The sequence below is a fragment of the Coffea arabica genome, chromosome 3e (assembly GCF_036785885.1).
Source record: "Coffea arabica cultivar ET-39 chromosome 3e, Coffea Arabica ET-39 HiFi, whole genome shotgun sequence".
NCBI classification, from domain to species: Eukaryota; Viridiplantae; Streptophyta; class Magnoliopsida; order Gentianales; family Rubiaceae; genus Coffea; species Coffea arabica.
In genome coordinates this window covers 37,373,199-37,445,287 of record NC_092315.1, presented here as the reverse complement: position 1 = coordinate 37,445,287, position 72,089 = coordinate 37,373,199, and the positions used below count along the sequence as shown (strand labels likewise).

The following is a 72,089-nucleotide window of genomic DNA, read 5'->3' as shown; positions in this document are numbered from 1 at the left end:
CAATCCCCTATCGGGTCCGAACTCCAAAATAAATAATGGTGGTAATATTCAAGTATATCGAATCCAATGGATCATATCCAAAGGATTACACAATAAACAATAAACGATAATCAGAAAATAGTACCTATGGTTCGCCAGTCTGCTCGACCAATCCTTACTGGCTTGATTCGACTGACTAACCAATAGGGTTAGGATCCCTGGCAGTATTCAAGTCATGCACATGTATATATATCAAACCATTTGTAACTAATACACAGTAATAAGTCACATTAGGGTAAGTGCGATAAAGTACACCATTGCCCTATCAAACAAAGTGATCATTACAACAAAAATGGCTTTTCCTGACATGCCTATAAGGACACTTGCTGGTTTGTATCATTATAGTACTTCTATTATGACACTTATTATCAACTCAATAATATATACTTTAATTTTTTTTATTTTATCTGATATAAGAATAATAATGTGCCTTTAGACTACCTATTATGACACTTGAGAAAATGTGAGATATACCAAAAAAAGAAGGAAAGGCACAAAACGATAGCGCAGTGAATTGGTGAAAGATTCATTTGCTCAAAACTTTCATTTTGCCGGCCAAAACACTTAGTCAAATTTTGCTTCTTCTTATCTCTCTCACAAGAAACACTAGCAGAGAAAGAAGCCAAATAGCAGGAGGATTCCACCCATAACCTCCCCCATCCTAATACATTTTCGACCCCATGTCATTTTTCCTCTGTTATGCCAAAGGCTTGAACCGCTACTAAAAAGTATTGCATCAAGTACAGTTCATCTGTTGCTCGACAAGTTTCTGCTTTCTCTGAGTTTCCAAGTGTAAAGAGAGGTTAGTGCACTTCATTCTGGTCTCTGCCAATTCCTTCTCTAGTTCCTCAATTGTTGCAGAGATAGCGAGCAATGGTGAACACTGAAACACATCATGAAAAATCCAAATAGAAAGAGCACCATAAACATTTTTATGTTACTTACTGTACGTTTTAACTCATTTTCCTTTTAACTCATTCTTCAAGTTGTTCCCTTCTTTTCCTGAGATTTTATTGGACATTATTACTTATTCTTGAAGCTATGTACTGTATTGTGTTGAATTGGGAGGGTTAAGTTTTAAAGTTTGCCCTAAATTGATTACATTTGAGATTAGTACCATCTATTTGAGATTGAAATGGATGTAGTAATAGTTTATGATTTGAGTGCACTTGTTATTCAGTTTTATTCCTCTCGGTTGTCTACTTGATTTGTGTGACTATTTTGTTATGGATTTGTTGCACATAACCTATTCGATAAAATGTCAAGTAGACAACCGAGAAACTAGTGGCCACAAACTGAGCGAGCGATCTTTCTAGGACACGACTTGTTATTTATTCCAATATGATATGATTCCGGAAAGAAGAAAAAAAATATACTCCTTAAATGGGAAATAGTCATTACTCATTAGTCCCAAAACACGGCCACCACCCCTGGACCAATTTGGCCCCCAATCTAATTACTCTAGACGGTTATCAGATCAATTGGTTGACCATTCAAAATTAAAATGGTAGTACTTCACCTTGCAATGTGGTGGGCACACGGCTGTGTTTAAAGATTGTAATAGTTGGATGAAAATGAACTATCATATAGTTCAAGAAAAATAAGTAGTTTAAAACTGTATTAGGTCACTTGCTGTAGCACCTGTGGTTATTATTGCATATTCTCATACGCATGCATCAGCCCTTGTTGCTGATTTTCCTCAAACTCTTTTTGGTCATATAAATTAAGGAAATGAATGATGGTTAACTCCCTGCTTCTTCTGACATTTCAACAAAATTTATGTGGTATATCCTGTGGTGGTATGTATACTGTGGTGAAAAGCCTAGGGAACTGTTCTGTTGCATCATATGATTCATTGATTACAATTTCCTTCTTATCCTGAATTATTGAATTATAATTGTGAGTTAAAAGACCAATAATGTCCCTTGAGATTCATATTGCATATTGCCATCCATTCTATAACTGTCGGAGTTACAATTGCAGGCAGGAGTTTATGAAGGTGCTGCTGTGCATTTGGAGGAGCTAAACATTCTATTAAGCAAAAGGTGTGGTCTTAAACTTGTGCACTTGGTAGATTTCATGATGATGGCCGTGAGTTGGCATTTATTCATTACTTTAGTTCTTCCTAAAAAAAACAAATGCTTCCTTGAACAGTTGTCCGGACTACTGGGCAGCGCGACTACGGTCTGGACGAGCTGAAAGAATTAGACAGGCCAAGGAGTACTGGGAATCAGAGTGTCAAGCATTCATGGGTATATAACAAGAATCGCAGCTTTAATTGTCCTTGAATTGCTATGCATGTATAAGGGAATCTATGAGTAATGATCAATACCTTGTAGTTTAATCTTTCAGTGCCTACTCCTTATGTCTTCATGAGACACTTTCTTAAAGCTTCTCAATCTAATAAAAAGGTATTGTTTCGTATTTAGTGTATGTAAATGTTTTGCACTATCTTGATCTGCCTAAGGCAATAATCTTCTGGTGACTAGTTGGACCTTCTGTCCTTCTTTTGTTGAGCTGTGCCTTGTCGAGTATGAAATGCTTAGGTTCCCCCCATCTCTCTTAGCAGTAGTAGCAATCTTTATTGCACAATGCTCTGTCAATGGGTTCAATAAGTGGACTAAGACATGCAAGAGGCACACAAACTACACTGAAGATTAGCTTTTGTAAGTGGTTCCTTATGCTTTTCACACATTAATGAATTTTTTCATAAAAAATAATGGTAATGGTAGCTTTTGTATAATGTATACTTTATTAAAAATTTATTGTGAAGTTATGTTCATTTTCTTGTTCCTAACTATGTTTCAGGAAAGGTTCGTTTTGCCTATGGACTGAAAGCTCGAAAAGTTTGGAAGCTACTGCAAGTTCTTTCTACTTTTTAGGGAAGAGAATCTTTTAGTTTGCGTACAAGAGAATCTTTCAAATTTGTACTTGTTACGGATTTGCAATGTTAGTACTTGTTACTGACTTTTAGTTCAACAAATTATATTTGAGTATTGACTTTTGCTTTTAGATTACTATATGCATTCTGTTCTTTGAGATAATTTTACAAGTCCTTTGGGTTTCTGATTGACGGAATATATAGCAGGGAGCACTACCTGCAGGTTGCTTCTATATCAAAAAGAAAAAAAAAAAACTCCTGGCAATTAAGAGTGTCAGCATAGAATTCGATATCCTAAGTTGTCCTATAGCTATCCTGACACTTTTGATTATCAAGAAAAGGGAGTTTTGTTGGCAGATGGGATGCTATAACAGCATAGTTTTCCTGACACATTTGAATGCTACGAGCCTATCCCCACATTGGAAGGGACAACACTCATCCGAGGTATGAGAAAAGGTAAAGTGTCAAGTTAGATTATTTATACTGACACCTTTAAATGCTGTTAAAGGTCATTTTTGTTGTAGTAGATTCATTCAAGTAATAAGTTCAAACATGCATTTGGAAACACTCACCAATGAGTTATTGCTTTCCAAAACCAAGCTTAGGTTCAACTCCCTGGTTGGAGTCCAAATCTGCGATAACATACCGTTTACCAATTTGCACTTAAATAGGGTTTCAAAATATGGGAGTTTCGCTTAAAGAAAATCAAGTAAATAGAACTCATTTAAGTAGTACTCATTTTACTTAATAAACCCTAGAAAATTCATACTCGCTCTTTTGGTTTCGATAAAGAAGCGTTTAAACATTTAAAGTCGCAATTTGGCGGAAGAAACTAGAAAATCGTGTTTAAAGTGGTCGCTACTTTGTCTTTGAAAACTATACATGTTTGAACCAAATTTTCGCTTATAAGTCACCCACAAGGTCAAATTAAGCATTCCTACATAACTAAGTCCCAAATCAAACCCAAGTCACATCCCTATTTCCGTTTCACTCACTTATCACACGAAAGAAAATTTGAGCAGCGTTTTCCTTGTGTTTACAAATTTTTTCAGCCATTCAAGGCTTCATTTTCTTTCCAAATCAGGCCCAACCCAACACTACAAGTAAGAATATAAAGATAGTTCTTAATCTAGGCCAAAAACCATCCAATTGTAACTCATTTCTAGTAAATAATCATCCAATACCAAAGCTGGAATTTCCTCTTTTAAAGCTAAAAAGTCACAATCATGCTACTAATCACCTCACAATTCCATATCCAAGCTCCATACCAACATACTATAGCTGAACAACATAAATCAAGGCTAAAAATGGCAAAACCCTAGCTAAAATCCACTAATCTACACCAAAACTAGAATATCATCCATAATATTCCAAGATTTAAGGCATCTATACCATATTTGGGAAGAATAAGGAAGAGAAAGGAAGTTGATGAACTTAAACCTTCCAAATTTCTTGAGAAGTGAAGAACCAAACTATTTCTTCCAAGAAACTCTCCACTCCAAGCTTCTTAACTCCCTTGGTGCAAGTTTAATCGGTTTAGATTTTGTGATCTCAATTCAAACAAGGCAAAATCAAGATTGAAATGAAAGTTTTCTTCTCTCTTTTTTTTTCTCTCCTTGCTCTCGGCCAACATAAAGAAATAATGGGAGAAATTTAGCCAAAATGAAAGATAAGAAGGAAAGAATTGTTTTAGTCAAACACCTCTTTGATTGCCAACACTTGGCAATCAAGATTCTTTTTTTTTTCTTCTCTCACCTTTTCTTTGGTCAAAGATTTCGGCTGGATTAGGGGTTAATTTAGGGCTGATTAGATGAAATAAAAATAAGAAGATTAGGGTAAGAAAGTAGTGGTCAAGTGGTGTACTCAGTCGGTAACAAACGGTGCACGTCGGTTCAAGCCTATTTTCCTTAACTCTCTCGTACTTGTGTTTTAACTTGTGATTCACTAACTTATTATTAGCACTTCTAATCACACACATGGAGATGTAATATCAGGGACTTGGATGGCCTGAGTTCTTGTCCCTATTATTAGGTTTATTTTAGTAAAACTACCGGTCACTCGGGAGCTTGCAATCAATAGTGATCAGAAAGACAAACTTTAATTCTATTTGGTAAGCTGAATCTTTCCTTCATGTTGAGTTTATGTGTCTACTGATCAAATTTGATATTAAGAATGGTTTCACTGTAGGTGAATTTAGTTGTGAGGTCAAACATGATGGAAACATTCATGTGCAAGAGGTGACAACAACTAGTGCAAGAACTATTTCGAGGTATTCTCGAATTTATGGAATGAAGTTTCAATGACAATGCGCCCCTAGACCCTTCAGTCTTTCCTTCAATCTTTTAGGACTAGTTGATCCATGACTATTTTCACCCAACTTCAAATCTGACAGTAGTTTTGAAGGTGTCATAGTTAAAAGTAAAAGAGACTTTATTAGGTAGAAAAACAATCTTGTCCACCAAGAGAAGTAGAGCAATGACTTTTTCACTTTCTTATTTTATTTTGCTTTGTGTGCCCAAGCACATTTCGAAGTGCGAGGGAAAGTAAGACATGATGGAAATAACTTTTAAGTTGTCAGGTTGATTATTTTCTTTGGAATATGATGCAGCTGATTAAGTTTGTACTGCCTAATGCACTACTTCTACTATGGCGGGCATATGGATGATTTATACTTATCCCTAGAAAATGAATATGAAACTATGAGTACCCAAAAGATAATATTGAGGAAGGATATTGGTTCAACTGTTTCGAATTAAGATGGATGACAATCTTCAAATATGCATTTAAGTTAAATCTAAAATACACCTGTTTTGCTGCAAGTATCCAAGTAGATATTATAGCTTAGGATGTATAAGGGTCGATCTCACAAGGAGCATATATCAAGTACTAGATCCTTAAATTACTCTATTATTTAGATAAATTTCAATTAAAGCGATAAAAAATAATTAATTCAAGTAATATCTAAACTAAGTAACTTATAAAGAAACAAATGGAGAAAAAAATATCAAGTACTAAAGTTCTAGGATGTAGACTCCACCACTGGGCAAAACTTAAGTCAATGGATTCAACTCTTATTATTACTGTTATTTAACTAGGGATTTATTTCAAAATCTAACCAACTCACTCTCATGATGAATTGGTTATTACTAGCATTTGACTCCCCTACACTTGTGGTGAAGACCAAAAACTAGTTCATTTACTACATGAAATGCTCAAGAAAATCCACTTAACCTCTACTCTTGTGCACGTACTCCTTAAGTTCTATTCGTTCTCTTTCCATCATTGTTACCAATTTTCATTACTTAACAATAATAAATGATTTGCAATTGCTGATCAATCAATCACAAATGTTAAAACATGAATAAATTGACAAGACGAACAAGATGTAATAAGAATAAAAAACGTTCAACTCTTGGTCAAGAAACCATTAGATTCTTCTACCCCCCAGATAAAGTACTTAGTTCAACATAACAAATAAAGTGAAGAAACATAAAGATTCATCATTGCAATAGTTCATGCTTAGGCTAAATTAAAGTAAGAGTTAGGAAAAGTTTAGTCAAGAACGAACAAAACTCCAAAAGATCTTCAATTTATTCTCCAAAATGAGCTTGTACAATTAAGAGTTTCTCTAAGTCATCCCACAAGTTCTTCTTTCTAAGGAGAGAAAAAAATATCGGTTACTAATACTACTACAAGAACTAAAACTAGTTATCTCCATATCTAAGCTAATTGCTATTCTTTTAATCCCATTGCTCTTTTTGTTTCTTTCACCTTGTTCCTAGAAAAAGTACTCCTTGGAATCCTCAAAGTTGCTTCTTCAAGTATCCATAATGCCTAGTGCAGCTTCCAGGCAAAATTTCGTCTATACCAAGATTCAAAAAATGAGTATGGAATGTTCGCAAGTTGCTCTATAAGTGAGCCGAAATGAGGATCCACGGGTCGGATTCAAGGATGGATCATTTGAGGTAGCCGATGGATCTAGTTTACTCCCGTCCTTTTTTTTTCCTTTTTCCAACAGGATCCATGACCCAAATTAGTATGATCTGAGGATGGATCCCAGCCATGGATAGTTTGCTCTAATTTCAAAAGTTTAACTAGAATTGGATTTGTGGCACTCCATACGGATCCGAGGTCAAATTCTTTACCCCTCTGCTTCGAACACTAACTCCATTTTCTCACGTGCAACTTTGACATTCCACTTCATTTCAAATCATCTTTACATCAAATTTAAATAAGTCAATTGTATCTCACTTAATCCAATTTGATATTTAATGAGTCAAAACCAACAAAAACACATGGAATTAATTATGCATTAAACTATTCAATTACATGTTAGGAGTGATTGGCATTTATTTTATCTATTTTAATTAGGTTTTAGGTTAAGTTTTTGGTGTATTTTAAGATAGAATGGAAGAATTGAGTTCCTTTATAGGTTACATTTCATAAAAATAGTGTTACTTAACCAAAACATGCACAAGTATGGGTTAATATGCAAATTTGTGTTGTTTTTATAGGTTTTGGTTGCTTATGAATTGATTCAAGTCAAGGAATGTTTGACACCTTTGACATATCTTGGTATTTTGAAGCTATTTTGAGGTGATTCTTGAGTCATTTTGAAGTAATTCTTGATCCATTTTGAAACTAATACATAGATCTAAAATTCATAGAAAGACATTGAAATCCAGTTCGTTGTGTTGTTAGACAAATTTTCTATCGAAAGCTGAAACAGGACATCAACTAGTTAGGGTTATTTTGGTCATTTCCTAGTCTACAAAGATCCAAATAAGATGATTTTTATTGTATTAGAAAGCTAACTCAGAGACCAACAACCTTCATGTTTTGTTTAAGAATTGATTTAGCTTCAATCACCAAGGAAATTTTAGTTGAATTTGGTCTAAAAACAGAGCAATATTGAAGATGGAGCAAAACAGTTAAACCTGCTGCGACTTGCAAGAGCAAGTTGTACACATTTCACACAACCTTTTTGACCAATTTTTTTGCAAGAAAAATAGCTGGATCTAGTTAAATTTGTTTTGAAAAGTGAAGAACAACTTTTTAACCGTTAGATAAACACATTTTCTTGTCCAAAAACATCTATAAATATCCCTTGTATCTCATTCATTTGTAGAATCATAGAGCTTAATATAGCATCTTGTAGTAAGAATTAGAGTAGAGTAAAAGTAGAGATAGGAGTAGTTATACCTCTAATTTCATAGTGTAAGTTTCAAAGTTAGTTTAAGAACTTTGAGAGAGAGGTAAAAACACTCTTCTATCAACTTATTTGAGAGATCAACTTGTCAAAGAATTCAAGTTTCAAGATATTGAATAAGAATTCTTCTTCCTAAACTTTGTTTCTTGTTTTTATTTGCTATGCTTTGTTACAAGTTTGTTTCATACTTAGATGTTCTAAATATGAGGTCTAGTTAAGCTGTTTTATATCCTAGGGTGAATATGAACTTATTATAGTTTTGATTTGAAGTAGTTAGAGGATGATTGTGCTTTTTCATGCTTTGTTAGTTTGAGAACTTGTGCTTATGCTTTATAGTTGTTTGGCAATCAACTATGAATGATTTGATAATTATTGAGCAATGCAAGTTGCTTTCAAATAGATCTAAATTCTTAAACATTAGCTTTATTATCATGAAAGTAGGTGATAATGGTTGGTTGGATTCATTCAATAACTCATTGAACTTATTTAATTGGTTTCTTACCTTCTCTCTATGAAAATAGGTAGAGAATGATTCAAGGAATTAAAGGAATTGGCAAAAGCAATTTCTAGAGCCAAGGTGGTTTCTCTTAATTGTCCATAGGTAAAAGTAAGGATATACATTTGGAAGTTATTCCTTAACAATTTATGGAAGTATAAGCATAATCATCTTAACTAACTTCTAATCTTAACATAACAAGGGATTCTAATCCCTAGGATCCTCTCCTTCATCTTTATGCAATTGTAATCTAACTTGTCTTTACTTTTATTCATTTTCTTGCAACATACCGCCTAGATGGTTGGTTTTACCATCCAATGGCCAGTTTTACCTTTATTGATTATATCCTATGGTCGATTGTACCGCCTAACTAATTTCTAACTTTAATGACTGGTTGTATCGCTTAAGCTAACTTTATGGCTGGTTTTACCACCTAGTTAACATTCCTTGATTTGACTTCCTTAACTTTGATTGTTTCGATAATAAAACAACTGATTAAACTCAAGTAATTGCTAAATTCTAAGTCCCTATGGGATCGATACCCATTATTCCTATACTCAATAAACAAACTGTGTTCTTGCGGAAATAGGGTAATAAGGTTTTAAAATTTGTATATAGTAAAATACCGTATCAAGGAGCTAAAAATCCACTTCAATGCCCAAAAACTAAATAATTAAACATACCAAGAGTGTTCAAAATAAACATTTATCAATAGACACTAAAGATTGTTGCAGCATGTAACACATCATCAAAAAGATGATGTCAAATGAAGTAGCATGCACCATATAGAAGCTGATATTCAAAATCAGTTTAGTGTGGGAGCATCCTTTACCCATATCAAGAGATTGGTTACATAATGTCCACAAAATTTTGAAGACGGAATCCTTAAAAATCAAGTTTGGATTAGACATAATTTTCACTAGAAAAATTGAATCTATTCATACACTAACATGTTGTTGTGGATGGAAGGAATTGTTAAAAATAAAATTTGGATTAGAAACAATTTTAGCAAGAGAAAGCAAAATCTACTCATACATTGATATATTGTTGTGGATTATCTATCCAAAAAATTTTATTCATGGACATAAATCTCAGAGAAATAATCATGCAGTGAATGTCAAAATTGGAAATTCTACATAATTCACTTATATAGTGATCTTTCAAAGAACTAGGAGGCAAAAACTACATGTTGCATGATAAAAAAAAAGTAATTTAAGAATTGTCCATCACACAATAAAATAGTTTAAAATTGCCCATTGAATATAATTTTCTTTTCGAAAATCTCAAAAAATACTTTAAACTATCAATGATCTACCACTTGTCTAGCTTATTGATTTTGTGATCAGAATTCGAAATAAACTAAAAAAAAAGGTGGTCAAAAAGCAAAATAGCAAAAAAATTTGATACTAATTGCAATTTTACTTCTTCTTGAATTGCAAGGGATGACATAAGTTTGAAATCAAGAATTTTTCTTAATTCTAGAAAACACATTTACAACAATGATTAAGAATTTTTCTTAGTTCCAAAAAATACATTTACAACAACACCAACAACTATGTATGATATGCTCTGCAGTTGTTCCTTTAAGTATACACTCAAACATGTCATTTCTTTATTACGCTTCCATGAAAGTCATGTAAGCATCAAGCAAGCAACTTTCAAAGCGTTGCTGCAGTGAAGCAATCCTAAACCAAACTTGTGCAATCAACTACGAAGGAATGGATGTACTTCCGCTATTGCAGGCAAGGTTCTTGATCAACAAAAGTTCATGACAGTGATGCATAAAAAATGCTTTGCCAACAACCAAACATCTGAAAAAAAAGGCATCACAATTATGTTTCCAAATCTCACAAGCACTAACAAAGTCTAGAATATATATGATGAATAACAACAGAGTTTTAGATCTGCTCAAAACTTTTAGGAAAATCCAAGTTATTATATCACCAGCAGGTAAAACCTAAATAATGAATGAAAAATTCAAACAATAATATCAATATATTAAAAGACACACAGAGGAAAGGAAAGATAGCCAGTACCTAGTTACCTACTGCATTTCAGAAGCAAGCATTTGGAAGCTAATAAAGTTCCAATAGCCAAAAGCTAAAGTTCATCTCTCCAACTTTTTGCCTTTTCCTGATTGACTAGATTTAGAAGCATGTCCTTGTTCATAAATGAAAGCCTTTGCTTTACAATATGCTCAAATCCTTTATCAAGTTTCCTTTTTTTCTGCCTAGCCTAATCACTAACCAAAATTCAACTATATAGAACCCAAAAAATATTTCTGATGAAAATATATTATGAACCAAAGGTTGCACATTATCATTATTTTCTCATCCACCTCTGAGTAACATAATCTTTTTTCCCATTTCATCCACTTATATCCATTAAATAACTCATTAACCACTTTCTCTTTGAGTAAATCATAACAACTCATTAATTAAAGCAATCTCATGTAAGCAACAAATCTTTTGCAACTATTGTAATCATATTAACACATACACGAACATTAATGTACATGGCCAAGAAATATAATACTCATTTATTATGAATTTTTCATCTACAAAGTATATTTAGTTAAGGGTCTCAAAAGATTAGTTAAAGAACAATAAAACAAATAAAGAGCACAAGTGTATCAACATGAGAAAAGGTCCCCCAACTTCCAGCATTTCAAACAAATGTGACATAAAATATTTTCCAAATACTTGTATTTACAAAATCATTTTTGCTGGTTTTAAGCAACATAAAATTGCTTTGTTCATTATAGTTGAACTTGAGTTTGTATATATGGATTTAAAAAACTTAAAGGCTGATATTTGTTATCCAAATTGAACACGTATCAATCTATTAGTTTTATTTGAAAATGGATAGGAAAAACCTGCAAAGATATGCATAATTGTACCTTTGCCTTATATTTTTGACATCCAAGGGTTACTCAAACTATTTTCATTCGTAAAAATTACATCAAAGCACCAGCCTGTACCGCCTACAAGAGCACAATCATACATTGTTTGGTCAATCACCATATGCCATCTTAATTTAACATTTACAAAATATAGTACATTTTTTAAATTATTTTGTTGATTTTCATAGTTTCTACCAACCAAATAATGACAAAAGAAATAAGCACAGCAAATTATATCAGCAAAACCTACAAGCAAAAGCACAAAATCCAAACTAAAGAAGAAAGTCTTAAAAAGCCAAAAATATTAAAACAATGGAGAAAAGAAAATGGGTTTTGACAAAAAAAAAGTAATAGCATTCTTTGAACCAAAACAAGAGCTGGTGCATTATACTTCTCAATTTTATAATGCTACGAGTTGGTGAGAAATAATTCAAAGAATAAGAAGGAAAACCAAATCATTTTTTTTACCGACAAAAGTAGAAAAGTCCATTTTTAAAAAAATGGGATTTGCTGCCATGCATACATATTCTTGACATTCTCAAGAACCCTATATTTAAAGTATATATCTTCAACAACACAATAGATTGTTCTTTCTATTTGGAGGTCCATTGTATCTCTATAAATTCTTATCACTAAGCATAATGTTTAAAGTATATACATCTACAAGGGCACCAGATTTGTCTCATGACCTCATATATCCCTAAAATTCTTCGAATAATTTACAAAATTCTAATTTTACAATTCCACCAACCACAACACTCCAAGACATTGAATTTTTTCCCCTACATCCACAAAAAAAGCCTAAGGTTCAATTACAGTCATATATGTTCGGTAAAAATGAAGAAGTTTATTTACCAACAATAAGGTTGAGATTTAGCACCTAATACCATTCTTTAACCCTAAAAGGTAAGCACATAATACTTTTTATTTCTAAAAAACTACCATTAGACATAATATGAGAAGGCAAATACATCATTTTTTGCGTGTAAGCAATGAAAAAAATAATAAAAACTACCCACATAAATAAGCATCAATTCAAAGGAAGAATGTTAAAAATGCTTAAAATAAGTTAATGACAGCAATATTTGTGACGCCCTCACTTCTCTAAAGGGCGAACCCAAGGGTATCCGCGGAACGCCTGTCCAACTCTCGCCGGAACTCACTACAATCTATAATTCAAGAGTTAGAAATATTTCAATTATTTTCAATATATAATTAAAGTACTCCAAAACATTTCATACTTAAAATTAGTTAACCTTCAAGTTTAAATACAACCCAAAAGAATATAGACTACAGTCATATGCTACAATACAACTTAAAGTTTTCAAAAGAAACAACCTAATACTATTCACGAGCACTCTCGGTCTTGAACCCTGTTAAGGAAAACAAAAGCGTGGAATGAACTAAACAACCCGGTGAGCTTCCAAAACACTTAAACAGTTCTAATAAATGAAGTAAATTAAGCAAAACACACATATGGTTCAAGGTTTCACATTGGCATATTAAAATGAGACATTTATCATTGTATAGAAATAAACACACATTAAAAGGATACGGTGTTTCAGTGAAACTTTTTCGGTTAGTTTCATCTTATAACTCCAGTAATTTCCCCGGATGTCTGGCCATCACCTTATCCCTCCAGTGGTAATATTCGAGTATATCGAAGTGGTGGCCCAGGGTTCCAACCCGCCCGACTGAGCACAGTCCTGACTCGAGCAGGTTAGTAACCAAGGGCAATGCCCAATTCAACTAAGAGCTTACAACATGCGCAAGTAATCAAACAAACCGGCAAACGGTAAAATTCACGGTTAAACGGTTGAAATTTGTTATTTTAGTAGGTCGAGTGGGATAAAATACATACTCGCCTTAAAACGGTGAACAATTTTATAGTAGCAATTATAAGTAGCACTTAACAATTGAACACATAAGAAACACTCACCAAATTAAAAGTGTAAAGTAAGAGCGAGACAAGATCAAACGAGTTTCTCGGGATCCTCTTGATCACCTGAGACATGTACAATTACAAATCACCTAGGCAATCAACCAAGGTCTAGTAGTATTCTGGTCATTTCAGTCTGTATCTTTTGATGATGACAAAAACAAATGGATGACACTAACATTCCCCAAAATACATATTTTCAAATTTGGAGCAAAACTGGCTAACAAATGTTGAAGCGTGTGTCGGACGCACAAAAAGTCTGCATCGGCCGTCCGACAACTTTCGAGCAACTTCGGACGCATAAGAAACTCACTCTCAGACGTCCGAAGCAAATGAACCTAGCTCTCCAAACTCACTGACCTTGTTCGAACGAACAATACCTGAGTACCGGACGTCCGACAAACGGTGTGACACTTCGGACGCAAAGTATTGAAGCACCGGACGTCCTAAACATTTCAAGAAAAACTTCTTGAACTCACTACCTGCGATCGGACGCGGAAAACCTACCTACCGGACGTCCGATACCTCCAACGGCTAGTTGACTCTTCAGCTACTTTCTATCCGTTGACAGCATTTATTGGAGTATTTTTTGGTCTCTTATAAATAGAAAAAGTCAATCACTTCAGAATCACTTTTACACATTGAGACTACATCAGATCTTGAGTGATTCTAGTGTGAGAATACTCTAAAAAGAATATTTGTACTCTTAGTTGTGTAATTTTCAATAAACTTTTCAAGTGTGTTTCAATTTTTTCAATAGTGTAGCTTTGTGAGGGTTATCCGAATGATTGTAAAACTTTCTTACTTGATCAAGTGAGACTTGAGATAAGGAGGAGTGATCCTTCCTTTGTACACAAGAGATTGGTTGTAAGTTGATCAATTTGAAGAAGTTTGCTATATAAAGTGATATTCAAACTTAAGTCGAGTTTGAAACTTAGTTTGCTATTCCATCTCTTTACTTATTGTCTTGCAATATAAACTGCTTATTTCTTCTACTCACAGTCATTTCTGGTTATTCATTAATTATTCCTTTGTGAGGTCCTTTAGAAAAAGAGGGCAAGTTCGAGAAAAAGTGACTCACATCTTGACTAGTTTTTAAACCACCCTAATTCACCCCCCTCTTAAGTTATTTTCGATCCTTACAATTGGTATCAGAACTTGGTCTCCTAGAGATTAAGCTTAATTGATTTTTGAGTAAAAATGATAACCAACAATGCCATGTTCTTTGAGGGACAATCGGTCACTAGACTTCCAATGTTCAATGGATCAAATTATGTGAGTTGGAAGGAAAGGATGATTATTTTCTTACAATCCATTGATATTGAGCTGTGGTTTATTGTCAATGAAGGTCCATATGATGCTTCTATTACTGATGAAGATACAAACAAGTCGAGACCAAAAACAAGAAGTGAGCTGACAGCTGAAAATAGAACTCATCTCACTCTAAATACCAAGGCGATAAATGTACTATATAGTGCCTTACATTCAAATGAATCTATTAGAGTCAAGGGATGCAAAATCTGTAAAAGAGATTTGGGATAAACTTAGAGAAATTCATGAAGAAAGTGAGAAAGTGAGAGAACAGAAGACGTCCATTTTGGTCACTAAGTATGAATCTTTTAAGATGGAACCTCATGAAAATATTGACAAGATGTATTACAGATTTAATGATCTTATTAAGAATTTAGAAGTGCTTGAGAAAGATTACTTTCTAGGTGAGAAAAATAGAAAAATTCTGAATGCCTTATCGAAAGATTAGGAGAGTAAAGTGACTGCCATTGAGGAAGCCAAAGATCTAAATACATTATCTATTGAATCTCTTATTAATTCTCTGACTTCTTATGAGCTAAAACTCAAGTCCAAGGTACAGGAAGAAGAAGACACAAAGATGAGAAAGAGTGTTGCTCTGAAGGCCTCACAAGATGAAGATGATACAGCCTCCCTGGATGGAGATGACATGAAAGGTGATGACAGTGATATTGTACTCATCACACGAGACTTCAAAAGAATATTCAACAAGAGAAGATTCAGAAAAGATGGACCTAACAATTCCTTTCCAAATCAATTCAACAATTTAAGAAACAAAGGAAAGTCAGAGTTCAACAAAAAGTAAACTGATAAGTGGTTTGAATGCGGCCAACCTGGATACTATGCAAATGAGTGTCCAATGAAGAAAAAAAAAAGGAGAGCAAGATTGAACGAAAATCAAAATTCAATAATTTTCAGATCACCTAGAATGACTGCAATTCAGAAGGTGAAGTCGAAAAATAAGAGGAATCTGTTCAAATATCTTTTATGGCCATTAGTGATAAAGAGGTAAACACATGTAACTCTCAAACTGATAGTGATAGTGAATCCAATGATGATGTTAATTCGTTTTGAAAAATATGCACAATAGTTTAAAAGAGTCCTAGGTTAGGAACAAGGAACTAAAACAAAAAATTAACTTTCTGAAACAAGACAATGCAAATCTTTTTTGACAAAATAAATATCTGAGAAATGAAAATGGAAGCCTGAAAAGGATTAAAAATGATTTGCATGCTAAACTTGATAGAAAAACAAACCTCTGGGACATGCTAAAAAATGAACAAAGCAACTTGAAAAGAAGAATGGATAGTAATATGCTTCAACATAAGAAACAGAACTGGTTTCAAAGGAATGACGCAAAACCTCATTTTGGCACTCATCAGATAAAACTGAGTCAAAATGCAAATGAGTTTGCCATCCATAGGAAAAGGCAAGTCAGATTTATTAAACCCGTTCATGTGAATAACTCTTTAACTGAATGTAGCTTCTGTTATCAATTTGGCCACATAAAAAGTAATTGCTATGTAAGAAAAAATATGAGAAATAACATGAGATGCATGTGGATGGTCAGACATAATGCTAACTCTCAAGAACCCAAAAAATAAAGGGTACCAAAAATTATCTTGTGGATCTTTGCGTAGGTAAATCTGGTAAGCATTGTTAAGGAATCAAAGTGATTCATAGATAGTGGATGCTCAAGACATATGACTGGTGATACATCATAGTTCATCAAGCTCAAGCCAAAAGCAAGCGAAAAAGTGACTTTTGGAGATGACAACAAAGCCAAAATTGTTGGTATTGGTGATGTGGGTAAGAATAATCAAACCTTTATTCACAATGTTCTTTTAGTTAAAAATTTGAGTTACAACTTGCTAAATGTTAGTCAATTGTGTGATAGGAATCTATTTGTATTATTTAAAAAGTATGAATGCATTATTCTTGACTCAAAGTTCAACACTGTTTTCAAAGAAAAAAAGAGTAAATGACATCTATGTAGTTATCATTGAAAAAGTTGATACCTCCAACCTTAGTTGTCTCAAAGCAGCAAATGAGGACCCCTGACTGTGGCATAGAAGTCTCTGTCATTTCAATATGGATTTGCTAAAAGAAATTTTCAAAAAAGAACTTGTTAGAGGGTTTCCAAAAATCAAATTTGAAAAGGACGAACCTGTGATGCTTGCCAATTTGAAAAACAAATCAAGATATCTTTTAAACCCAAGAAATATGTTTCATCTTCAAAGCTACTAGAACTTTTACATCTTGATCTATTTGGTCCTACTCCAACCACAAGCCTTGGTGGTAAAAGATTTTGTCTTGTTGTTGTTGATGATTATTCTAGATATACTTGGGTGATGTTCCTTGCACACAAAGATGATACTTTCAAAAACTTTATTTCACTATTTGCAAAAGTTCTGAATTTGATTGGTTTGAAAATCATCAAAATAAGGAGTGACAATGGCTCAGAATTTCGTTTCTGTGGTTTTTCAAAATTTTGTAATAACAATGGTATTACACATGAATTTTCTATTGCAAAAGTTTCCTAACAAAATTGGGTTGTTGAAAGAAAAAATAGAACTCTCCAAGAGGCTACAAGAACCATGCTTAGTGAATGTAATTTACCAAAGTATTTTTGGGTTGAATCTGTAAACATACCTTGTTATACCATGAACAGAGTTCTTTTAAGACCAATTTGAACAAAACTACTTATGAGCTGATGTTTGATAAAAAACCTGTTGTTGGATATTTTAAAGTTTTTGGTTGTAGATGCTTCATTCTAAATATCAAAGAACATCTTGGGAAGTTTGATAAAAAATCTGATGAGAGATCTTCTTGGGATATTGCGAGAATAAGAAAGGTTTTAGAGTCTATAATCGTAGGACTCTGATTATAGAGGAAGCTATACACATTACTTTTGATGAATCTAATAGTGATATTTCCATGAGATGTGGTGAAGATAATGATGCAGGTGTTCAAGAAGAACTAAAGAAGCTAACAATCAGTGACCAAGGCACTGCTTCACCAGAAAATGATTCAAAGGAAGATGAAACTCAAGACAGTCCAACTAGAGAAAATAACGACAGAGACTCTACCACTCCTGATGATCTTCCAAGAGCCTGGAAATTTGTCCAAAACCATCCTAAGGAACTCATCATTGGTGATCCATCCGAAAAGGTCAGAACACGTTCCTCCTCCAGACAACTAATAGATAATTTTGCATTAGTCTCACATTTTGAGTCCAAAAATGTTGTTGATGCATTGAAAGATGAGAACTGGATTTTAACTATGGAAGAAGAGTTAAATCAATTTGAAAGAAACAAGGTTTGGACATTAGTTGTTAGACCACAAGATCATCCCATCTTTAGCACCGAGTGGATTTTTAGAAACAAAATGAATGACAAAGGTGAGGTAGTAAGAAATAAGGCCAGACTCGTAGTTAAGGGATACACTCAAGAAGAAGGAATAGATTTTGATGAATCATTTGCTCCCGTAACTAGGCTAGAATCAATTAGAATGTTTTTGACTTTCGCATGCTTCAAGAACTTTAAATTATTTCAAATGGATGTTAAAAGTGCCTTCTTAAATGGATTTATTGATCAAGAAATTTATGTTGATCAACCTCCTGATTTTAAAAATGAATTTTATCCAAATCATGTTTTTAAACTTTCAAAAGCCTTGTATGAATTGAAACAAGCTCCAAAAGCATGGTATGAACGTTTGAGTGGCTTATTAATTGAAAATAGCTTTAAAAGAGGCATTGTGGATACTACCTTTTTCACTAAATAAAATTCAACTGATCTTTTAATTGTGCAAATATATGCACACGATATCATATTTGATGCTACTAATGAGAGATTGTGCAAGGATTTTTCCAATATCATGCAAAAAAAAATTTGAAATGAGCATGATGGGAGAATTAAATTTCTTCCTTGGATTCCAAGTGGTTCAAACCCGATATGAAACATTCATCAATCAAACCAAATACACCAAGTAGTTGCTAAAAAGATTTGGAATGGAGGATCCAAAGTAAGTTGGAACACCTATGTGCACATCCACCAAACTTGACAAGGATGAAGAAGGTACAAAAGTTGATGAAAAATGGTATAGAGGTATGATTGGTAGTTTGCTTTACTTAACTGCTAGTAAACCTGATATTATGTTTGCTGTATGTATATGTGCTCATTTTCAGTTTTGTCCAAAGGAATCACATTTGAATGTGGTAAAAAGGATTCTTAGATATCTAAAAGAAACCTTGAATTTTGGCCTTTGGTATCCTAAGTGTCATGAACTTCCTTTATGTGGATTCTCTGATGCTGACTTTGGTAGCTGTAGGGTAGATAGAAAAAGTACAACTGGTGTATGTAGCTTTCTTGAAAATTGTTTAGTGTCTTGGTTTAGCAAAAAATAGAATACTATTTCATTGTCTACAACAGAGGCTGAATATGTTGTTGCTGGTGTTTGTTGTGCTCAACTGTTGTGGATGAAAAACACATTGAATGACTTTGGTTTGGTGTATGATTGTGTGCCTATGTATTGTGATAACACTAGTGCCATCAATTTGACAAAAAATCTCATTCAACATTCTAGGACTAAGCACATAGACATAAAGCATCATTTCATGCGTGATTTTGTCCACAAGGGTACAATACCTATTTCAAGACTAATGTACAAGTCTCCAATTTTTCAAACTTATTGTATTTTCGATTCGATTATTATCTCCAAATGCGTATTCACTATTAACACTAAACGAGCTTACCAAAAATTAATTTTTGTAACAAGTCATTTTAAAAATACATGTAAGTCATAGTTCCATGTAAATAAGTTTAAAATGATTGAAATAAATTATTCACAGAAAACGGGCAAGTAAATAATTAATTAAGAAAAATAAAATAAAAGAAGAAAATTTCGGGTCCTCACAATGGTGGCGCTTGCCAAATAAGGGGATGAATAGAATGAGGTCTTCTTGGGATAAGAAAAGGACCATATCTATTGTAAGGAGATTACTATCAGAGACCTTGCATGTCAGAGGCCAAGCATGTAGGATCACCTGTACATCAGCAAGGATACGACGACTAAGCTGTGTAGCCGAGGTGATTACTCCTTCAAAAAATGGAGACTCCTAGCTTTCCAAAATCCGCAACAAACACTGGATGGCAGAATCTGCAAAAGATACCCCCTCACAAAAGAGGTAGAAGAGTGAATCCATAGACCCCACAGTCGGACTAAAATGTCAGCATGTTGTGTGCCCTAAATATGTAACAGATGCTCAAAGAATAGATCTCATTTGCAAGAGGACACGAAGAGAACAAATAATCTAGCGTTTCACAGCTAGTGCAGAAAGGGCATTTTGAAGGCATGTTGAAACCCAAGCTTTGGAGAACATCAGACAATGAAATGACATCTCAAGTTTTCGAAACCAAAAGCATGCATACATCTCAAGTTTTCGAAACCCAAGGCCATTTTCTTCCACCGGATAGCATAATTTATCCCACAAAACCAATGCCACATTTGCATTCAATCCAACATACTGTGAGGACTCTACTTTCCCCTAGGACATACCTCAGGGTTTAGCGGATCGCTTGTCCAACTCGCGCCAGGACTTGCTTACTTACTTCAAATAAAATAGTTCATAACCTCAAGAGTAAATGGAATAACAGTTCCCAAGTTTGGAACGTACATGTACATTCGTCTCTATTCCAAACATTCTTACAATCTCAAATTCCAAATATGTTCAACCCTAACTGAGCACTAGCGTGAGTACAATCGCAAAATTCAACAACTAGACTATGCTAGCCTGTACCAGCCTCATACCCTCATTCGTAACCCCTGTAAGGAAAACAAATTTAATGGAATAGAGTGAGCCAAAGGTCAACGAGGTTCCAAAACTTCATGCAGACCCAAGTAGCAAGTTAGTCATATGTAAAACTTAAAATATCAAAGTAGCGAGTATAAAAGTTCGTAAAAGTGAGCAATAACATTTCAAATAGCACATCTCAAAATGAGCGAGTGTAAATTTTTTTTTTTAAAAAAGAAACAATAACACTACAAGTAACAATCATTTCAAAGTATAAGGATACAGATGGCTCCAAGATCCAAATTCCAGCTGCATTACTTAATCCGAACCCATTGACACTCTGTTAACGTTTGAAGAAGCAAACCATAACCGTAGATCTCCACTTTACACCAATTTTCATCCACCAATCAACCCCGTTACTGGGCCCGAATGTCACGATAAACATGTGTGGTAATACTCAAGCATACCGATTAGTCGAGAATATAACACTCCACTCGACAAAACAAGAGACCCATGGTTCGTTATTTAATCGACCAAGCCTTGCCGGCTCGAGTCTATTAACTAGTCAATGAGGTTTGGGTTCCCAAGTAGCTAGCATAGTCGATGACCAATCGACTTAATTAAGGAAAAAAGACGGAGACAGGAATGAGAGGCACATCCCACTTGGATTGAGTGTGGTACATGCTGCCATTCAGCACTTACAAGTCAAGTACATGTACAAATACTGTGACGCCCTCACTTCTCCCTAAGGCGAATCAAAGGGTATTCGCGGGATGCCTGTCCAGTTCTCGTCAGGACTCACTACAATCTATAATTCAAAAGCTCGAAATACTTCAAATAACTTCAACATATCATTAAAGTACTCCAAAATATTGCGTGCTTACAAATATTTAGCTTTCAAGCTTAATACAATCCACAAGAATATGTACTACAACCATCCGTTATAATACAACTTAAGGTTTTCAAAAGAAATCAATTTAGAACTATTCACAAGCACTCTCGGTTTCGAACCCTATTAAAGAAAACAAAAACGTGGGATGAGCTACACAGTCCAGTGAGGTTTCAAGACACTCTAATAGTTCTAATAAATCAAATAATTGAGCATACCACATGTATGGTTTGGGGTTGCACGTTGGCTCATGAACATGAGACAATTATCATTATACAAGTACTTTGAGCATATCACAAGTATGACACATTAACATGAGACAATTATTATGGTACGAGTAATTTGAACATGTCACAGGTATGACTCAAGATTTGCACGTTGGCACATTTGCATGAAATAGTTATCTCTATGCAAAATAAACACACATTGAAGGATGCGGTGTTCCAGTGGAACCATGTCAGTCATCTACACCTTATAACTTCCGGATCCCCTGAATTTGTCTGGTCATCACCTTATCCCTCCAGTGGTAGTACTCGAATATACCGAAACGGTGTCCCAGAATTTCAACCTACCTGACCGAGCCCAATCCTGACTCGAGCAGGCAAGTAACCAAGGGTAGGGCCAAGTTCAGTTTAGAATTTACAACATGCACAAGTAATCAAATAAACCGATGAACGGTAAAAATTTATGATTTTAGTAGGTCGAGTGAGATAAAGTACACACTCGTCTTAAAATGGTAGACAATTTCATATGAGTAGTTACCAGTAACACTTAACACTTAAATACATAAGCAATATACGATAATTTCATATGAACATATAATTTACGGTAATCAAGTAGTCAAGTAATCACGTAAGCAGGTAATCAAGTAAATTGACAAACGGTAAGTAATTACGGTTAACGGTTAATGGTTAACGGTAAGTAGTCACGGTTAATTGATAGGCATATTAAATAAATATGCCCTTCAAGGATTTCATGTCGAGTAATTCAAGTAGTCACGTAAGCATTTCATATCTAGTAATTCAAGTATACCTTACTTAGATATGCATGAGTATGGTAAATACTTAACATATAGCACTTAACACTTAATGACTATGGGATAAGCATGTCTTAGACTTATTCGAATTTCGTACTCCTATATGGAACACTCACCTATTCAAAACAAGTGAGTAAGTACTCAAACAAGTGTTTAGGCGTCCACTTCGAGTTCCTCTTGAAGGTCTCCTTGAGCGCCTGAGCAAATAACTATCAATTATTATACACTATCACTTAGAACCCCTACTTATTAAAGAAGGTTGTACTAGTATACAATTTAAGGAGAATTCATGAATTGAGCCTTAATTATTTATAATCGACGCTCGGAAGTGGGTTTCAAAAATACAAGAGAAATCTGATTTTCGCATTTGAAATCAAATGTAAAACGGTCTAGCAATATCGGAGGAAAATGGAGAGTTCGAAACCCTCAATTTCCTTTAAGTTCAAAAATTTCAGATTCGGCAAGTAAACTTTGAAAAATCAGATCTCACTCTCTATGAGTCCAAAATAGGAAAACTTGGTACCATTGGGAACTACTTCCAAAGTACTAAAAGTTTCTAGAAGACACATTTCCATGATTCTAAACGGAGGGTATTCAAAATTTGTCTCAAAGTTGCTATGTTGGCTTGCCAGACAGTTTCGGGGTTGGTTTTCGGCAAAGTTTGGAAATTCAGCAAAGTTCACACAATGTGAACTAGCCTCTGAAATTTGGAACTCAATTAGAGTCATGAACAAAGTTTAAAACACAACAAGCGAACAAGAATCGGAGCTTTGAGCACCAAGATATAGTAGCTCAAAGTTGCTGAAAAATCGAAACTTTTAGGCAATTTTCAGGTTCAAATCACAAACTTTGGGACTTTGGTTAAGCATTGAAACGGACTCAAAATGGTACTTAATTTGGCAGTATTATACTACCATATAAGGGCTATTCCTCTGTCAAATTTATGAAAAAATACATACGAAAAGTCGGTTAACAAAGTCACGAAATTTCTAAATTTTCAAGGCAAAACTGCCTTGCGCTACCATTTACCTTTTCTAAGTCATTTGGCTAATAAAATATTTTCAAACATGGTTCATTTGTGTAGACAATGTCTAAGTAACAATCAAGATACATTTTCTTAGGTGATTAATACCAAGAATTTTGAAATAACAAGTCCCAAGTCAAGATTAGCCATTCGGCTAAGAGAAAAGGAAAAGTTTTCCAAATTCGAAGAGCAATTTTGGGACATCATTTGGATATCAAAATGATCTTAGAATATCACCAAATTTTGTACAATTAAACCTCCATATGAGAACTACTCCTCTATCAAATTGCATTTGAAAATTCACACGGGAAGGTAGTTAACTAAACCATCAAAGTTCAAGAAATTTCCCAAGGCAAAACTATGTTCTAACTCTTCTTTCATTTTTAAACATTTTGTCCGATGCAACCAACCCAAATCTGGTTTATTTGTGAAACAAAGTCCAAGGAACATCTAATATAAAGTTTGGTAGATGTTGGACATCAAAGTTTCCAAAACAACAAGTCCCAAATCAAGCTAGGCCATTTAACTAGCCAAAAGAGGATTTTCAAGCAAAAATCCAGGTCTGTAATTTGGTCATATCTCACTCAATTCAACTTGGAATTGAGCATAGTTAGTGGCGTTGAAAACTTCATTCATAAGGTTATACTTTCTCAAAAGAAATTATTTTTAAAATCTGTCAACAACTAGCTCATCTTTGAGCATCAAATTGCAGCTCAAGAGGTGGACTCCAGTGAACCAGGAAAACAGGACTGTCATGTTCAAACGATTGGTATGGACTAATCAGGTGGAATCAGAACGTGTATTTTATATTGTTGGAAAACTGGGAATGTCTAGTTTCCATTTCCACAAACAGAACTCAATTTCGATGTCGGAGTAAAAAGTTATAGCCAAAACAAAAACACTGCCAGAGCAGTTACGGGAAAAATTTCCAGTTTTGCTGATTTTCGAAAATACATCATTTGTCCAACCAAATCATGAAATTTTTTGATGAAACTTTCTACATAACCCACACAACATGTATACATCATAAACAAGTCATTAGAACCACAAAAAAATTGCCCTAAGGGGCACGACATGGACAGGGGTAGAAATGAAAAAATTCCTTCTTCACTTCCTTTGAACTTTCCTTTAACAATACAACTTATTTCCACTAGATTAACCACTAATCCAACATTGATAACATCAAAAAAGAAAAAATCAGTTCGTCAAGCCATTGTGGGAATTCATAGATCCTACTCACCAAAATTCAATATAAATAAAGCTACCCACATGAATATATGAGGTTATATGTGCAATACAACTTCCATAAGTTAAGATTTTGAAGGTTGATCATCACTTACTTACTTAGATGATTAAGGTAGAAATTTTGGTCCTTATTTGCTCAAGAAAAATCGTGAGAACAACCTCCTTTTCTAGCTTGAAGTGCTCTCCAAGTGTTTAGCAAAGTGTGGTTAAAGTTTAGTGTGATTTGGTGAAGATTTGATGAAGAAATGAAGAAGCAAATTGAAGAACTTGGGGTTGTTTTTCCTTCTCCTTTGGCCGGCTGGAATGAGAGCAAGAGAGAGAATGTTTTGATCAAAATGAAGCTTCCAAGAGAAGCTAAAATGTGTGGCCCAAAATGGTGCGAAAGTCAACTCTCTTCCCCGCGCGTACGCGTGCGTTTCGTGCTCGATTCCTCTCGAGTTGGTTGTACTTGTGCACTAAACCTCTAATGCACTTCCATTTATACTATTATTATTCACTCTTAATGGTTTAAAAATAAAAGTCTAAAGTCCCTCAATTAATCGCGCGCGCGAAAACGAGTACTTCCGATTTGTGCGCGATAAAGTGGAATCTCCAAAAAATTCTTATAACGATAGTATAACTAACATCACTTGAGTACTTAAACATAAAAATACATAGTTCAAGATTAATGTACAAGTCTCCAATTTTTCAAACTTATTGTACTCTCAAATCGGTTATTATCTTCAAACGCATATTCGTTATTCTCATTTAACGAGCTTTCAAAAAAATAACTTTTGGAATCAAGTCATTTTAAAAATACATGTGAGCCATAATTTCATGTATTTGAGCAATGGTTGAAATAAAATATTTGGAGAAAACGTGTGAGTAAATAATTAATTAAACCAGTAAAATAAAATAAAATAAGAAAATTTCGGGTCCTCACAAATACAAGTACTGATCAATGCAAGTCAAGTTATTTGTACCAGCATGAATGAGATATCAAGTGTTTAGTTGAGTTAGGTCAAGTACGATAAAGTACACACTCGTCTATGAATTATCAAATCAGGTGTTTAGTAAATTTCTAGCAACAATGAGCAGGTAACATACAGTTGGAACACTCACCAATATAAGCAAGAGATATGTCAAAAGTTTACTTCTGGGTTGTACTCCGGATCACCAAAGAAACCTAGATCAGTCAAAATAAATTATTATGGTTCAACTAATCAAAATCTAGACGAGCCATCAAAAATCCAGAAATTACTAGTGCAAATATGAAAATACAGTTTTAGAGTGAATAATAACATTTGAACTTCCAAGTCATGAAAAATATTAAGTCATGTCTCAAATTCAAACATAGCGAAAGAAATCTCCAGAAATCAGTAGGTTAAAGAACAACCAATCTCCAATTGACATGAGCAAATATAATTCAAAGTTTTTGAAATAAAACTAACACTTTTCATTTTAGTTGATACCAAATCTTAGTAAAAAACAACTCATATACTACTATTGATGTGCTTTCAAGGATACATATGTAACTTAAGATCCAACTAACCCAAAATCAAACCTTATATCTCACTAATATTCATAAGAGCAAGTAATAGAAATTTGGCAGCATTTCCCCTATTTTCTTACTTCTTCCATCCAAGTAAAACTTGGATTCATAAGCCAACAAATCTCCAATCCTATCACAAGGGATAACCAACAACATATATCTATTCAGGCTTCAAAACCAACCAACCAAACCAAATAATAACTTATCACCATGGACCAAAGCTGGAAACCAATTTAAAGAAGAGCTTATAAATGACAGATTTGTCATCCTTCGGTGTTTTGGTCATAACTGTAGCTAGGTATATCGGATCAAGGTAAATGTTATGGTGTTTAAAAGATAAGACATAGACCTACATTTTTTATGAATACGTTGACCCCTAGTTCTCTCATTTTCAGGTTAAAAAAATAGACGGTCAGAAGCATATGAAAAACAGGTCAGGAAAATTAGAGGTTTTGGAAGCCATAAGCTAAAATGATCCAATTGATCTGCAGTTTTGCAGGTAGAAAGTTAGCTCAAATCCTTATAACTTTCATGTTTTGTCCAAAAGCTGATTCAATCTAAAACATGAAGAAATTCACAGCCCAACTTGATTCCAAAAACAGGGTAGAACTGAAATTCACCGCCAAATGCTGGAATTTGCATATCAACCATCAAAGCCGGAAATTGCTTGACAAAGCTGAAATTTCATATTTTAAGGCTAAATATCACAAGCAAACCACTAATCATCTCATAAATTCCATTCCCAAACTCAATACCAACACATTAGAGATAAACAACATAAATCAAAACTGAAAAATCACAAACCCTAGCTGAAATTTGCTAATCTTCGCCAAAACTAGAGTATCACCCAACATAATTCAAGATTTTATTAAAAAAAGAAAGAAAAGGGAAGCTTTAGACTTATACCTTCCAAAACACTTGAAGAAAGTGAAGAACCAAGATATTTCTCTCCAAACAACTCCACAACAAGCTTCCTTAGCTCTTTGGTGCTAGTTTAATCGGTTTAGTTTTGTGGTTTCAACTCAAACAAGGCAAGAATCAAAGTTGGAGTTGGAGGTTTTCTCTCTTCTTTTTCTCTCCCAATTTTCAGCCCACACAGGAAGGGAATGAAGAAAAATGAACCATGAAGAAAAATAAGAAGAAAGAAAACTCATTTGGTCAACCAATCTTGGATCTTTGACACTTGTCAAAGCCAAGTTTTCTCCTTTTTTTTTCTTTTCTTTACTTTTCCTTAGCCAACAAAGATGGCTGGATTAATGGGTAATTTAGGGAAGATTAGGTGAAATATAACAAGAAGATTAGGGTAAGAATATAGTGGTCAAGTGGTGTACTTAATCACTAAAGATACGCGTCGTTCAAGCCTATTTTCCTTAACTCGCTTGGGCATAAATGAGTTGACTCACTCATACTCATTACCTATTTTAATCAACCAAAACCTGCCCAAGTCACTCATTTTAACACCTTCATGTTAAATATGTAAAATTCCAAATGAAGAGCAGCAAACAGTATACTCAAAAAATGTATATCCCAATTTTAAGCTTTAACCTCATTTCTACCTCTATAACATGTCAAATATTCCAATTATGAAGTAAAACGTAAATGATTTTAATTTACAAAATCGAGCGTGCAAAGAAGGACTACTGCAACACTTCAAACAGTCTCCGGCTTATCAGATCATGAAAATAGTCTGTCAGATTGCAACATTACTATCTACTACTACTACAACACTTCCAATTCTAGATACTTGTGGTTGATTGAGATTCTTGATATGTAATAGCCCATGGATAATAGGTTGTTTGTGGGTGTCAATCATTTTCCTCAGTAACATCTTTTAATTGCTTCTTGAAGTTATCCACTGCAAATCCAAGACTTGACTCATTTGATGACGATGAAGAAGTCGGTTTCCTGAAGGACCATATCATCACCTGCTGGTTTTCTTCCAGATGGTAATTCTTTACAAATTCCCTCCATCCGGCACCAGAAATGGTAAGGCCAGGATGGGTATTCAGCTTCACCTTAACTGCTGGAAAAATTGGCGCACCAATCAAAGTGATATTGTGAAGCGAATTCCGGTTGATCTCAGTATCTCTCCAGAAGTCATTGTTCTCAATGTCCCTTTTTGGTATGGTCAAGGATCCCTCGTCGTCCCTTATATCATTTTTTACCAACTTCTTTGTCGCAACATAAACTATCTCTGCCTCTTCCACTGATGCTGCTCCAAAATCCCTACTGTGAGCCAGGACATCTACAGCCGTTTCCCCTGATGATACTGCTCGGATACCCAAAATGCGAGCCCCGACATCTCGAGGAATTTGTCGAGCTTGGATTAGTTCTTGAAGCTGTTAATTGAAGAGAATCTTGGATGATATTCATAGAATGAACAGAACATTATATATCAATCAACCAGAAATTTACTAATGATTGTCACGCACCTTTGCTTCATCCAGTAGAGCGATTGCAAATCCAGGCACTGAAGATTCTATGTGCTTGAAGGCCCACAGTTGCAGCGGAGTGCCGTCGGCAAGGCCGTACAAGTCCACAATGCGACTCCACCTAGACAAAGCATAATTGGATTGGTTCATTCTTGTGAGATTGACTATGAATTTGCCAAGATTTTCTATGAACAGAGGCACTTCAAACTTCAAGAATAAGTCTCCTAGAATTTCTCTACGTCCAATTTAGTTTGTTTACTTATATATAATTTTTCTAACCAATTTATCTTGGACAAGTTGGTCACCGAAAGGGGTTCAAAATCTCTATTTGGACTATAAGTTGGAGATTAAAATCTCACTCCTTGGAATTAAAAAAATCCATAGAATGTGCCAACAAATTCTTTTGGCATAAATGGCCCAGTCTTCCCTCTAGTCCTCTATACAACTCAGTTGAGTTCCTCCATTGCAAAATAAGAACGCTAATTATATATATATATATATATATATATATGTACAATTTCTAAAAGTAAACTTACGAGATGCACTTCTACATTTTGAAAAAAATGCTACAACCACATAAAGCCCCCACCCCAACACACCAACGAAAAAAGCCCCAGTTAAAATTCAATCTCAAGAACGTATTATGAAGTATGTTTGATATCTTCATTTAATCATAAGCAGAGTTGCCAAAATACGTGTTATGATGTTCGTCTCTTTTTGCCCTTGTAAAGTTGTTAATATAATAAAAAGTATTCTAACTTTTTTTGTTTTGCTCTCACTTTCTCTCCCTAAATTTTGTTCAAGGCTTGCAAGAAAAGAAGGAAATGGTGTTGAAATGGAAGCTTGGTTGTGATAGAATGAGTTTTAGTCTTGTTCAACTTTTCATGGATGATGAACAAGGGGAATGGTGGCGCTTTCTCAACTTCTCAACTTGTTCAACTTTCTCAACTTCTAACCTTGTGCAATGGTCATAAAATGTAGAAAAAGCTGCAATCACTTGGCCTGAGTGGTGCTGGAGTATACCTCCCCCGCTTGACTGCCCAGGGTTACCAAGAGAGGACCCATCCATGTTTAATTTTGCTAGGGGAATGGTTGTGACGCCCCCACTTCTCCCTAAGGCGAACCAAAGGATATCCGCGGGACGCCTGCCCAACTCTCGCCAGAACTCACTACAATCCACAATTCAAAAGCTCGAAATACTGCAAATAACTTCAATATATATTCAAAGTACTCCAAAGTATTGCATGCTTACAATTAGTTAGCTTTTAAGATTGATACAATCCAAAAGAATATGTACTACAACTATCCGTTATAATACAACTTAAGGTGTTCAAAAGAAAACAATCTAGTACTATTCACGAGCACTCTTGGTCTCGAACCCTGTTAAGGAAAACAAAAACATGGAATGAGCTACACAGCCCAGTGAGGTTTCAAGACACTCTAGCAGTTCTAATAAATCAAGTAATTTGAGCATACCAGATGTATAGTTCCAGGTTACATATTTGCACATTATCATGAGATAGTTGTCATTGTACGACTAATTTGAGCATAACACAAGCATGGTTCAAGATTGCATTTTGGCATATTAGCATGATACAGTTATCAGTATGTAAAAGAAACACACATTGGAGGATACGGTGTTCCAGTGGAACCATCTCGGCCAATTTCACCTTATAACTCCAGTGGTCCCCTCGGTTGTCTGACCATCACCTTATCCCTCCAGTGGTAATACTCGAGTATAGCGAAACGGCGTCCTACGGTTCCAACCTACCCGACCAAACCCAGTCCTGCCTCGAGTAAGTTAGTAACTAAGGGCAGGGCCCAGTTCAGTTTAGAGCTTACAACATGCACAAGTAATCAAGTAAATTGGTGAACGGTAAAAATTTATCATTTTAGTAGATCGAGTGAGATAAAGTACATACTCGCCTTAAAACGGTGGCCAATTTCATATGAACATGTAATTTACGATAATCAAGTAATCAAGTAGTCAAGTAATCAAGTAATCAAGTAAGCAGATAATCAAGTAAATCGGTAAACGGTAAGTAATCATGGTTAACGGTAAACGGTAAATAATCTCGGTTAACGGTAAGAATTTATCATTTTCGTAGGTCACCCATTAGCCGTTCCCTACTTTTATCATTTAAGAGTCGAGGAGATTCACTCCAATCGACTTATGCAGCCATAGCGTAATCAATCATTGAAACACTTCATGTAAATATGTACTTTAAGTATTTCATGTCGAGTAATTCAAGTACATTTTACTTAAGTGAGAACGAGTGCGGTAAAGTACACACTCAACTCAAAATGGTGAAAAATCCATAGGAGCAATTATCAATAGCACTTAATAGTCAAACACATAATGACCATGGATTAACATATCATAAAATTATTCAAATCGCGTACTGCTATATGGAATACTCACCTATTCAAAACAAGTGAGTAAGTGCTCAAACAAGTGTTTAGGCGTCCGCTTCGAGTTTCTTTTGAAGGTCCCCTTGAGCGCTTGAGCAAATAATAATTAACTTTACTTAAAATCATACATTTACCAAGAAGGATGCACACTCAATTAGACTAAATCAAAGTCTTAAAAGAGAGCTTCAATTCTCTCAACTCGAGATTTAAGAGTGGAGTTTTAATGTCCAAAGAGAGACTAGCATCTTCCATGAAATCGAGTTCAAAATGTTCAATCTATATCTAGAAAAGAAGTCAAGTTCCCGAAATTGTATTTTCTAAGAATTTGGCAAAATTCAGCTTTGTGTGTCAAACTTAGAAAAATCATATCTTGCACTCAGTAGGTCCAAAAATGGAAAACTTGGTATCGTTGGAAAGTAGTTTTGAAGTACTAAAAGTTCTTGGAAGACACTTTTCTAAGATTCAAAATGGAAGACACTCAAATTTTGGCTTAAAGTGGCTGACTTTGACTCCCAAGACAAATTCGGGTTGGTTTTTGGCAAATTTTGGAAATTCGGTAAAATTCACACAATGCGAACTAACCTCCAAAATTTGGAATTCAATTAGAGTTACAATCAAAGTTTAAAACAAAACAAACGAAACAAGAATCGAAGTTTTGAGCGCCAAGATATAGCAGCTCAAAGTTGGCTAAAAATTCCTCATTGATCAAGAATTTCCAGATTTGAAACATAAAATTTGGGACTTCAGTTGGACATTGAAATAGACTCAGAATGGCACCAAATTTGGTAGTATTACTCTACCATATAAGATCTATTCCTCTGTTAAATTTCATATAAAAATTCATTCGGGAAGTCAGTTAACAAAACCACTAAAGTTTCAAGAATTTCCAAGGCAAATCTGCCTTGTACTTCAATTTTCCTTTTTAAAAGCTTTGTTCCACACAATCAACTTCAATTAATTCAAATATTGAAACTAATGTTCCATAAACATCCAATAAGAAATTTAGAAGTAATTGATATCAAGGTTTTTGAAATATAACTTTCCAAATCAGATTTGACCATTCAGCCAAGAGAAAAGGAAAAGTTTTCCATATTCGAAGAGCAACTTTGGGACATCATTTGTATATCGAAATGGTCTTAGATTGACACCAAAATCAGTAGAATTTGACTTCCATATGAGGACTACTCCTCTACTAAATTTCATTTGAAAATTCACACGGGAAGATAGTGAACTAAACTACCAAAGTTCAAGAAAATCCCAAGACCAATCTGTCTTTTGCTTTCTTCTTCCTTTTCAAACATTTTGCCCAATGAAAATGATTCAAATCTGGTCCATTTATGAAACAAAAGTCTGAGAAATATCTAATATACATTTGGTAGGTGATTGACACCAAAATTTTCAAAATAACAAGTCCCAAACAAGATAGGCCATAGATCAGTCCAAAATGAGGGTTTCAAGCAATGATGCAGGTCTGTAATTTGGCCATAATTCACTCAATTCAACTTGGAATTGAGTGTGGTTAGTGGCGTTGAAAACTACATTCATAAGGCTACAATTTCTTAGAGGGAATCACTTTAAAATTATGTCCACAACTAGCTCATATTTGAGCATCAAGTTGCAGCTCAAAACAGAGCTTCCAGTACAGACGAAAAACAGAATAGGCAAGTTTACAAGGTTGGTACGGCTCACTCAGGTGGAATCAGGGCATGCATTTTATACCGTTAGAAAACGGGGAGTGTCTAGTTTCTAATTCCGCAAATGGTACTCGATTTTGACATTGGAGTAAAGAGTTATGGCCAAAACAAAAACACTGCCAGAGCAATATGGGACACAATTTTAGTTTTGGCAAATTTTCCAAATCTCAACATTTACCCATCCAAATCACGTAATTTTTTGAGAAAACATTCTACGCAACGTATATTACACATATACATCAGAATCAAGTCAATTGGACCATTAAAAAAGTCTCCAAGGTGCATGGCAAAGGCAGGGGCAGAAACGGCAAAATTTCCTTTTCACTTCCTTTGAGCTATCTTCCACAATACAACTTATTTTCACTATATTAAGCACTAATCCAACATAAATAACATCAAATCTCATCAAATCAGTCCATCAAGCCATAGTGCGATTTCATAGAGCCCACACACAAAATTTCCAATAATATAAAGCTACCCATATGAATCTATGAGCTCACAAGTGCAATATAACTTCCATAAACCAAGATTTAAGAGGTTGATCGTTGTTTACCTCCTTAGGTGACTAAAACAGAAAATTTTGGCCCAATGAAACTCAAGAAAAATCGTGAGATGAAGCTCCTTTCCTAGCTTAGGTTGATCACCAAGTGATTTGCAAGTTGTGTGTAAATTTTGAGATGATTTGGCTGAGATTTGAGAGGTGAAATGAAGAAATTTTTGGGTCTTCTCCTTCTCCTTGTTGGTCGGCTGCTATGAGGGAGGAAGAGAGTGTGTTTGGCTGATAATAAAGCTTCCTTTAGAAGCTTAAATGTGTGGCTAAGAATGCCTCAAAAGTCAACTCTCTCCCCGCGCGCACACGCGCACATTTCTTACTCGATTCCTTTCGAGTTTGTTTCACTTGTGCACTAAACCTCTAATGTACTTCCATTCATACTATTATTATTCACTCTTAATGGTCTAAAAATAAGGGTCTAAAGTTCCTCAATTAATCACGCGCTCGAAAACGCGTACTTTCAATTTAAGCGCGATAGAGTGAAATTTCTAATAAATTCGTATAACGATAATATAACTAACTAACATTTATTTATAACAAATCAAAGTAGGATTTATGTGCATATATTGGGAATACTAAGTGAAAGTGTTGTTTTTGTAGGTCTTATTACAGGTAGGAGAATAAATGATAATAAGGGGATGTACATTCGAGGGGTGCTAGATGTGAACAAAGTTATAGATGAAGATTCTCCTATAGTGCGCCGTCTAAGAATGAAGCGGTTATACTCTGCTGGACAGTTCAACTTTACCTTTGATTTTCCTCAAAAGGTTGAAAATCTGATATTCAAAGGAAGGGCCTAGAAGGAACTATCATATTTCTTGTGTACAAGATGATTGATCAATATCCTCACCGTCATTATCGTCATCATGATGAACCAACAACTAATGATCAAGCAAGCTGAAGCCTAAGAAATTAAGGAGCCATTCATCATTCTCAATAAAATTTGGCTCTCCGGGTTAATTGCGCCATATGTATTATTAGCAGTAACATGTGTCGGAGTCTAAATCTGAGTGTGTACAAGTTGTTATTGCATCTTAATTATTCAGTGTTTGAATATGTAAATTGCAGTAGAAATATATAATTGTGTCAGCTCAGCCGCTTGGATTTAATGAATAAGACAGTAATTTAGTACTACTTATCCATTTAAGTACTGCTCTAGATTACTTGAATATATATAGTCATTAATTAGGAACTCAGGACATTCATTAAAAATGAAAGTAGTACATGCATCATCCAATTCAATTTAAAGAACACTCTATATGTGTATAAAAGAATAGCTAGTATTTGAAGGAAGAAACTGATGCGAGACGCGGAAGCTAATGCGGATCTTAGAGGACACGTTGCGGAATTGACGAAGTTGAATCCAAACTTGGACTACTCAAGAATGAATTCAACGGTAGAGGACGCCATAATCAAGTGTGTTTGCCTGATTGATAAGTTAAGAAACAACCTAGGATCAACTCCAGGATGTTCAAACTACCTTTCACAAGCTAAGGGAATTTGCCACAAGAATGGACGAAATTCTGGAATTTTATTAATAATACCGCAAAAACTGAATGTAAACAATGACTTAAGGCTATTTGTAGCCTTGACTAAGACCTAATAAAACTTGGAAAACATGAAGGAAATTCGGCCAGCCCTTGAGCTTCTCTCTTGGCCGAAACTAGCCCAACAAAATATATTCCGTAAGCTCTGGGGGTAGCTCAACGGGCAGCGAGACCCCCGAACAGCTCAGGGAAGGGATTTAACTGCGACCCAATCCGCCGTCTGAAGCTTGGACACTTGCGTCTTCAATTGTAATCAACACTTTAGTAGTCTTGCAAAGATTTTCCAACTCAATCCCTTCAGTGAGCGGTTTCTCTTGGGCTTGGATGGCATGAACCAAGGCTTGAAACGACTCCTTGAATCTCTTAGCTCGTGCTCGTGTCACTGGGCCTTGGGCACCTTCACAGGGTCCACTTGAGCACCATGGGCCTCATGCTCAACCGCACTAGAAACTAATTAATGTTAGACTAATATGCTAATGAATTTAGGTAACGCAATTCAACAAAACTCATCTATAATGGTACAAAAAGTGCAAAATGTAATGGATTTTAAGCAAGATTTTAAAAATATTGGTGTAATTCTGACTTATAATTCTTTTTTATTTTTTATTGCATTGGGATTCATATAGAACTCTATGTATGGTGGTACGACAAGACATTTTACAACAACATTGACCTTTTGACAAACAAATTTTTTAAAGCTAAAAAAAAAGACGTTTATAATGTGCTAGTTCAAATAAAAGGCAACCATGCATGAATATTGTTGTATCCTCCTTTGCTTTTAGGTTCTAAGATCTATTCTTGAGGAAAAAGAGTGAAACAACTAAAAGTTACGGGAATTGAATTATGAAAATATGATAAATTTCGAAGAGTTGGTGTGCAATTAGTAAGTGAGTAGAATAAAAGTAGGGGAAATGAATGAGTAGAATAAATGTGAAAGGCAAAATAACTAATTATTTTTCAGTACAACTACTATTTAATCAAGACACAACTTGGAAAAGAAGTTGTAGCCTTCTAGACTTCTCTCGAAGAAGATTGTAACTTGAAGAATCGAAAGAGAGAATTAGAGGGTAGGTTATACAAAATTAATAAATGGCATCTTTAATTTTAGATTGTTTTGGTTTTAATGTTTTGATGAAAATTGATTATTTCAATGGACAGTTAAGGTGGATTTGGGGAGGCTATAACTTCACTAGTGGGGGTGAGGGAGGTACTCCTACCTTACCTAGAACCTGGGTAAGGTAAAGACTATACGCACATTCTCCAATTTTAATTTTCAACAACTCATCTCATTTTCCTGTCTTATACTCCTTTTGATTCTATGATGCTGTCACTTGATGCTTTTAATATCAAAATTAAGATTCATGAATGAATGCATCATGGATTTGCATTTAGTTGTGTGAAGATATGTTTCCTTTAATTCTCTTGAAGATGTGCAATTATCATTTTTTTTTACTCATTTTTTTTACTGTTTCTCTTTTTTCTTTTTTCTTCCTCTTTCCCCTTGGGGATATTGCTCTCCAACTTTGAATCATTGGCATTGATTGACCATTGGAGTTCTTGGGCTAGGAAATAGCATGAAAATAGTTATATTTTGTATCTACCTATATATTTAATGACATGACTGCTTTCAATCAGTGTTTTGAAAGGTGTTTTTCGGTGCTCACCCAGGGGCAGGGTGTAATGAGATTGCCCTTGGCCAATCACATGAGGCGCAAGTGTTCTGGGGCATATGCCCGAAATTTCAGGGCATTCGCCCAAACGCTTAGGTGTGCCTTCGGGGTGAGACCCTAAAAGGGCGTACCTCATGAATTATCTTTAACAAGAGAAAAAAGAGATTTAAGATATTATATGGTTATTAAATATTAAGAAAAAACGAATAGCTTTGGACTTCTTCGTTTTCCCCCTTCTCACTAAAACCCTACTTCTGTTAAAAACCTCCCATTTCTCCCTTCAATGCCATCAACAACTTCAAAATTTTATTTTTCTACCTTCAACAAGTTCACAAGTCACATAACTCCTCATGAATTCTAGATCTCGAGATCAACTCATAGCTCAGGTGATTTTCTCCTCTCTCTCTCTCTCTTGCATTTTTTGGTATTCTATTTTTTGGCTTTTTTGGGAAGGTGTGGTGTCATGAGTCGCCATCACTAAATTAATCCTCATCACTACCTACTTCGAGTGACTCATCAATTCCTTGCACGGATTCTCGCTGCTTAAGTTGGAAAAAAAAAGATAAAACTAAAAAGTTGTGTAGAAATTTACAAATTTTGAATAGAAAAAAAACTATAGAAAACCCAAAAGTTTTGTAATTTAAGTATTTGATAATGTGGTGACTTTTGTGTTATTACTAATTTGCTTTAAGATTGAACTTTTTGTGATGTTAATTATTGTTTTTTTTGTGCAGTTAATATTGATATGTAAGCTTCTCAAATTCTTAGCTAGAGTTTACAACAATAGTTCTTTATCTATATAGATTTGCTTAGTTTTATCTAATTTTACTTCTTTTATTCATATCTTCAAAGGATTTTTTTATAATATATATATCTCATATTTTTATATATTTAAAAAAATAAAGTGCCATACCTCAAAGCTTTCGCCTCGTTTATGGAGACTAAACGCTCGACCCAACAATTTCGTCTTTCAAAAGATTGCCATTGTTTTAAAGGTGTTTTTGAGACGGATCTTAGGGTAAGCCTCTGGGTGAGGTGAGCCCTAGATGCCTCGGGGCATTCGAATAGGGTCTAAGTGTTGTTGGTCTTTCATCCCACACTACGAGATGCACGTTCGAGCAGTTGAGGCATCGGGCGTTCCAAGGGTTTAGGGCATTTTTTCCCTTCTTTTTAATTTTAAACTTTGATTTTACTATTTTATCTTCCTTTATCTTTGTTTTCTATCCTTATTATTGTTTAACAATTTTGAATAATAATTACATTTAATTTCTTTTTGAAAATAATTTAGAAAAATCATTATTTTAAAAGGTATTTCTAGGGTGAGTCTCAGGTGAATCCCAGGGCGAGACGAGTCGCAAATAACCCAAAGCATTTGAATTGGGCATAAGTATTGTTGGGCATTGGGTGTTTGTAGTGTTCGCAGCGTTTTCATATTTTTCTTTTTTTTAATTTTATATTTTGATTTTACTATTTTATATTCCTTGTCTTTGTTTCATGTCCTTATTATTGTTTAATAATTTTGAAGAATGATTCTATTTATTTTCTCCTAGAAATAATTTGGGAGAAATACAAAATAAAAGCATTCATGACTTTTTTTTCCCATTTTTTCTTTTCTTTGAACCCAAAATATAAGTATTTTTTATTAACATGATTCTAGATGGCTAATGTATGAGTTAGAGTTATGTTGTAATTTTTCTTGTTAGACAACAATAATATTTTTGTAATTTTCTTAATTTTATCCTATTTTTATTATTAGTAATATATATACACACATATATGTATGAATATTATAATTTTGTAGTCTTATTTTATATTTTATTTTTTATATATTTGAAAAATCAAAATTTGTGGGACTTACACCCCATATTTCGGGGCTTTTGCCCTGCTTAGGCAGACATAAAATGTCCCGTCCAAATACAATTGTAGACACCAAATTTTTAAAGATTTTTTTTATCCTAATTTTGTTAATTCCATGATAGCACTTTAGTATTTTTTAGATTATTGTTATCTATTATTTTATTTTTATTTTATTTTTAGTTGTATTTTGTATACATTTTGGGCTCTCTTAGCTATTTATTTATTTATTTTTATTATTATAAGACTTTTAGCATAAATTTTTGCCAAAAAGAGAGAAAATTGGGGAAAAATATGTTTTATTTCTTTTTATTGAAAAAAAAAGGAAACCCGATAGCGGGTTTTAGATGTTCTGGAAAAAAAAAAAAAGAAGGAAAGCCGCGCATGCATGCGGCATGAAAATACTTATATCATTTTCATGGATTTTTGTCGGATGAATCGGAGGGCCAAGGGAGAGGGCTTTCATGAGATGATTTGTAGCCATTGAATGGAGGGTTTTGGGGCTGCTAACTTGATATAAAAAGAAAAAGGAACCGCAGCCGAGGAGAGGTTTTTTGAGTTGACGGCTGTAGAGAAAACACAGAGAAAAGCTACGGAGAAGAGATTGACGGCTGAAAGAAAATTCTAAAAAAGGCTAGAGAGCAAGAGAGAAGGACGGTGAAGGAAAAATGAGGGAGTTCTGTGAGGGTTTTTGAGAGTAAACTAAGGGTAAGAGATTCTAGACGGCGGAACAAAAAGAGAACTAGAGAAGATCGGGGAAAAGGAAAGGAAGCCGACTATTTGCTTTCGCTCATCCGAACCCATTCAAAAAGAAAAGAAAAGCTTCTTTATGTATCTTTTGAACTGATTTCTTATCCCTTTCTGTTTTTTTTTTTTTCCTTCATGGATGAGCTGTGTTATTGCATCTTTCGTTTTCTCATTGGGTCCGCCATTGACGTTGGTAGTGGTTCACTGGGCTAGGTGTTTTGTTCATCTCTATTGCTTTAATTTTGTAATAAAAATGTAATCTTTGGTTTGTTTGCTAATTGGGATGGGATCCGTATGGATTGAACATGTTGCTATCAGATAAGTTTGGTTAAGATGTTAAGGATTCAGAACATGGTTAGATTTGCATGCTTTCTTTGGATTCTGGTGTTTAGATTCAAAGATCTTTATGACACGGTTTGAAAATGTTACTTGATAATGTGGTTGCACGAGTCAGATGTTCGTTTGGTTGAAGTTGTGCATAAAATTTGCTGCTGCAACAAGCTTGGAGTTTTCGGCTGGCTGCAGCAGTGCGATTTCGAGTTCATGGTCTGGGTTGTTGGTGTTAGTTGATCGTGGTATTGGTTAAGTAGGAGAATTGTATTATGGGTTGTTTTGCTTGAATTCATGGCTAGTTTTCGCATGATGAACAAACCTAACCCAGGAAGACAACATGATAGTTCTGGCAAAGTTTATTTGCTGATGTTTCATAATCTTCTGCCGCCTCCCTTTTGTGGTTTGTGTGTATAGTTTGATGTCTTGTTTCAGCAGTAAAAGGTTAAGTTTTGCTAGTTGGGAGTTCATTTGCATGTTGTATGTGATTAACAAGAAAAGGAAAACTACTGCGCCAAAGATATGCATGCCGCCGCAAGGTCCTTTCTTTTTCTCATTTTTGCTGCAACCTTCCATACTTGTAGCAGCCAGCCGTGACTCGTTTTTTTTACTCTTGATGTTTCTCACCAGGTTTCCGAGTTCACGTTTGATCAATTTCTGGTTTTCATGTTTCATTATTTCGGTCATGCATGGCTGCTTTCCCAGTTTCTTGTGTTTTTAGTTCTTTCCCACATTGTATGATTCTATCCTTGAGGTTTGGTTTACTATGGTTGGGAAATTTGGTTCATGTTCCGATTGCTAGGGGGTGGGATTGTTGTTCCTATCAAAATGATAAGGTGTAGTTCTCTTGTTTTCTTTGTATGCAACAAATTTGTATGATGAATAGCTGAAAGATATGAAAATTTTCATGAGCATGAACTGCAGCAAGGGAATGTGAAGTAGCAAAGAATATCTCTAGTTTGCAGAATGTTTCTTTGTAGTATTTGCTTGAAACTTCGCATGAAATCCTTCCAAATATTCGCATTGTTAAAGGATGTTCAGCCATGTTCAACTGAAGTAATTTCAAAGCTATTGTGTGAATCTGCTTTGCTGGAATGGCGGAACCTCGTCCATGAAAATTGCAGCAGGCTTGCACTTTCGGTTGGCTGAAGTTTTTGCATTGTTGAAGTGTGTGATTTGTTTGCCATTTGATTGGAATACCGTGTGCATGTCTGCCATGAGGTAGAGTCATGTTTTGAAGTAGAGTTGCATGTTTGGGGGCTGAAATATTTGAACCATGTTTGAACACTTGCTAAAAAATGAATTTCAGGTTGCCAAACCATTGTTGCATGAAGTTTTCCAGAATTTGCATCATTTCTTGCTATGTTTTTGCTTGTTTGGATGTGAGTCTTGTGATTTTGTTGATAAGATCATGGCTTTGCTGTTTGTTTGAGAAGCTGGCCGTGTTTTGGATAAAAAATTACATCTCATGAACACTATAAGTGTATCTAATCAAAGCTGGAAAGTTGCAGAGTTTTGTTATTTGATGTTGGCATGATCTTTTGTGTGAATTGCTGATACTTAAACATAAGGATTTCATGGTGAAAAGTGAGATGAATGCTTAGTAATTGTGTTGTTATTTGAGGCATTGAAATGCGGATTGTTTGAATGAAAGAAAGCTGCGACTGAAGTTGTATAAAAGCTTTCATCGGAGGCAAATGTTTTGTTGCAGATAATGTCCACGGTTTGCATGCATGAAAACAAAAGAAAATTGTCTTTCAGCCCCTTAATTTATGTTTAATTCTACTATGGACCAAAAAATTGGAAAATCAATCAAATTGGTCCTCTTAACTTCATTAATTGTTTGCAATTGGGTCCCAAAAATGCAAGTTGAACCACTCTTTGGCCTTTACTTACTCTTGGACCCTTGAAGTTCCATAATGTTTAATCGGACTTGAGAGATTGGTAATGTTTGCAAATGAGTCATTAGTAGTGTTTACTTTAGAATTTGATTGGTAATCTATCTTTCTTGGTAACCGCGCATTATTTGATTACATTTTGAGATGGATTTGATGATTGATTGGTCTAACTTGTTTTGTTTGATTATGTTTTACTATTAAATTGGTACATTAATCCCTTACTTTGATGATTTTAGCCCAAGTTATCTCTTTCCTTGGTGACTTTAGCCCAAGTTAAGTTTTGATCACTTTACTAGCATCACAAACGAGGGAGGTATAACTTCTTTTATCTTTTTTTTGTCTCCCCTATGTGATCCAACGTGCTAAGTGAGAATTGCATGTCTATTTGGCTTTCCTTGCTTTTCCTCAATTCCTTTCATTTATTTCATTTACTTTTGCTTTTATTAAGTTATTCTTTTATGGGGTATGTGTACACCTCTTGGCTTGTAATAGATAGGGCTTGGAGAGCATTTTATTCATTTTTCCTCTTCCCCATTTGTTTTAGTTAGCAAATGTAATAGTTAGGGCCTTAATTGCCTTATGTGTCTTGCATGCTTAGTTGCTACGTGTTAATTTGCTTTATTAGGCTCTTGCATTTAGTCGAGCATGCTAAGTGTTATGTGCTACGTGTTTATAGGTGATTGGCATGTCTACTTGCTTTCTATAGTCATAGATGAATATGATGGATGAATGCACGTCACCACGCTAGTCCAACGCTAGTTGTGGCTCATTGTCCCGTTTTCCACTAGTCCAACGCTAGTAGGAATTCATAGATATGGGCTAGTCCAACGCTAGACCCTTAGGGATCTCCCTCGCTAGTTCATAATTGCATGTCTCACTACATTTCATGCATTTTTCTTAGTTTTTTAGCATTTAGCATGCTCCTCCAATCCTTTCCCCTTCATTTTAGGTTTTTGCATTCTCATGCTAGTTATAGGGTATATTTACTTGAAAGTCCCCTTTTGGTAAGGGAAACGAGCGAGTGTGGCTACAAAATAGCCTTAGCACGCTAGTTCTTCCTTCTAATCAAAGGGAAAATTAAAGTCGTGAAATTAGGAGTCATTCCCGTACCCGACTTGATGCATTCCTCTAGGTTCATACACTTTTATTTCTATCATATCACCTCCTCACTTTTTTATCCACATTTTCTCACTACTTATATTTTTCTCAATCTACATGTCATTTTTCTTTCCCTATCACCTATTTATTTTTCTACCTCACAAATTGCACCCAATTGCACTTACATATTTACTATTATTACACCATATTTTCATCCACTTGCACACAAACACCTTTATTTTCTCAATTAGCACACATGCACTTTTCTTACATTTGCACACTTGCACTTTTCTTACATTTGCACACTTACACTCATACTTGACTCTTCATTTGCAATACCCGTGACCTCTATGAGAGTTTTTCTTATTGGCCATCACAACTCATGTGGTTGGGACCAAAAAATCTCATAAGAGACATTTTAGATTTAGGATTGCATTTTTTTTCATATCCATTAGTCACATCCAACATGCAACACATATTTTGGGTAGAAGAATTAGGAAAAGTGAGGCTAAGTCACGCAACTAGCTTTGGCTAGGGTAAGGGAGTGCCTTAGGCTTTGCCTTTGCCTTCTCCCTCATCAAATGTGACCCCCGATCCCTTTCTTTGGTTACGTAGACCTAAAATTCTTTAAATAGGATTTGTTTACTTTTCTTTCCAAAAACAAAATCATTTTTTGGGTGATTTGGTACACCCTAACTCTATACCAAGTGGCGACTCCTTTTCTATCTAAAACCCTTTGTTTGGCCAAACCGTCGCATTTCACAATCCCACGGCCTTTTATTTTCACTTTCACACACGTTCGCAAACATATCCTACACACTACTTTCACACCTATCAAAAAGTGGGGCGCGACAACAATATTTGAATCCAAATATCTGCTTACACCTTACTCTATATTACAAGACTGAAAATGTCTATCTATCTATCTTTCTCTATTTTTAAAATAGTACACAATTTTGCTTACTTGATCTACAAGTGAAAAAATAAATAAAATGTGAGTTGAGCAATGTACATTCAATAGATAGTACTTACTCTCCAGTTGAATCATGTAACTATACACATACTATATACATTTGCAAATTCGATCACACCATATCACATGCGTACATCCAATAAAAAGATTTGGCATCATTTCATATATTACATAAACATATTTCATTAAAGGTGAGTGGCACACATAGAAGTGGTCTCCGTTCAATGTGACATTTAATCTCGCAAGTTCTAGAGGTGACCCTCGTCAAATATGGCACATAACATGACATGATCATATTCATAGAAAATTCTCGTAAATCATATGACCTATTCATCATGTCATTTCATTTCATAAAATATAGTACATAAATAAATAAGTACATGCTATATCCGGATTCTGAATACTCTAACCTAGAGTTTAACCCCTTCTAGAAGGGCGATAGATCAAGTATTTTTCTTGATCTTCACTTGATCTATCCATATATGAGTCAATCAACTGGACACAACGACTACTATGACCATTCATAACTGATCAAGCATTCTCCCTGATCTTCACGTGATCATTATAAATGACAGAACTATAGCTCCTACCATATATTTTGTGACCGTTTAGAGCTTTTCGTAACATAAAATTATTTCACACATCACATGCACATTTTTTCATTTCATGAAAATATGACACTCGTATCACAAAACATAGCATAGCAAAATATTTTAAACAAGGATACATGGTCTATTTTACATATATCAAAATAAAGCATTTAATTGAGAAAATTCATATTTAACATTTTAAAAAACACAGAGGGATAAGCAGCACCACATACCTCAACTTAGTTACACGACAAAAAATAACTTTCAATTGTAAGTCTTAAATTAATTTTTGAATGATATAGTTCAAACCAAGATAACCAATTAATCCTGCTTTCCTACTAAAAAAGTATAGCCAAATAATCAAACCATTTACAAACAGTTTTTTGTGCTTGTTAAAATTTAAGTCTGACTCAAGTTTAGTTTGATTAGCATAAGAAAATTCAAACTCTTGGTGCTCAACTCGAACTTGTCTAATAAAATGTCATATAAATTTAGTCAAATAAATAAACAAGCCAAACTTAATAAACAATTTAGAGGAAGTTAAAATATACGAATTAGACTTGTTTATATCCCAATTTAATTTTAAGAAAAGGACAAATAAGCATTTTGGTCCTCACCTATGGGGTTTTGGTCAATTCAGTCTCTTATTTATCATTAGGATTATTTTAGTTTTTTTAAAAGGAAAAAGTCAATCCAGGACCTCTAAAGGAAAATGAAAATTTCTAATAGACTTAATCACGTACGCGGCATATGTACTATTAAATTTGACCGTTTTGGTCTATTATCTTCATGATCATGTCTAATATTATTCCTTATTTGTCATTGCATATCAATTCGAACATATGCATGTATGTGTGTGTAATTTTCTTTTCCTATTCAAAGGTTGACTGTATATGAAACTAGTTCGAGTAAGGGTTTTCTAATTTCCATAAAAAGTCTTACATTGATTTTTTTTTGTGAATATGAGGATTTAAATTGCTCAAAGAACAAAATTGAATGCTTTAAACATAACTAGGAGAGGATCACCACACTATGTGCGATGTGAAGTTACAAGTTTAATATGCCCAGTGGGAAGTTACAAGGGTAATATGACCAAAGCCCTCATTGGCTGTATTTTTCCAATTAAAAATTATTTTTTTTTCATTTTCTATAGGTGGTAGATAATGAAGCATTTTGTCAACATTTCAATTAAGAAAAGAAATAATACTAATAAAGTTGAAGAGCATAATAACACATAATTGAGGTAAGCTCTTTGCCTGTACAATGCATCTCATTACCGGTGAAAAGTTACAATTTAAGGTATAAGATACATTTATCCAGAAGTATTGACTGTTATATCTAGAAATGCCTCTCATCTTTTCTTATCTAGCGTCGCGTTCAATCAGCCAATTCTAGTGGAACTATGCATTAGTGGTGAAAATTTCAAAAAAAAATCATCACAAAGTTAGATATCTTTACCATAGCAAATGGCTGTTGAAGTAAATAATGACTTTTGCTAAAGATATTGTAAAGAAGAAGACAAAGTATGAAGCATTCATGACAAAACTCCATGAGCTTCCATTAGTTTCCAAGTTCCAGCTATCTAAATATCAATCAAATCTACCAAGAGGGAATCATATAAGAATTTAATAACATTTTGTGTAAATAGTAGAATGACAATCTTGTTAAATCACAGGTAACGTACCTACAGTTTTTGCCACACTTCATTGCAAAATTTTAAGGAAATGCTGAAGTATGAAATATAAAACAAAGCCGTCAAGAACACATTCCTTACTTCTAAGTTTGGGCCACCATTATATTTGAATAATACCTCTTGCCATTCAACTTTTTCTCAAACATTAATGTTGGATATATAAATAAAGAATAGAAAGCCAATAAACAGCAGATGCATTCTGAGCCACCATCTTATTTGGATAAATACCTCCTGCCAGCCAATTTTTTCTCAAGCATGAATGCTAAGTAAATAAATAAAGAACAGAAAACCAAAAATAACATATGCATTTTAGCCTATAAATCATGTAGATATATTTCATTCATGCCACATTTTCACCAAGACAGCATGAATGAACATAGGACATCAATTTAAACTAAAAGAAAATTTTCTCTTCTTTCTTAAACAGATCAATGACAGAACAAAAAACTCCAAAAAATTCAAGCAAAAGCTACAGAGAAATTTCAATATATTAGTTTGGTATTTGTTAGAGTTTATTTTTTAAATCTTGAAAAGCAATTTATTCTCTATGTAATTCTTAGATTTTAATTTTCTTTTTTACATAAGGTGTTAGAAAATTCTAGTTGTCTAATTGAGAAAAGGTGGAGAAGCTAAGGAGTAATCACCACCTTTTGATCATTCCCCAATATACACAATTTGGCTAGAAATTTAGGGCAGCAATATTTAAACTTACAACTGGGATGGAGCATATGAACATTCTCTTTTGCTATACAAAGATCTTATCTTAGCGGTTCTTTTGGCCATTTTAGTTACATCATTCCGACTACTCAAACACGAACGCATTAGGAGGGACAGGACAGCGAGAAACAAAAGCTACAAGCAGTCAATGTACATCATTTTTTTAGAAATTACTACGTCTAAAGAGTTATTAAAAAATGACACCATCAAAGCAGAGAAAAACTTTATAATGATTTCATCAATAATCATAACTTTCAATGAAATAGGGTGAAAACAAATGCTATTAAACCTCGACTAAAGATCTTAATGGAATGGAGCAGCCAAAGAAAACTTGCAACCTCTTATTGACGAATTTACTAAAATAGGTAAAATACTAAGAAACTGACTATAAATCTAAAGGAAATGCAGTACCTTCACAAAATTTCATGCTCCACTTTTTTCAAGAATAGTAAATCGGGTAAATTGACCGGAAAATTATAGTAAAATGCTAAGAAAAAAATGAAGAGAACACTAAAACATCAAAACATACCTTTAAGGTTAAATGAAAAAAATTAGCCTCCTTTTTGCTTTGTTCCTTCTTCTAACAAAAATTTAGAATAAATAAATATTAGAAAAATCAAATTTATTAGGAAAAATAAAAGGAAAAATGAAATTATATTAACTTTTCTCTATGGGAAAAAAATAGAGAGCTGAAAAAATGCTCACCTTGAGAAAAGAATTTGCAAATCTTAACATCTCAAGCTACAACAAACATTTGAAACTTATGAGAGAGCATAGATAATTAATATGTTAGACCATCAAATCTATCATAGGATATGTGAGACCACAATAAGGAACAAGAAAATGACAATAAAGCATAAGGATTAGCATGAAGTGAAGAAATTGTGTTTCCCAAACAATAACCAGACATTAAGCACTAAACATCTAAAATGCATTTCCAAAATTTCACATCCAGTTCATGCTGATGCAATACTTTTTCATGTTGAATAGAGTCCTTTGTAATAAAACCCAAAAGCATAACATACAAAGGACACAAAGGAAGGGCAAAGGTGATCTGTTGCTTTTAGCCAAGGAAAGATCAGCAAAAAAATGCTAGAAAAAAAAACCAAAGGCAAACTTGAAGTGAACATTTTGCTAAAAATTGAACTATTCTTTCCTTCTTCTCGTGCTCCATTAGTCTTCAAGATATGCAAATCATGTCGATTTAGGTGATAAGAAAACAAAACAAAATATTAATAGATCATGATTTTGTTTAGCGAGTTAAGGAGACTTGCCTGTTTTTTTTTTGGAACACCCTTTTATTTCCTCTTCTTAGAGGCTGAGGGAGATTTTTTGTGGCTCCCAAAAGAAAAAAGAATTATACAGAAAAGTTATGGCAAGCAAAAAAGGAAGAAATTTTACATAAAATAGGGAAAACGAAGGTGAGAAAATAAAACCTATGAGTAGCCAGATGAAAAAATAGTGAGTGACCTACAAGATCACACAAAAAATTGTGGTCCAAAAAAAAAGTAAGAAATTAGGCCAAAAAATAGCAAATTAATAATATAAAAGAACGTGGTATCAGATTTTCAGCTTCCAATAGTGGGGGAAAAATTAGGTAGAAGAGGAGAAGATCAGAGGAAAGTGGAATTTAGGAAAAATTGCAGAAACCTCCCCTAAGGTTTCTGACACTTGCACTCACCTCCCCTATGGTTTGAGAAATAGAACTGACCTCCCTTGAATTTATTGATTGTTTGCATATTTAGTTCAGGCGATTAAAATATTATTTTAGGGAGTGAAGTGAGAAATTTATGCCTGATTTGCCTTTTGTGCTACATGCCAATTAGTATTAGCAAAGGAATGATAAAGTACTACAAATCAATTAACAATTAATAAACTTTAAGGGGTGTAGTTTATGGGCAAATAGACACTATCTATTCAAAGTACCAGCTCTTTATGGATGTTTTACTCTCAAATATTTAAGTTATGATAAATACATCAATGTTTGTAAGTAAAATTCAAAAAGTGTTATAGTAATATTCTTACAAAAAGGAACTGGTAGGTTATATATTTAATATAAATTAAATATTTAAAAAATGGCCCATAAAGCGTTAATTCTTTATGGCTTTCCTCCATTACATGAACAAAGTATTAACTCTTTATGGGCATTTTATTCTGAATCGTTTAATTTATGTTAAATACATAAATATTTGTAACTAAAATTGAAAAAGTGTTACACTAATATTTTTACAAAAGGGAAATTGGTAGGTTATGTATTTAACAAAAATTAAATATGTGAAAGTAAATACAAATTTAAATAGAGGTTTCAGATTTTGAAACCATATCACATGAATAGAGGTAAAATACAACTCTTTTTTAAATTTAAATTGCTTAATAGAGATTTTGAGGCCATATCACGTGAATAGAGGTAAAATACAAACCTTTTTTAAATTTAAATTGCCTAATAGAGGTATCAAATTTAAATTTGTATTTACTTTCACATATTTAATTTTTGTTAAATACAAAACCTACCAGTTTTCATTTCGTAAATATATCAGTGTAACACTTTTTCAATTTTAGTTGCAAACATATATGCATTTAACATAAATTAAATGATTCAGAATAAAATGCCCATAAAGAACCAATACTTTGTTCACGTAATGGAGGAAAGTCATAAATAATTAATACTTTATGAGCCATTTCTTTTTTAAATAATATTTAATTTATATTAAATAGATAACCTACCAATTTCCTTTTTGTAAAAATATTATAGTAACACTTTTTGAATTTTACTTACAAACATTGATGTATCTATCATAAATTAAATGTTTGAGAGTAAAATGCCCATAAAAGCTAGTACTTTGAATAGATAATATCTATTTGTCCATAAACTATACCCCTAAAGTTTATTAATTGTTAATTGATTTATAATATTTTGTCATTCATTTGCTAATTCTACTTGGTATGTATCACAAATGGCAAATCTAGTACAAATTTCTCATTTCCCTGCCTAAAACAATATTTTAATTGCCTGAACTGAATATACAAAGAATCAGTAAGTTCAAGGGAGGTCAGTGCTATTTCTCAAACCATAGGGGAAGTGAGTGCAAGTGTCAGAAATCTCAGGGGAGGTTTCTGCAATTTTCCCTTGAACTTAAAAGGAAGACTTCTTCATAAAATGAGTCTTCATAGGCATTGGTATGGAGAAGAAAGATGATTTTTGATGGACAAAAGGGAAGTGAGGAGAGATGATCGAGAAAAAGGTGTGACGGATAGGTGAGTTGCAGCGGAGACCGAAGATTGGTTACCTCGAGCCACACCAACACACCTTATCGTTTCTTTGGAGCAAAAGACGAGGAAAGTACTTTTACTAATTGCATTGTGTGACGCCCCCACATCTCCCTAAGGCGAACCAAAGGGTTTCCGCGAGACGCCTGCCCAACTCTCGCCAGGACTCAAGTAATTCCATTCAACTTAAAACCAAACCGAACATTTCGAAGAGAGCAACATGAATACAAATAATGCAGAAGCGTTAAAACTTATCAAGTCATTTAACATGTAACCAGTACATCGGGTAATCATAATACAACTTAAATCCTAAATACACGTCAGGGCCCAAATTTTACATTTTAATTTCAAAAGTACAACCCAAACCAGGGCATAGCCAAAATATAGTAGAAATCCTAAACAAAAGGACAACGAAGGGTTTCTCCATACTTCCCCGAGATTCGGCCCTGTTAAGAAAAACAAACTAATAGGATGAGCCAATACTCAGTGAGGCCAAGAAAACACACATGCAAACACATAATCCAAGTAGCAACAACAATTACATTGTAGGTAAGGCTATCAAATTCGAATAATTCGCATTTCAAATAGGAAAAATAAACAGAAACAATTCAAGGATACTGTAGCTCTCAGGAGCTAAATTCCCCGTAGTCGAGTCAAAGTCTTGATCACATCTCACGTTGACACTTCGTCAACCACATAAGTATCAAATCCGTAGATACACCACTTTTCTTCGAATCCCGTTACCGTTACACCCCCTTACCGGGCCCGCTCATCAAAGTTTTTGATAATACTCGAGTATATCATGGCAATACTGCACGAGTAATGCCGAACAAGATCTCTCCAATAGATCATGCTCTACAAATATCTCATGGTTTGCTAAGCTTATCGACCAAGTCCATGCTGGCTCGATTCGCAAAGTTAGCCAACGAGTTTGGGCGAATACGAATACGAATACGAATATAAGTCGATGAGCAACGCTCAAATCGACAATTCCAAATAGGAATCACAAATACGGATCACGTATACGAATCACAAATACAAATCACATCCACATTACCATGTACAAGTCGGATACGAATTCACATAGCAAAATTCGAATATAATTTCGTTTGAAAGAAAACGAGTGCGATAAAGTATACCCTCGTCTCAAAATTTCAAATTTACATAACGGATAAGAAACAGATAACCACTTAACAACAAGTTCATGCACTTGACACTCACCAATCGAAATAAGGGAGTAAGTGCGTAAACGAGCCTTTAGGTGTTCCCCTCGAGATCCTCTTGAAGGTCTCCTTGAGCACCTGAGTAAATAGTAATTATCTATTACACACTATCGCTTAAAACCCCTAATTATCGAGGAAGATTGCACACTTGTACAATCTAAGAAAATTTTATGAAAATGAGCCTTGATTACTCGTAAATCGAGACTAAAAATGGGGTTTTAAAACACAAGAGAAATCTGATTTTCATCTTTGAAATCAAGTGTAAAACGGTTTAGCAATATCGAAGGAAAATAGAGAGTTCGCAACTCTCAATTTCCTTTAAGTTCGGAAATTTCAGATTTGTCACCCATACTTTGGAAAATCGTATCTCATTCTCTACAAGTCCAAAATTGGAAAAATTTATACCGTTGGAAACCTCTTGGAAAGTACTAAAAGTTCTTAGAAGACACTTTTCCATGAATCTAAGTGGAAAGTACTCAAAAATGAGCTTGAAATCACTGTTCCAGAATGTTCAGGATTGAGCTGGGGTTGGTTTTTCGCTAACTTTGGAAATTTGGCAGAATTCACTCGTTACAAACTAGCCCTTGAAATTTATAACTCAATTAGAGGTGCAAGTAAGGTTTAGGGCAGAACAAGCAGATTGAGAATTGGAGTTTCGAGCACTGAGATACGGTAGCTCGAAGTTGGGAAAATTCAAGTCTGGTGAACAATTTCCAGATTTGAGTTTCCAAAAATTGGAACCTTAGCTAAGTGTCAAAACGAACTTGGATTGGTATAAAATTTTGCAGTATGTTACTCCTATATGAAAGGTACCGTTCTATCAAATTTCAGGGAAAAATACCTTCGGAAAGGTAGTTAATTAATCATCCAAAGTTCAGGAAAATTTCTAAAGCAACCTGTCTTTTGACTTCATTTCCCAATTTAAATCGTTTAATCAAGAAAGCTATCCAACCATGGTTCATTTGTGAAATAAAGGTCTAAGATACATCCATGATACCTTTGGTAAGTGTTTAGCATCAAGAACTTCAATTAATAAGATCACTCCCAGGTTTTGTCCCAAACCAGTCCAAGTATTTCGGTTTTTCCAAAACAGGGCAGTCCTCTTGTTTTGGTCACAACTCAGTCAATTTAACTCAGAATGGGGCATGGTTTATGTCATTGAAAAATACATTCATAGGGCTATAATATCACAGAAGAAATCATTTCAAAATTTGGCACCCAACTAGTTCAAAATCGGGCATCAATTTGCTGCCTTATCACTTCATTCCAGTTGAACAGAGCAACAGGACAGCGATCTTAAAACGTTTGGTTCGGCTCACTCACAAAGAATCAGAACGTGTATTTTATCTCAAATTAACGTCTGGAATGTCTAGTTTCCAACGCCACCAACGACACATGATTTCGACATCCGAGGACGGAGTTATGGCCGAAACACCACCGCTGGTCAGAGCCATACGTGAACAGTTTCTAGATTTGCTAGTTTCACAAAAAAAATTCATCTGCCCAACCAAATCTCATTATTTTTCAATGAAAATTTTCACACATCTAATACGTCATATAAACATCAGATTCAACCCATTAGATCATTAAAAATTGGCCTTAAAATGGCCGAACAAGGCAGGAGCAAAATCGGAAACTTTTGCTTCTTGCACCCAATGAAATTTCTATCAATTACACACCATTAATCCATCATTTTAACCACTAAACCAACAATATATCCACCATCAATCATCAAATTAGCAACAACCCAAGAGTGGGAGTTCATAGAGCCCACCATCAAAATTTTCCAACAATACAAGCTACCCATGTGAAGATTCAAGCTCATATGTGTAATTTAACCTCCATAGGACAAGTTTAGAGTGTTGGATCATTACCTACTTTGGTGGTTGTTCAAGTCAGAATTTTCGGCCCTTTGAAGCCTGAAGAAAACCGGGGAAATGAAGCTCTTCTCCTTGCCTAAGTGAATCTCCAAGTGGTTAAGTTGGATGCAAATTTTGAGATGAAATGGAGAAAGATTGGTGCAAGAATGAAGAAGCTTTTCTTCCTTTCTTTCCTTCCCTGTTTGGTCGGCTGTTTTGGTGTGAAAATGGGAGTTCTAGCCGCGCACTTAAGGTGAGAAAAGAAGGGTTTTGATTTGGTGTGATGGGTCCACTAAAAGCTTAAGAATGTGTGGACAAAATTGCTCCAAAAGTCAACTATGGATAGTGCGCGAACGCGCGCGTTTCCTCTCGGATTTGTTTCACTTGTGCACTAAATCTCTAATGCACTTCCATTCATACTATTATTATTCACTTTTAATAGTCTAAAATAACGGTCTTAAGTCCCTTAATTGATCGCACGCGTAAAACGCGTATTTCCAATTTTGCGCGATAACGCTTAACTTTCAAAAAATTCTTATAACGATTGTATTACTAACTAATACTTGAGCATTTAAACATAAAAATACCTAATTTGAGACTAATGTACATGTCTCTAATTTTTCCAAATTTATTGTATCCTCGATTCAATTATTTATTCCAATCGCATATTTACTATTTTTACTTAACGAGTCTTCAGAAATTAAATTTTGAAACAAGTCACTTTAAAAATATAACTAAGCCATAGATCCTTTTAATTAGGTCTAAAAAGGTTAGAAAATAATATTTGGGGCAATTGGCCAAATAAATAATTAAATGAGCTAGAATTTGGAGTTTAAAATAGGTAAATTTTTGTGAGTCTTTACATGAGTCGAGTATTAATTCCTTAATGAACTTTTCTTAATCTACCATTGATCATTGTTAACTCTCTAATATCAATACACTCTCGATTTAAATATAGTCTCGAAAAACATGCACTCGTTGTTCCAAACTAAACGAGTTTTCGAAAAGTGAATTTTTCTAACAAAACGCTTTAAAAAATATAAATGAGGCGTCGTTCCATATAAATGGATTTTAAATGATCGAAATAAATAATTTGGAGAAAAATGAGTAAATAAATATTTAAACAAACTACCAATATTCGATAAAATAAAAAAAAAATTTCGAGTCCTCACACATTGCCTAAGCTAATTTTTTTTGTCAAACCAAAAAAGTGGTAACTAAGTGTGATTTATTGGGTAACCAAAAGAAGAGATCAAATTTCTATTAATAATTGCAAAGAATTGGAAATTAAATGTGATTTGATTGGCAACAAAAAAAAGAGGCTAAATTTTGCTAATAACTACATAGAATTGGTAATTAAATGTGATTTGTTGGGTAACCAAAAAAAATTAATAATTATAAAAAACTTGTAATTAAATGTGATTTGTCAGGCAATAAAACTACAAAATTATTACTTAATTAATTAAAAATTAATTGCAAAAAATTGATAATTAAACTTGATTTGTTGGGCAACCCAAAATAAAAGAGGACCTTTTTTATAAAATTTGAAAAAAATGGTAATTAAATGTGATTTTTTGGACAACCACAACAAAGAAGCCAATTTTTTTGTTAATAATTGCAAAAAAGTTATTAATTAAATGTGATTTGTTGGGTAACCAAAAAATGACATTATTAATTAGTTATTAGCAATTAATTGTAAACAATTGGTAATTAAATGTGATTTATTGGGTAACCAAAAAATGGAACCCAAATAAAAATAAATAAATAAATAATTATAACAATTAATAGTGGGGAATCGATAATTAAACACGGTGTGTGGTGGCACTAATGGAAGGGCACCACATTGTTGATTGTTTACGTAGAATTAATACTAAATAAAGATTGTCGTGAAAATTTGATAATAATAGTTGAATGTCTTCCCCTCTCATTCCAAAAAACCAAAAATAAAGCTAGGTTATTGTTGGAAAAAAAATCAAATAAAGAGTAAATTTTTCACAATTGGAGCATAACAAAAGCATAACATAAGCAATTATTACAATAAAAAATAATAATTAATAATTGTCATTTATTTGGCAACCAAAAGAAAGCGTTGATAATTGTAAATAATTAGGATACCAATTTTTTGTTAACACAATTTATTGTTGGGAAAGGGGAAAAAAGGCCAAATTTTATCACAATCCCACATGTAATATGTTAACAACCACCTCCAATCCAATAAAAAATGGCCACATCATCAATTTTATGTGTAATTGGAAGAACTATCACCAATTGACGAATCACAATCGGACACCTCGTCAAATTGCAAGATTACCACATTTTGACCAATGGTAGCACGCCACATCAGCAACTGAAACTCAATGGCAAGCCCCTCCATTCCCCGGTGTTAATGAACCAAAACAATCATTTTTAACAATGGACATGCGACACTCGGCTAACTCCCCTAGAAATTTTTAAAAGTCCTAGATTTTTTTTGTGATAGCCGCGATAGATAAGATGCTAAATTAGGTGGTGTTTGATAATAGAGTTTCGAAATGAAAAATTGAAATAAATTTCATAATTATTATTTGAATTACTTTATTGAAATTGAAATTTTAGAATCATATCTAAAAATTTGAAATTCCTCAATTCCCAAGTAACCTGAAAGGTTTTGGACAAAACATAACTTTGATTCCTTTTTAGAAATAGGGCCCGTCCCCGCCACCCGTTAAAATAATTAACATATAATATATATTATAATTATAATAATATATTTTATTATAATATTATATAATTATATTCATATTTATTATTATAAATTATAATTATAATTAGTTACAAACTTATAATAATATTATTATTAATTGTTTGTATTATATAATATATATTAATATTAGTAATATTATTAATTGTATTAATAATTACACATGTAATATAATTATACATATTTATTAATAAAAATTATTAATTAGTTATATTAAATTATTAATACATTTAATTAGTAAAAATTTCTTATATCCCATTTCAAATGAGACAAAGAACCAAACATGTAATGATATATTAATATTGAACCGAACAGATATATTAGAATGATTGACTCCATTTCAAATCCAGAATATCCGAATCCGGTACTAAGGTACGAACCAAACGCCATCTTTAGTCACAACCAAAAACAGATTCGAATGCGCTACGCAAATTGGGGAACAGAGGTCTGGAGCTTTCAGCTTTCGAGTCAGGGAAAGTAGACGGAAACTGATCAAAATCTCTCATCCTCTAGCCTCTGAGGTAAGCTCCTCCAATTATCTACTCCAACCAATTCTAAACTATCTGTGATCAGTTCGTTCTAGGTATGTATTTCCGTATTTTTTCTTCAAATTTCAGTTATCTCAGTTATTCCAATTTATTGAAATGAAAACCAAGAGGATTATCATTGAAACTGTATAATTCCTGATGGGTCTTGTATATTACGTGAAAATTTATAGTGGGCATCAATTCTTATTCTCATATATATTTGGTTTTTTCAGTTCTGGCCTAGGAATTAATGGAATGACTTTCTTTTCTTTTTCTATCTTTTTGAAGTCAACATAAGTTAGTAAAGAAAAAATTTATGATGGGTCTTGTGAATTTATAGATGAATGTGTTTAGTGGGCATCAATTCTTGTACTCATAGTTATCTGATTATTGTAGTTTTGTACTAGGAAGAAATTCAAGAAAAAGTTTTACGTTTTTTTATTTACTTATTGGCATTATAATTCTTATAAGATTCCTAGTAACACATGAATAAATACATGCTGCTGGTTTTTGTGCTTGGAAAATGGATTATTTGATCATCAGTAGTGACATGAATGTTATTAAGTGGGTTTTGATTGATAGGCTATGGTAATATATTATACTCTTTACTTAACCTTGTCCCTGTCTTTTTTTTTGGTCTTTGCAGAATTATTTACATTAGTTTTTCTAAAATATAAATAAACCATGTCAAAACTCATACTAGAAACTAAGATGTTTAAATCTAAATGTTAAAAGAATTGTTGAAATACTTCAGATTTATAGCTGCAAATTTAACATGCTTAACTGAATTCTGGAAAAGGTGGCAACAGCTCGGACGGTGAATTACTTGAGATTGTTTAGAATCAGTAGTGAAATTGAGATCTAGTGTTGTTAATGTACTTGTAACGCGTGCTCATGGTTTTGATTCCTGCAGACTAGAGGTTGAGTAACCATGGCTTTTCTCCCCATCCAAATAGTTGTATTAATGCAGCTCTTGATGATTTTAGTTGCATCCTTATGTCTTATGAAAATTAATGGTGTGGATCTTGGAGAAGAATTAACGGGAGGAGTACACGGAGGAGGCTCAGGTCAAGAACAAAGAGAGTTTGATTACTTCAAGCTGGCTCTTCAATGGCCAGGCACCATTTGTCAAGGAAATCACCGGTGTTGTGCCTCCAATGGTTGTTGCCAAGGGTATATTTTAGCTTTTTGAAACCTACATGATGGGCTTTTTGAGTTTTAAATGCATAAGATTTATGGGCTAGCTTAACTTCATAGTTCTCAATGGGTTTGCTTGGTTCTTTGCAGCTCGAATTCGCTATCTGAATTTACAATACGTAAGTACAATTCCATGTATATATCTTTTGAAGTATTGATTGTAGTATGGTTTATTTTTTCCTCTTATGGGTTCCGCATCATGTTCTCTCTAACTTCTTTTTGGTTAAATCATTGAATCTTTTTTTGGGACTAAGTTTTGAACTTTGATTATGCAGGAAACATAGTTAGATACAAATATGCCTATTGACACTTTTGGCATAATTTGATATCTTCTGATTTTCTTGCCAACAAAAGGCATTTCTTCTACCTTTTCATTTTGGAAGTGGAAAGGAGAGAGGTCAGTTTGGAAGTGGGAAAAAGAGGGGAGGGGAGCTAGATGGAACATTTTCTACTCAATTTTGATGGTTTGGCCCTCATGAATCTGAAAGAGGGAATAGTATGCATTTTTGTGGGAAGAAGAGTTTTTAAAGATGGCGGACCATACATTTAGTTCTTCTTGCCTTTTCTCTTTCAGTCTCATTTTTAGGGGCAAATCCTTAGTGAATTAGGAATTATACGCAGCTGCATAATGGTGACACTAATTTGGGAGGGTGGATAAAATGGTAATGAAAAGTAAACAGCATTTAATGGAAAAGTTATGTAGCCCAGGATAATAGTAAACAAAAAAAATTGGGAAATGGATTGTCAATTTTAATATGGTTGAGCTTTAGCGGTTTAAATGCTGCGAGAACTCATTTTTTCAGTTGCTTCATTGTTGAATCTGGTTACGAAAGGAATTATTGCTGGTAAGTTGGCAAGAATATAAGAGGTTATTAAATAGTAGTGATGTATGAAAATCTGACTAAATTGGAATTAAGGGCTCATACAAGGATGAGGCAAAATCTCATCTCTCTTGTACAACTTTAATCAACTTTTTCCTTGTTTGGAATGAATCACCTACAGAGTTTACTTGCCAATCTTGTCTGCTTACCAGAATCTCTTATCCTATAGATGGACTATGGCCTGATTACAATGATGGATCTTGGCCAGCCTGTTGCAATGGTCCCAGATATGATTCCAAAGAGGTGCTTTGTCTGACCATGCTCTGCTTTGGACATGAACATGCTTTCAATGGAACTTCCATCCAAAATACCGTATTTAAAAATCCTGACTAAACTGTGCTTTTCAGTTGGGGTGGATATTGATGACGCATGCTGAGTTACAGATGCAATTTTGTATTCATAAAGTGCAGCTCAGTTCATGTTGATTTTGTAAACTGCTGCAGTTGTTAAAAGCTGTGCATTGCTTTAGCAATTTTTTATTAGAAAGGAGTTATGTTAGGATTTTAATGAAATAGAAAAATAAGAAAGAAACTCTGTGCTTGAGAGGCCAATGACTGCTTTGAATGCACTCTGTTCTCTGTTTGTTTCACTCTGGAAGTGCCTGTAATTGATTTCAACTGTCAAGTTCTTGTTGTAGGATTTGTGGTTCAGATTCTCTTGACACCTGGTGATTCATGCACTACTTGTTTTGCATCTTTGTGCTGGTTTTTATCCTTGAGAAATTTTTGGTGCTTCTGAGGGAAAGGATTGCTGTAAACATTTTCTGTACGCACAAAATATTGATTAATTGTTGGTTATACAGTTAGTCTGAAATTGTCAATGGTATTGTAAAATCAAGAGTTGCATTACAGCATGATCATGCTACTAATTATAGTATCTGGTGTCTGCATAGGAGTACTTTTTAAGGATGAAATTCTTCATATAAACCTTTTCTGCTTGGTATCGTCTAGTTCCCAATAAAGGGAAGGTAATCCAATGGGTTTCGTTAGATTAGCCTGGAATTAGCAAGATGATAATGATCAAGGAGTTTACTTTCCCTAATCATTGGTAACTGTATGTTCCACTGAGTTTGTCTGTATATTCTTGTAATACTGGTGTATATGGGTTCATTCTTTGGCATTTCTCCAAATTAGTGCTCAGCAAGTTCTCTCTCTCTCTCTCTCTTTTTAGACAGTATCTTTTGCAAGTTCTGTTACTTTTGGCAGTATCTCAAAACCATTCTAATTCTTTTGAATTCTTTTGAATTGCATTATTCAACCAGATTTCAACACTGACTGATGTTCTCAAGAAGTATTGGCCATCTTTAAGTTGTAGTAAATCATCAACATGCCATGGAGGGAAAGGAACATTTTGGGCTCATGAGGTGCTCAATTGATTGTAATTTTGTGTACAAGCTTTCTAGTTCCATCACATAGCGCTGACATGTTTTCTTTCTGCTGGTTTTGTGGTTGAATTGGGAGACAACTGCTTACAGTGGGGTAATTATCTTTCACCTGTCGCATTTTTTCTACTTTGTATTATGATGAATTTTAGGGCCCTATATTTTTATAGTTCAAATTAGAAATGGAATTCTGCTGGTAGATAGATGATACCTAAAGAATTTCAAGACCTTCAATTGATTTCTAAGAGTTGTTTAAATTTTATATTTTTGTATCCAAGGAAAGGTATGCAGCTTGAGAACCGAAGGGAACATTTGGAACTTTTGCTTCACTTTTAAAATTTGTGGAACCTTTTTCAGATATCCATGACTATGGCACCTCCATCTTCAGCTCTTTCATGCCCCTGGGTCTCTTGCTTTACCTCTTGAGTGTCATACCCAGTTTTCCTTTTTAGTGATACTTAACATTTAAGATTAAGAAAAGACAACAGCACATATCTTGCTATGGTGCAAATTTTAGACTCTGCTGATATTGTTGAAGGAGAGTATTGAGGATTTATGCTTTGTGGTCTTTGATGTTGGGTGTTACACAATATGGCCCCTAATTTGTCTTGATGCAGCAGTCAATGAATTTAATAGATGAAATTTAACTTGAACAGTAATAATAAGAATAAGTTATTAAAATTATATGAATTGCATGTTGTGAAAATGAGGAAATCACTCCTCAGAGAATAATGTTTAACAGCAGTATTAAATGGTCAGTAGTATTTTCAAGAGGATCACCACTAACAATGAACTTGTCATGCCTTTGCTGTGGGGGAAATACTGTATGACCACTAAGTCAAATTGTTCAATGGTGAGGTAGTGTCAAGAGTTACTTTTTATTGGTCATTGCTGTAACTCTTTAGCCTCAAGTGTTGAATTTTTTGCATCCCGGTCATATGAGTAAGGAACTAACCTAGTCAAGCTTGAATAAGGAACTGCTTAAAGGTTTGGGCCACAAAAGGCCCAGAATTCCTTGGGCTGCAAAATTTTGGGTAGTAAAGTTGCCAAGTTGTGTCCATTGCTGTGTCATGCTATATAAGAACTGGTTTCCTTCTCTTGTCAACTTTAACTTTCAAAGCATAATTTCGTATTTGACCTCGTACAGGGAGTGGGGGGCGATCGTCACAAACATAGTTCTGCTAAAATGCAGATTCAAATAATTGCTTTGCTGAAATAAATGTTATGGGAGATGACTTTGGGTTACAACACTGCATATCTGAATATAACTTTTGGTTGTGTTCATGCAGAAAAGCATGGGACATGTTGCTCTCCTGTTATTCGTGATGAATACAGCTATTTTTTGACGGCTATTAATGTCTACTCCAAGTATAATGTCACAGTAAGATTTTAGTAGTGTACTCAAGTTTTTAATGTTTTAAATTTTTCCTCAACTTTAACCAATTTCCTTTAATCCATCTTAATTGTCCCAATTTCTCTGCTTGATGACTGCATATTTGCATACTTGTGTACGTCAAAGCTTTATGTGCTGTTGAATGGTTGAAGGTAGATCTGCTTATTTGCGGTGAAATTGCAAATACATTGTTATTGGTGGGCTTCTCCAACTTTTAACTGATGGTTGAGAAATTGGTGCTAAGTTAACCAATAACGATAGAGATTTATACTCAGTTGCTATCCCAGCAGTCAACTTCAGTTTTAAACATAATTATCATAATTTGTGGCTGAGTACACATTCAAGAGTACTGGAAGCAGATAGCAAGAATACTTCTTCCCTAATTACTAAGTTGATATTGGATGCTACTATTGTCAAGAAGTGGATTAAAACAATCTTTGGAAAGAATGGCCGTTTTTAATGAACATCGCTTGAATAAGTTAAGCTGGTGGGAAAAGAAGCCCAAGTTAAGTCCTTCAAGTGAAGCAAGGAGCTGGTAGGAAGAGAAACCCAAGTTCAATCTTTTAAGGGAAACAAAGATTGCAGGGAAGAGACAAGTTAGGGTTGCGATTCTGCTATAATGTCCTAAAGGATTTTGTTCTCAGGTTTGCTCTCTAGGTTAATGGATGATTTGAGCTATGAAGTGTGCTCTAATGGTTTTCCTTTTTTTCATTTGGTTCTTCTTCATTGATATTCCGTATGTATGATCATTCGTGTGTTCAGAAATCTAAGATGTAGTACAGGCTGGAATTGCTTCTGTGGTTTTGAGATAGAAGAAATTTTGATTCATGACAAATTATTTGTACAATTTTCTCCTAACTTGCCAATCTGAATGCAGAAGCAATTTTCCATAACAACTTTCTGGCTTAGCATGAGGAAGAATAAAAATTTCTTGAATTAGTGACAACCATTATTTATGAACTTGGCCATGTATATATATATATATATATATATATGTATGTATATATAAATATAGACACACCCCCACACACAATTACTTAAACGCTAGACTAAATGTCTATCCTGTATGAATTTGAATGGTGTTGCTTGTTTGCTTACTCGTTTCTATAACATTTTTGTTGGACATGAGAACAGCAAGTTCTGAATGAAGCTGGATATTTACCATCAAACTCTGAAAAGTATCCTCTAGGGGGCATAATCGCAGCAATTCAAAATGCTTTCCATGCAACACCGGAGCTCCAGTGCAAAGGTGGTGCAGTGGAGGAACTCCGTTTGTGCTTCTTTAAGGATTTCAAGGTCTGTTTTAGCCTTAATTGGTTTTATTAATAGGTTGAATTTTGAACTTGTTACAGTTTTCTGGGAGTGTTCTTTATTGTTTCTGTACCACTGATACACCAACTAGCTGACAGTATCATTGATTTGCATTTTAACATGAGGCTGACCTTAAACGTTACAGTTGATTAGAGTATTTGTCATCTCATCTCTTTACCTCTTGATAGATTCTTAGTTCTCTTTGGGAAATTACTGTTCTTGCAGCCTCGAGATTGCATCAGTGAACCTCACATTAAAAGTTATCTGGTTGCTTCAAGCTCGTGTCCCAAGTACGTCAGCTTGCCTGATGTTCAAGCCTCTTCAAGTGAGTGGAACAAGAATTTATCAAATAACTATGCTACGTTTGTTGCAATTTTGATAATTTGTTTGCTTAACTTGAAAATCTAAGGATATGCTGACACAAGAGTGGCTTTCTGAATAATCATCAACGTGGAACGTTATGCCAGTCGTCTCTCAAAGACACCTGTACCAAATGAAGAGCCAGAGATCATCTGGAGATGATGTTGTATGACAGACTATTAGAAAATTGAACATCAAGAATGGGATATTTGTCCCTTTTGGACCATCATTGTTAACTGCCTCGGAATTACAAGATGTTTGGAGCTGTCTAAAGTTGTAGCAGTGTATCTGACATAAACATTTCATCCACTGTAGATCTTCTCTGGTTGTTTATATGTAATCTGTTAGTAGTTTATTTGGTCAAACGATCCTCCTATTATCTCCACCCCAAGATGAACACCTCTATGCTCATCTTACAGGCCTTGAAACAAATGGAGCTGCATCTCCCTGGTGCTTTCTTTTTCCACAGGCAAATGTTGGAAAGGGAAAAAAAAGTTGCACAGGAAAAACACGGAGCACATCATATGCTGTAAATTTTTAGGGATAGGAATCAAAATTGCAACAAATGAGTAAAATAATCAACATTTATAAAAGATGGATAGCCCCGTGTCCGGCTTCTGAAGATTAGTTAGTCATTATTGAAGGACTGACCGTAGAGCAAACACCATGGGATTCTACTGCTTATTGATATTTTTTCTTATTGAAATTATTATTCAAATACATGACCAAATATAAGAAGCAGATCTGGAGTTGTGAACTTCAAGTTTACACAATTTAAGAAGTCCACACCAGAAATTAGCGCATAAAGAGAGACCGGATATCGTAAGGCCCTGTAACGTTGGAAGGCCCTCCCCACATCAACCGCGCAGACAAGAAGTTGGCCGCTTCACTTGGATGCTCAGCGTCGAAAAATAGATAATCTTTGGGATAATGACACAGCTCATATTCTTTTACTCCTCTCTTTCCTCCGCAGCTAAAGTTTCCTCGGAAAGGACCGCTACCACAGCATGCACTCTTCACTTCCTTGAAACCTTTTTGAGTAATCAACCAATAACAATGTTACTCTACTACCTTTGCTAATTGATGCTAGTATTATGCTACTATCTTAAAGAAGATCTAGCCTCAATATAGGAGAAAATAATAATATTAGGAGTAGCAATTGGGAGCCAAAGATTTAGGATGCGGCTTGTCTTCATCACACTCTTATCCGGTTTCCACAATACACATGCAAGACACGCGTATTTCTTCGACTCCTCTTCCAATTACTTCTCTCTCCATTTTTCACTCTACACGTCTCGATTTCACCGACAAATGAAAGACGTGTCGTCCATCCAATTGTGTACTATGGTAAATGGAGAGGGGAGTAACTGAAAGTTAAGCCGAATCCTGATTCTCGATTGAGGAGCATGATTTCAATTTTGGGATTGCAGAAATGATTAGTTAAATTTTACAATGATTAAATAATTAAATATCTCCAAAATATGCAATATTTGTTAGGAGTGTACAAGAATGGTAATTAATTATATACTTTAATACATAATCTTCATATTTTAACCACTTTCCATGATTCTAAAGGCATTTATTTATTTATTTAATAGAAATAGAGATGGCACTAATTCTGAAGACATTTATGTACTTCTATTATGAAAGATTGTAGTATTAAAGAATTTTCACCATAATTCCTAAAAGTGGAATTGTGCAAATGACGAATTCAAGAACATACCGTATTTGGGTGGATTTTGTATCGTCTCAGTGTAAACCGTGAAGAAGTCAAAATATGAGTACTTAAAACCTTTGAGCTGTTTCTGTAGCAATTGGAGCTTTTGGGAAAGCAACGGATTGTGTAATTTGACCAAAGCTGTGGCCTGTTCCAGGCACTCTCCATTTCCTCCAGCGGCCACATTGGCCAGCCTAAGCCTTGGGAAACAACCTAAAGGACCCAAAGTTAAAATCCCAATTTTTCTTCCACCTTCCCTGTGAATTTTCTGTCATTCAATTAACAATAGGATTAGATACATGGACATTGGACACAGTATGCCAAAGGCAGCACCCAGGGGAGGGGTGAGAAGAAAAACAAGAAAAGGGTAGAAAGTGGTCTCACCAGTTGTATTAATGTATTTTACTCCATATCAGGGTAAATTAGTAACTATATATTTTGTTACACTATCTCTCAGCTCAGTTACACCACATTCAAACTTTTGTGATACCATTTTCCAACTCAATTACATCAAAGGGCAAACTTGTAGGAAATAGAACTTGTGAGGCCCCATCCGCATATTTGAGACGGTTAGTGACAACCAAATTGGTATCTCAAGGCAAGAAACATAAACCCTCAACCACTGGTGTAAGAAATTTTAATTTTGGCAGTAGCAAGTACAAGTAAGTTTTAATTCCAATCATTACCATAGGTCAAGATAGATTCTAGACCGCTTATCATTTTTAGAGAAAATGGTACTATTAACTAAGCTAACATGTATTGGATAAGAAAATTTCAATATTAATTAGCAGTTGAAAGTAGGAAAGGATGTGAGGAATTATTTGTTTCTCTTTCTGTTTTTTTAAGTATAAGTGGGAGGTTTCGATAAGTGGGAGGTCTCGAAATCGGACCTCTCACTTACACTCCCGCCTCTCATACCATCCAACCCATCTCTCTCTGTAATAAGACAAAGGATGTGGAAAGGGATGGAAAGATTAAAAGAAAAGGTTTAACTGTAAAGATTTAACAAAGTTGAAAGAAAGAGAGAGAAAATCGGACTATTACCTTAAGCACTGATGTAATGTTGCCAACCACCATTGCTACAAAATCTTGTGGCGCATGCGACTTAAACATACTGGGATTATTAATCAACGGGTTCAAGTAATCATTACTTCCAATGCTGATCAAGTACACAGCATTTTTCACCACTCGTCTTGCTGCTCTTTTACCTAGCTTCAACCTCAACTGTTTGTTAGCTTCCCTAAAGTTATTGAATTGCATATGAAGGCTGATCACCTGAGAAATGACATGAGATACTGACCTATTAGCAATTGGCAGTTACTAAAATGTAGGAATTAGTTACTCTTAGTCACAAGTTAATACCTACCGATCCCTTATTAGTTTCCACAAGAGCACCAGCACCGCCAGATGCAAAGTTCACGCCCTTGGTCAAAACCTCATGATGCCCGGTTTGCAGATATGGTGAAATTAAGGATAATTTTGCAAATTCAGCTGCAAAAAAGTCACTGTAGCTTTAAATGTTTTTTAAAAATTAATCTTATAAACACTAGAATTATTTTAATTTTTTTTAGAGTAACGGGCATAGATGTATGACATGTTATATTTTGTTAAGCATCAAATACTCTATATTTGCACGTAGATTAATTTGTAAATATATAAATTTTTGCAAGAAAGCGCTCTTACCTATAAAATCAGGGATAGTGCGGCCATTGGTAAACCTCCCGGTTGGGGATTTGAAATATGTTTCTCCATAAGGTGGGAAATTTGCCTGGAAAGTAGTGGTTGTCTTGATGTAGTTATTATTTCCAGGGTCAAAAAGTGAATCACCAAAGACAATGAGGGCAACAGGGGATTTTGGATGGAGGGCAACAGGGGGTTTTGGATGGAGGGCAGGAAGGCAATTAGAGGGCAGTATAAGACTAGAAAGGAAGAATAATGCTACTAAGTGAAGTTGGATATGCAAATTTGCCATCTTTTAACACTTTGTATCTAATTTCTTTGGCAATCTTCCTGCCCAGTGTCAACTACATATGTCGGCAAGTCCATTCATACTGAGGCAAACTGCTCTTTTGCCATGTTTTTTTTTTTTTTTTTTTGTCGGAAATAGACAAATTCTTTAATGGACCCGGACGGTGTGGTCCTTGAAAAAGGCACGTCACATCTTTTTTAAAAAAAAGAAAAAAAGCACGTCACCCTTTTGGCTTGTTAAATAGGCACGCATGCTTTCACATGTCAGTTAACTAACCATGGATTAACCTATTACTATTAGAGAAGTTGGTCATCGAAAAAAAAATTAGAACTTTTCTTGGATATAGGTTAAGGGATCAAATCCTCTAATTTATATTTTTCTCTAAAATTTTTTGGACATTTTATCATTAGATGCACATGTATCCATTTGATTTGGTGACGATTCAGCCCCTCCAACCCTTCCCCGTAGTATAGAGTTTTGAAATTTCTCTTTGACCATTTTAAATTCACTTATTTTCTCAGTTAAGAAATCAAATCTTTTAGCTTACATTTTTCTCTAGAATTTTTTGGAGATTTAATCATCAGATGCACATGCATTCATTTGATTTGGTGGCAATTCAGCCCCTCCAACCCTTCCCCCTAATAGAGTCTTAGAATTTCCCCATGTCTCCCTCTTAGTGTAAAGTAAGAGAAGGTATATAATAGGAATTATTCATCGACAAAAGAAAAAAAAAAGAAGTTAACTAACCATGGTTCACAAACGTCTGTAAGCTTGGAACTTACAGACGTCTGTGGGTGGCAACCGGGTTACTGGCAATGATACTATTATGGATTGAGTGATTGAAATGATGAATTTACAGACAGATCAGAAAGAATGGGAAATTGGGGAAGAATAAGAGAGAGAAATAAGAGAGAGAGAGAGAGAGAGAGAGAAAAGAGCATGAGAGAGAAGAGGGAAAAGAAATCAATTCTAGTTCATAACTGTCTGATTGTTACAGAGAGTGGGCCCCATTTATTGTTGTAAACTAACTACCGTAACTAACTAAGCAAATGGCCAAAACGTTGCCGTTCCACTTAATAATTGCCCCAATCTCCTGAACAGTGCCGTTCCACTAACTAATTCCCCCAATTCCTTAAATGGTGCCGTTTCTCTAATGTTTATTCCTATCTTCTATCCTGACAATCCCTTCCCCTTGCGATTTGACTTGTCCTCAAGTCTGCAAAAATCTGGAAATTGTTGCTCTATGAAAGCTCTATCTTCCCAGGAAGCTTCATCAAAGCTAAGGTGATTCCATTTGATCAGTAGTTGTATAACAGGCTGTCCATCTCGTAAAATTGCCCTGCTCTTAAGAATCATTTCTGGCTTAAGGGGGCATAGATCATGCTCATCCCATTCTGGTAATGTTGTAGACAATTGTTGTAGAGGTCCTACCTTCCTTTTAAGTAAGGATACATGAAATACCGGATGCACTCTGGCCCCTGCAGGGAGCTTCAGTCTATAAGCTACCTTCTCAATCCTTTCTTCAACCTGAAAAGGGCCATAATACTTAGCAGAAAGCTTCAAGCATTTCCTCACAGATACTGACTGTTGTCTATACGGTTCCAACTTTAAGAATATCCAGTCCCCTACTGCAAATTCCCGCTCAGTCCTATGTTTATCAGCAAAATGTTTCATCCTACTTTGAGCTTTGGATAAGTGCTCCTTGATGCTAGTGGTGATTTTGGCCATCTCCTGCACTATCTGAGTTGCAGCAGGTATCACTGAGTCCTGATATGGTCCCAAGGGAAGAGGTGTTGGTTTATAGCCAAACAAGGCTTCAAATGATGAAAGCTCCAAGCTGGTGTGGTATGCAGAATTGTACCACCATTCTACAGTAGGTATCCATTTGCTCCACTGAGATGGAAACTCACAAGTCATGCACCTCAAATAGGATTCCAGACACTGATTTAGCCTCTCACTCTGGCCATCTGTCTGAGGATGGTATGAAGAAGAGTACTTGAGTTGAATTCCCATTAGCTTGAACAGTTCCCTCCAGAAACAACTGGTGAACACTCTATCCCTGTCAGTGATAATAGATTCTGGCAGTCCATGCAACCTGAAAACATTGTCTAGGAAAACTTGTGCAACCTGTCTTGCTGTGAAGGGATGTGTTAATAGCAGGAAATGTCCAAACTTAGTGAACCTGTCTATTACAACCAGTATGGTATCATAGCCCTGTGATTTGGGAAGTTTCTCAATAAAGTCCATAGAAATGTGGGACCAGGCTTGTTGAGGAATTGGAATGGGCTGAAGTAAGCTAGGATATGGAAGATGTTCAGACTTGTTTTGTTGGCACACATCACACTCCTGTACATAGGCAATAACATCCTTCTTAAGCTCCAGAGTGTCCTCCCATTACAGAGTCATGTAGAGCTGAGACCAGTTTGTTTCTGATGTCATTTCCTGCCCCTACATACATCTTCCCTTGGTATCTGAGTACTCCATCTGTCAGGGTGTATGATGGTTGGGAAGTGGAATCTAACAGAAACTGAGACATGATCTCTTGGCATTGAGGGTCACATTCATAACTCTTCATCAGTTCCTCCATCCAGCCTGGTTTTACAGCAGATAGAGCCAAATAGGAACTAGTGTTACTGTCCACTGTGATATCCTTTCCTTGTCTCCTTGAGAATGCATCTGCAACCAGATTTTCAACACCCTTCTTATATTGGATTTCGTAGTCCAATCCTAATAATTTGGTTAGCCACTTGTGCTGTAGAGCAGTGTTCAGTTTCTGGTCCAGTAGATACTTTAGTGACTAATGATCTATCCTGATGATGAAGTGATGTCCTACCAAATAATGCTTCCACTTAGTGACAGCCATGACTAGAGCAAGGAGTTCCTTCTCATACACAGATAGTCCAAGGTTGAATGTAATAGGGTGGCCTTCTTGCATCAACACAGCCCCTAGGCCTCCCCCACTGGCATCAGTCTCAATGATGAAAGGCTTACTGAAGTTTGGCAGTTTAAGGACTAGTGCAGTGACCATCAGTTTCTTCGGTTTCTCAAAGGAACTCTGAGCACCTTCATTCCATGTGAAGCTATCTTTCTTCAAGAGTTCAGTAAGAGGTTTACATATTTGCCCATAACATTGTATGAACCTCCTATAGTACCCTGTCAACCCAAAAAATTTCTCAACTCCTTCACCGTCTGTGGTACAGGCCACTTCAAAATACAGTCAATCATAGATTGATCCACACTAACACCCTTCTCAGAGATAGTGTGCCCCAAATAATCTACTGTTTTCTGAGCTAAAGAACATTTAGATTTTTTTTGCATATAACTAGTTTTGCCTCAGAGTATCAAGCACTATTTTCGGATATTGAACATGTGACTTCAATGTAGGACTGTAAACTAGTATATCATCAAAGAATACCAAGACAAATTTCCTCAAATATGGTTGGAATACCTGGTTCATTAGAGATTGAAAGGTGGCTGGTGCATTGGTAAGGCCAAATGACATCACTAGGAACTCATAATGGCCGTAATGAGTTTGGAATGCTGTTTTGTGAGTATCCTGAGTCTTGACTCGAATCTGGTGATATCCTGCTGTCAGATCCAACTTTGACTTGAACACAGCTCCTGCCAATTCATCCAGTAGCTCTTTTACATTTGGTATTGGATATTTGTCTTTAATAGTCATCTCATTCAGTTTTCTATAATCCACACAGAACCTCCAAGTGCCTTCTTTCTTCTTGACTAGCAGTACTGGAGATGCAAATGGACTGGTGCTGTGTATAACTATTCCATTCTCTAACATTTCTGTAACTTGTCTCTCTATTTCCCCCTTTTGAGAGTGGGGGTAACGGTATGGCTTGAGCTTGACTAGTTGAGATCTTGGTTTCAGAGTAATCTCATGGTCAATGTTCCTTTTTGGAGGTAAAGAATCAGGTGTCTTGAAAACATCAGCATAGTCACTGAGGATGTCCTCCACTTCTCTGGGCATGGCATTCTCACTTCGATCTTTATTCTCCTTCCATTCCATGGTTGCACACACCTGTCTTTTATATTCAATGAAATACCTCAAGTCCTTCCCTCTGATCAAATCCAGATCACAGTTCTCAGCTTGCCCTTGTAGGTGTACTGTCTGTCCTTGGTTGAACAGAGAGATTCTTAACTAATGGAAATCAAATGTGATTGGATTGAAGTGCACCATCTAATCCACTCCCAGTATGATGTCCCATCCTCCCAACTCCATTACTTTGAGATCAAACCTGAACTTGTACTGATTAACTTCCCACATCACACTTGGACAGATTGCATTACTAGTAACACAGGTGCCATTTCCCATGATCACAGAAAAGGGGTTTGAGACCATCTGGTACTTGATATCTATGCCAATGACTAATTCACTGCTGATATAGCTATCTGAGCTTCCAGTATCCACTAGGATTAACACCTCTTCCCCATCCAGCTTCCCTGTCAGTGTGATAGTCTTCCTTTTTAGGGCCTCAGACAAGGCATGAAGGGATATTTCCATTACTTGGCCAGGATTTCCAGTTTGATCATCATGTTCCCCCAATGCATCTTCGAACATTGAGTCATCTTCTTCCTCACAAATCAGAAAGTTTAAGTGTCCTAACTTACATTGATGTCCAGGTCCATACTTTTCCCCACACTTAAAGCACAGGCCATGGTTTCTTCTATACTGAAGTTCTTGAGGTGAAATCCTTTTAGAATCTGGACGGTCAGTCTATAAGTTCTTGAATTTGGTGTCCCTGAAATTCCCAGTTGAAGGTATCTTATAGGTGTTGGTGTTGGTGTTGGCTGCCACTGGAGCAATGCCTTTGGTTATGCCAAACTTACTCTCTGCAACATTCCTGTGGCCTTCTCTAACTCCTCTAAACTGGTTTTTTATGTTGTGCTCTTGCTAAAGAAAGATCTCAAAGGCTTCTGACAGTGTAGCAGGTCTCAGCATCTTCACCATAGGCTTAATTTCTTCTTTCAGTCCACTGATGAAACTGGAGATAAAATAACTCTCATCAAGATTCTTGTCCTTGATCAACATTAGTGGTTTCAATTCTTCAAACCTCTCATGATACTCTTCCACACTTCCTTCCTGTTGTAGTTTATTGAATTCCTCAACTATATCTTTATAGCCATTATCATTGAATCTTTTACATAGAATTTTCCCAAACTCTTCCTAGGTTAGCCTAGGCTTCTCAATCCTTACCCCTTGGAACCACTTGTCTGTCTTTCCATCAAGATACATCTCTACGATAGCTACTTTTTGCTCATCCGGAACTTGATAGTTAATGAAATATTTGTTAGATTTCCTTAGCCAATCTCTCGGATTCTCTCCTGAAAACAGTTGTAAATCAATTTTTGGAGGATTTGGCACTTGAACTTTGCCTTCCTTCCTGAGACCTGTTGTAATTTCTGCTTCTGGATACAATCTGGATTGAGGAGGGGGGGTTGGTAACAGTGGTGGTGTTTGTTCTGTTCTTCCCCTGGCTTCTTCATCTAGCAGTTTCTCCTTCGCACCAGTCACATTTAGCATTAGTGAGCTGAATTTTTGTTCTAAAATTCGCCAAATTTCTGCTTCATTCCAGTTACCAGGCTTTCCATGCATTTATTGCTTTCTTCCAGTTCTTGACGAATCTCCCCTCTGAGCTGCTGCTGCGAAGATTGCGACGATTGAAGATTCTCCATGATTTCTTGTAGCTTAGTCTCCTATTTCCTCACTTGTTCTTCCAATGTGTTGAATCTGGTGCTTTCTGCCATGAT

At 34.9% G+C, this 72,089-nt stretch overlaps 2 protein-coding genes and 1 long non-coding RNA gene across 3 annotated transcripts; 1 reads left to right on the top strand and 2 right to left on the bottom strand.

Moving 5' to 3' along the window:
• Positions 1–50,009: 50,009 nt before the first annotated feature.
• LOC113733944 (uncharacterized) lies at positions 50,010–53,075 on the bottom strand. Its single transcript, XR_003459178.2, has 2 exons — positions 52,863–53,075; positions 50,010–50,211 (listed from the first exon to the last, which is right to left on the bottom strand). It is a non-coding gene; the product is annotated as an uncharacterized lncRNA (long non-coding RNA).
• Positions 53,076–55,900: 2,825 nt separating this feature from the next.
• On the top strand, positions 55,901–63,002 carry LOC113734969 (ribonuclease 2-like). Its single transcript, XM_027261761.2, has 10 exons — positions 55,901–56,108; positions 57,028–57,287; positions 57,402–57,430; positions 58,362–58,435; positions 59,454–59,555; positions 59,667–59,670; positions 60,863–60,954; positions 62,101–62,262; positions 62,503–62,602; positions 62,687–63,002. The coding sequence occupies exons 2-10, from the start codon at positions 57,046–57,048 to the stop codon at positions 62,713–62,715; spliced, it is 834 nt and encodes a 277-aa protein (XP_027117562.1). The 5' UTR covers positions 55,901–56,108; positions 57,028–57,045; the 3' UTR covers positions 62,716–63,002.
• A 307-nt stretch (positions 63,003–63,309) lies between these two features.
• LOC113734968 (GDSL esterase/lipase 1-like) lies at positions 63,310–66,365 on the bottom strand. The gene is made up of 5 exons (XM_027261760.2): positions 66,038–66,365; positions 65,721–65,845; positions 65,399–65,629; positions 64,361–64,622; positions 63,310–63,668 (listed from the first exon to the last, which is right to left on the bottom strand). The coding sequence occupies exons 1-5, from the start codon at positions 66,324–66,326 to the stop codon at positions 63,433–63,435; spliced, it is 1,143 nt and encodes a 380-aa protein (XP_027117561.1). The 5' UTR covers positions 66,327–66,365; the 3' UTR covers positions 63,310–63,432.
• Positions 66,366–72,089: the final 5,724 nt, after the last annotated feature.

Coding starts and splice junctions, on each gene's coding strand:
- LOC113734969 (XM_027261761.2), top strand. CDS start 57,046: ATGGCTTTTCTCCCCATCCAAATAGTTGTATTAATGCAGCTCTTGATG. Junction 57,288..57,401: donor TCCAATGGTTGTTGCCAAGG/GTATATTTTAGC, acceptor GGTTCTTTGCAG/CTCGAATTCGCTATCTGAAT. Junction 62,263..62,502: donor GCTTCTTTAAGGATTTCAAG/GTCTGTTTTAGC, acceptor CTGTTCTTGCAG/CCTCGAGATTGCATCAGTGA.
- LOC113734968 (XM_027261760.2), bottom strand. CDS start 66,326: ATGGCAAATTTGCATATCCAACTTCACTTAGTAGCATTATTCTTCCTT. Junction 65,630..65,720: donor TGGAAACTAATAAGGGATCG/GTAGGTATTAAC, acceptor GTCATTTCTCAG/GTGATCAGCCTTCATATGCA. Junction 63,669..64,360: donor ACAAAATCCACCCAAATACG/GTATGTTCTTGA, acceptor TTACTCAAAAAG/GTTTCAAGGAAGTGAAGAGT.